At 35.3% G+C, this 70248-nt stretch overlaps 9 protein-coding genes across 11 annotated transcripts; 6 read left to right on the top strand and 3 right to left on the bottom strand.

Annotated features, from left to right (window-relative positions):
* Nucleotides 1-6284: 6284 nt before the first annotated feature.
* On the top strand, nucleotides 6285-11339 carry LOC141839975 (putative galacturonosyltransferase 7). Its single transcript, XM_074727849.1, has 10 exons — nucleotides 6285-6429; nucleotides 6755-6786; nucleotides 6882-6917; nucleotides 7010-7081; nucleotides 7263-7455; nucleotides 7885-7934; nucleotides 8178-8473; nucleotides 9290-9647; nucleotides 9730-10272; nucleotides 10625-11339. Exons 1-10 carry the CDS (start codon nucleotides 6285-6287, stop codon nucleotides 10904-10906), a joined length of 2007 nt encoding a protein of 668 aa, XP_074583950.1. The 3' UTR covers nucleotides 10907-11339.
* A 5742-nt stretch (nucleotides 11340-17081) lies between these two features.
* On the top strand, nucleotides 17082-23854 carry LOC141834904 (pyruvate kinase, cytosolic isozyme). Its single transcript, XM_074722301.1, has 3 exons — nucleotides 17082-17391; nucleotides 22268-22729; nucleotides 22806-23854. Exons 1-3 carry the CDS (start codon nucleotides 17170-17172, stop codon nucleotides 23616-23618), a joined length of 1497 nt encoding a protein of 498 aa, XP_074578402.1. The 5' UTR covers nucleotides 17082-17169; the 3' UTR covers nucleotides 23619-23854.
* A 5236-nt stretch (nucleotides 23855-29090) lies between these two features.
* On the top strand, nucleotides 29091-30679 carry LOC141847412 (protein PHYTOCHROME KINASE SUBSTRATE 4-like). The gene has a single exon (XM_074735457.1). It carries the CDS (start codon nucleotides 29126-29128, stop codon nucleotides 30539-30541), a length of 1416 nt encoding a protein of 471 aa, XP_074591558.1. The 5' UTR covers nucleotides 29091-29125; the 3' UTR covers nucleotides 30542-30679.
* A 1280-nt stretch (nucleotides 30680-31959) lies between these two features.
* LOC141831807 (uncharacterized) lies at nucleotides 31960-34796 on the bottom strand. Its single transcript, XM_074719209.1, has 6 exons — nucleotides 34637-34796; nucleotides 34474-34568; nucleotides 34220-34396; nucleotides 32985-33083; nucleotides 32662-32904; nucleotides 31960-32594 (listed from the first exon to the last, which is right to left on the bottom strand). The coding sequence occupies exons 2-6, from the start codon at nucleotides 34540-34542 to the stop codon at nucleotides 32247-32249; spliced, it is 936 nt and encodes a 311-aa protein (XP_074575310.1). The 5' UTR covers nucleotides 34543-34568; nucleotides 34637-34796; the 3' UTR covers nucleotides 31960-32246.
* A 5213-nt stretch (nucleotides 34797-40009) lies between these two features.
* Nucleotides 40010-40677, bottom strand: LOC141828634 (calmodulin-5/6/7/8-like). 3 transcript variants are annotated; one of them, XM_074716108.1, is made up of 2 exons: nucleotides 40590-40677; nucleotides 40010-40385 (listed from the first exon to the last, which is right to left on the bottom strand). In XM_074716108.1, the coding sequence occupies exons 1-2, from the start codon at nucleotides 40663-40665 to the stop codon at nucleotides 40012-40014; spliced, it is 450 nt and encodes a 149-aa protein (XP_074572209.1). In that variant the 5' UTR covers nucleotides 40666-40677; the 3' UTR covers nucleotides 40010-40011. The 3 variants fall into 3 exon arrangements, with proteins under 3 accessions (XP_074572209.1, XP_074572204.1, XP_074572198.1); XM_074716103.1 differs by having other exon boundaries at nucleotides 40010-40415; nucleotides 40590-40665; XM_074716097.1 differs by having other exon boundaries at nucleotides 40010-40427; nucleotides 40590-40665.
* A 2057-nt stretch (nucleotides 40678-42734) lies between these two features.
* Nucleotides 42735-46312, top strand: LOC141821509 (calcium-dependent protein kinase 2-like). Its single transcript, XM_074708917.1, has 8 exons — nucleotides 42735-43389; nucleotides 44515-44658; nucleotides 44739-44891; nucleotides 44968-45083; nucleotides 45162-45329; nucleotides 45416-45543; nucleotides 45622-45721; nucleotides 45824-46312. Exons 1-8 carry the CDS (start codon nucleotides 42735-42737, stop codon nucleotides 45902-45904), a joined length of 1545 nt encoding a protein of 514 aa, XP_074565018.1. The 3' UTR covers nucleotides 45905-46312.
* Nucleotide 46313: 1 nt separating this feature from the next.
* LOC141821520 (cationic peroxidase 1-like) lies at nucleotides 46314-55385 on the bottom strand. The gene is made up of 4 exons (XM_074708924.1): nucleotides 55362-55385; nucleotides 47262-47456; nucleotides 46803-46968; nucleotides 46314-46734 (listed from the first exon to the last, which is right to left on the bottom strand). The coding sequence occupies exons 1-4, from the start codon at nucleotides 55383-55385 to the stop codon at nucleotides 46343-46345; spliced, it is 777 nt and encodes a 258-aa protein (XP_074565025.1). The 3' UTR covers nucleotides 46314-46342.
* Nucleotides 51291-58662, top strand: LOC141821500 (SNF2 domain-containing protein CLASSY 1-like). Its single transcript, XM_074708914.1, has 5 exons — nucleotides 51291-51349; nucleotides 52965-53056; nucleotides 53620-55160; nucleotides 56380-56538; nucleotides 56632-58662. Exons 2-5 carry the CDS (start codon nucleotides 53014-53016, stop codon nucleotides 58546-58548), a joined length of 3660 nt encoding a protein of 1219 aa, XP_074565015.1. The 5' UTR covers nucleotides 51291-51349; nucleotides 52965-53013; the 3' UTR covers nucleotides 58549-58662.
* Nucleotides 58663-62281: 3619 nt separating this feature from the next.
* On the top strand, nucleotides 62282-63091 carry LOC141822009 (abscisic acid receptor PYL4-like). Its single transcript, XM_074709421.1, has one exon. It carries the CDS (start codon nucleotides 62338-62340, stop codon nucleotides 63001-63003), a length of 666 nt encoding a protein of 221 aa, XP_074565522.1. The 5' UTR covers nucleotides 62282-62337; the 3' UTR covers nucleotides 63004-63091.
* Nucleotides 63092-70248: the final 7157 nt, after the last annotated feature.

The following is a 70248-nucleotide window of genomic DNA, read 5'->3' on the forward strand; positions in this document are numbered from 1 at the left end:
TAATTTTGAAGTAAATATTTTTCGAACGGATATTAATTTCATTTATGTTTTGTAAAATGCCAGAAATTCGTAGTCTTCTAATTAATTTAATTTAATGCAAATAAATATTTGAATAAAAAATTGGATGCCAGTGAGAAATTGGGTGTTTTAAGAAAATTCTAAAAGGAAAATAATTAATTAGAAAGAATTTACGGTTGTAACTGAAAAAGAAAAACAGCCTAAAAATGGCAGGAGCTTAAATGAAAAATATTAATTATAATATAGAAAATATTTAATTAAAAAACGTTTTATAGCATGAAATCTGGAGAAGCCTTTATTGCTTTTTTCTTTAGCTTTTGGTATTTAATATAGATAAGTAGAGAAATTAATTAACTATACGTTAATTTATTTAAGTTAACAAAATCAAGTTAATTGAAATCATAATCACATGTTTTGAATTAATTGCACTGTTTTGTTGAGAAATCAAAATTTAAAAATTAATATATTTACAGTTTTAGAGTAATTAGTATTTCCATATTTTAATTTATTCTGTTAAGTAAGAAATATCATAATTATTAGATATATAAATTAGCAAGGGCAAAAATAAAAAAACGATCATATATTGAAAAAAAATATTAAAAGATAATTAAAAATACATTTCAACATTTATAGTAATTTTGATACTAAAACACTTATGAATAAAATTTTAATTACTATTATAATAGTTTGATGGTATAGTGCAACAGTTTAGTTCAAAATACTATGATAGTGTTTAGGATGGTAAAGGAATTAGATGTCCTTGAATAAGGTTAATGTTCGATTCGATAAAATTTATTTATCATCGTTCAATAGTATAAAGATATATGTCCCCTAAAGGTGTGGTACAATTTAGACTATTAAATACTAAAAAATAAAAGTATTTAGGGACGAAAGTTTATAATTTTATCGTTAATTTAGCGACGGAATTAAACCTTCATTATTAATTTATATTTTAGTGATGAAATTAAACACTATAAAAATAAATATTATATATTCGAATTTACAATTAAGTTTGAACTAATCTCATTTAATTTTTAAATAAATTATTTTTTAATCGAGCTCTAATTAAGCTTGTTTAATTTTTTAATGAGTCATTTTCGAATCGAACTCGAGCTTAAAAATTAAAGCTCAAATCGAACTCAACTCCTTACTACAACTCAACCCCCGAAGCTGTCACATAGTCGACTTCGGTCTCGATCTTGCAAAATTAGAACGATTGCGCGAATGTGATTGTAGGGTACAAGTACGAGAATGAGATCATTTGGCTGAACTTGTTGGAGGATTTAGAATATTGATTTTGTATCATATTTCAAGTATCAAATCTTACAACACCTCGATTTTAAAAATATAATATTTTCTTCAAAATATCTAAATAAGCCGAGTTATATTTTAGAGTATTCAAATTTATTTGATAAGGTAATCGAGCCAATTCAAATGGAGTTTAAAATAATGAATCAAGTCAAACTAGACTTGGTTTTTTTTATGAGCATTAACTTATAGTTCAAGTTTTATAATTTTATTTATTTATTTTAAAAATTATTTATTTATTCATTTATCATATTACTCAAAATTTTATTAATAAATATAATTTATAAATTTTATTGGTGAACATTATTTATAAAACATTCATATTTGTTATTCATAAATATACATTAATAATCGTCAGTTGATTCGGCCATTAATGTCATTACAATTTTGAGACAAAAGAAAAAATTAAACCGAGTGACCAATCTAGTATTTAACAACATACGAATTAAATAGGTTTAAGTGTAATCTAAGCTTTGAATTTGTAGTCCAGGTCTCCGGACCAATGGTGCCGCGATAGGATATTCGGATTGTCACCTAAGCACTTATGGTTTGATCCCCACACGGTGTACAATTAATGGGGATCACAATCAAAGGATGTTGGACATCTGAGTTGGCCGCTGCGTGCGCTTCCCGATTTATCTTGGTGGCCGGTGGGAAATTTCTATGGGGCCAAACCGGTCATCCCAGGGATTGAATCAATATGACTAATTGAAATTTATCATTTGAATTTGTAATCCAGACAGATGAGAAAGAGAGTCTTTCATTAATCATTCATATTTAAAGTTATTCAATAGGCCAACTATGTTGTTCTAAAACTTCACTTTTCTAACATTGGCATGCATGAACATACAATATTACGATCATTTTGAATATATTGAAGTGATTTAATTAAAATTTAAAAATAATTAAGTTAATATAAAAATATATGAAAAATATTTTATGTATATATATTCTTTAATAAGTTGAATCAATTTTTTTTTATATAGTTAATTATTTTAATATGAGAATGGAATTTACTCTTATTCAAGGTCGTATCTAAACAAGATTTGTAAGAGACTATGAGAGCGTATAGAAGTGAAGGTAACAAAAGTGCACTGAGTTTGTTATTTATTTATTTATTTGATAATACTCGAACCGATAATAATCTTAGATGTAATTGATTGGATTTTATACAAATTTTTATTGACTATCAAAATAAATTTAAAGTCACCCACAATTAACCTTCATTATTAATTGACTGAAGTTTTCTATTTGTAGTCATGTTAAAATAATATTTTATTTTATTTTTTATTCTAAAAATATCTTGCGTTCATCATTTTAATTAAAATTGCTAAAATATGTAACAGTTTTATTTAAATTAAATGTAATTATAGTAATATTAGTCAAAAGCTTCTATGTATCAGTGAGTGTAGATAAAATTATCACATGTTATAAAAGCTTTGAATAAAATTATTGTACGATGTAGCAACCTCTTCTTCTGCAAAAGGGTAGAATCTGTCACTCCAACAGTTCTTAATCACGACGGAAAAGGGTATCGTGCGGCTTCGTTAAGATTCGAACCCTTATCCTCTTTTATAAATTTGTTCCGTCGTAACCAATTCAACTATGTCCTATAAGCCAGAGGTAACAAACCTGATAAAACATGAGTAGTACAAATAGAAATATCTAAGAACAATTCTCAATCAGGATTATTCCATTGATTCTTAGAAAATTTGATTGTGAATTTAAATCATTTTATATTTTTTAAATTTACTCTGATGAAAAAAAACTAAAATAAAATTGGCTAATTTGAAATGTTGTTAATAATTTTGATTCAATTAATTTTTATATATAATAATATTACACGTATAGCAATTTTGCTTTAAATAATTTTCGTAAAAGCTACAGGATTGGATGAAAGCCATTTTTTAAATAAAAAAGGAATTAAGCATTGTTTTAACATTTTAAAAATCAAGGTGCCCCTTTTGACAATAAAAAAACAAAGAGCATTATTTTAATTTTTGCCAAAAATGATTTTTAATAAATAAATTTGAATAACCTCTAAATAATTAGGTAGGGTTTATTAGAATCATCATTTAATTTCACTAACTATTTGTTGTTGTATAAAAATTATAGCTCAAGTGAGGGGCGGTGGAGTTGACATGTGGGTTTAGATTTTTTCTTAATTCTAAAATTTAAAATAAAAATAAAAATTTTAATGGGTTCGTAAGCTTAACTTACCTAATCCACAATCAAATTTAAAATTTTTAATATTATATGTATATATATAGTAGACTCGTGGACTTAACCCACCTAATTTGCAAGTTAAACGTAAAAATTTCAACCTTTTATATATCTTTAATAGACCTGTGTGTTGATTCGCCTAACTCGCAAACCTCCTTAAGTTGAGTTGGATTGGAGATTTCTTAACCAATCTGTTGGTATAGCGGAAGCTTTTCGTGGATCGCTAGAGGGGAAAAATGTATAGTGACATGCAAATAAAATTAATCGCTTTCCTCTTGCTAACGTTTTAGTAAGGACACACTTAATTAAAATCGAAGTAAAACATAAAAAACTACGAGACACAGAATATACTTGGTTACAACCCTCGGATTGTTAGTCCAAAATTATGAAAACTCCAATCAAAAGTCTCCTTGTCAGAATGAATCCGGAAGCGGAGAAACCATGTACAACAGTTGAGTACAATGCTATAAAAACAAACTGAACGAGACAAATAATTCGAGTGTGTATCTTCTTCTTCGAGCTTTAGTTTATTTATAGCATTCACTTCGATCTGACCATTGTGTTAACATGGCACTTTCAGGCACTTGGATTCGTCAATCCCAATCCGATCTGTCATATGGTCTGCCAATGGAGTTTGGATGACTCCTCACGATTAACCTCTCCAGGCGTCTCGACTCCACTGACATGGACTCCATCCTCATCCGCTTGGGCAACGGTTTGCGCTGACTTGGCTTGGGTTATCCGGGCGCTTGAAATGAATCTAGACACTTGGAATGGATTTAGGCGCTTGGAATAGATCCGGGTGCCTGGACCCCAAGAATGGTCAACTTCGTATTGATTATTTTCCTCCTTTGTTCTCCATTATGTTTTGGTCATCTTACGTAGTCTTCCTTCCAACTTCTTGTCCCTCCCATAGTACTATTCCACAGTTCTTCGTATGTCGGATGCATTGAGTCCGTCGGCTCCTTTCTTGTGTCATTATTTTCGCTCGCTTACATCTTATGCCAAAGTTCGTCATCTGGATATTACATATTTACATGCAATCTCCTAAGTCCTGTACATTTAGACACACGTACCAAATATCACAAAACCTAATTTTATATTTATTTGGCCACACATCAAAATTTTACTGGAGTACTAACACAACCAAGATGATTGGCTAGCCCAACCCACCCTGTCCCCCACTCATACTTTGTCATATGATGGATTTTTGATTTGTTGATATGCCTGACATGAGTTACTCCGTTTGACCGCATGAGTGATATTGACATGCAATGAATTGTAAACTTTCCTTCAAATATGTATTTATTGAACCACTCAAGGTATATTTTAATATTATTCAGTTTACCCTGGTGGTCAGTGGGAAACTTCCGTGGGACCGGGCCGACCACCCCCAGAGATGTGACTACTGGAATTATCATTTTTTAATATTATTCAGTTCATGCTTCTGAGACATAATTGAGTTGGTTATGACGGAGCAGAATTGTTGAAGTGGACAAAGGTTGAATCTCAGTGAAACTGAGGCAATGTCCTCCTTCGTCATGGTCAACTACAATTTCTCGATTTATTTTCTTACATATAATCATAGAACTGATCATGTGAAGTCATTGAGGTGACAGATTTTATTTTCTTTTGCTGAAGTATTATCCAGTTCATGTCATATAATTTTTATAATTCTAAAAACACGTAGTTATATCCTCCCTCTCTCTATTTTGAAATAATCACGTAAATTTACGTGCGTTTCTAAATTTTTATATGTCTTTGTAAATTTTTAAAAATTTATTATTTTTAATTTATATTATATGAGATGTTAATAAATTTTAAAAAATTTAAAAATTATATCAATTTTGATTTGAAAGGATCTATTAATTAGTTAAAATTTATCATAAATTAATTATAAGATACTCACTAATCAAAATTATAATAGATTTGTAAAACTTCCTAATTCAAAAAACAATAAATTTTTAAATTTTCAAAAGATATATATCTATAAATCAGGCTTGTCTAAATTAATTGATAAATCTAAAGTACACTGAATCGCTTTAAATAAAAAAAATATACTTTTAAATTTTTTTAAAAATATATTTGTATTTTCATATCTGAATATAATAATATAAATTAAAAATAATAAATTTATAAAGATTTAAAAAAATTAACACAAACTTATTATAAAATTTAGGATAAAGAATCGAAATCTAAAGAATTCTGAATCTAAAAACTTCTTTAATATATTCATGCACATGAATCCAATCACTTAAATGAAGAATAATGAAATTCATAAAGGCTCAACTCTGTGACGCACGTAGTACGTACGTAAATTTATGCGAATTTTATAAAAAAAGGGTGGCATAATATAAATATGCAACGTTGTTTCGAAATTAATAAAGTTAAGGACGTGAAAGGGTAATAAAACTGCTTACGCGGGAGTAAAATGTTAAATAATTTAACCTGAAAAAGAAAACAAAGAAAATATAGATAAATATAGAAAATGCTGCCACCGAATCAGTCGCCTACGCTCTGCTCACACTCGCCGGTTTCTTTTCCTTTCTTCCTTCCTTTTTCGCTTTCACTTTTGTTCGCCAAATCGAAGCGCATTACAGCGCAGCAAGCTTCGCGGGGAAGCATGGAGTAGCAGTGGCAGCGCGGAAGAGCATTGGGCTTGTGCTAAAGAAGAAGAAGAAGAAGAAGAAGAAGAAGTAGAAGAAATTGAAGCGGCAGCGTCGGTGGCTGACGCAATGAAGGGTTTCGTGGTGATCTCGACCACTCCGGCGTCGAAGCGTCGCTGTCGCTCCTCCTCGGTGGCGGTACTCGTTCTCGTCGTATTTTCCCTGCTCGTGCCCCTCTTCTTCCTTCTCGGCCTCCTCAACCGCTTCCCCTCCGGTAAGTCGCACATTTCGTCCCCTCCTCTCCATTCCTATTTGCTGATCTGCGATCTACTGGTATCACCTCGAAGCTGGTGGCATTGCCTGTAATTTGGTTTGCGGTTGCGTTCTTTCTCAGTCGGATTTGGATCTTACTTTATGGTTATGGTTTCTGGTACCCTGCGTGCTTTGTTGAATTGGTGCATTGAAACGATCGTAAAGTGTTCGTTCTGATCCCCAATTTGGGGATTTAATTTTCTGGTCTTCCTCTATGTCAAAACTGAACTTTTGTGTGGCATCACCTTAGTCTTATGATTCCTCTTGTTTCTTGTCTCCTGGCGCAGGATACGTCACAGATGATGATATCGTGCCTTGGGTAAGGTTACCTCCGGAGTGTTATAGATCGAAAGATCATTAATTTAAACGTTTTATGTGGCAATTGTAATGTTCGTGAATGCTGTTGTGGCACAGGAGAGTACTCTGTATGGCGTTGGTACTTCTTCAAAGGTTTTTTCTCGCAACATATTTTAGTTGTTCGCTAGTTACAGTTGGTTATGTGGGTTACTAATATATATCTTTTTCATATCCTCTGCACTTAGTTCGGTTCATATGAAGGTGACAGTCTAAGGATCAAGAATCTCGTCAAAAAATTTGACCCTGCGTTCTCAAAGGTTGCCTTTGGTTTATTGTTGTATTTTTCACCATCTACATGTTTTTTCCTTTTCAATCTGAAGAAAAAAACTGATTTTTTTTTTTAGATTGTTATGCAAGTTTCCTTTCTTTCTTGAGTTCTAATATGACTCACTTTCAGTTCATAAATTCTTTTAATTACTGTGTTTGTGTATTTGTCAGGATCTTAGCTGGAATCACATGCAAAAAACTGGTACCTTTCTGAATAAGAAACCTGCCAAGAATTCCACGCCACTGATTGAGGAGGGGAAGGGTCCAATTTCCCAACCATTGACAGTGATTATGACTTCACACTCTGAGCCAAAAAATAATAGTGCCTATCATAAACCAGAAACGATCGTTCATGACACCCAAGGTAAGTTGTAAATTTGCTAATTTAATCAGCACAAAACCTGAATTCTATTTAAGCACTGAAATTTAGTTTTCAGAAGTATAATTGATGAGGCTTGCCAGCTATTTGGTGAGCCTTTTATCATAACACGTTATACTAGCTTCTAAGAATGCCAATGTGCATTGGTTAAAAAGCTACTAATTTCTGATAACTTTCCTCCTGAAATTGAATGCTGTTGTTTACTCATATTTTGAGAACACTACTATTCCTGAGATGGAATCGGGGTATTCCTAGTTCGTTTTTATCTAAAATATCTTCACATTTTCACATATCTTTTCAGTGTAGCAGCTGGTGGGAGAGTTCTTGGTGGTTGTTTTTTCTAATGTTGATTTATCTTGTAACTTTTGTAGAGATTTTATGGCTTTTGCTTATCCATCTTGTTTATTTCTACAGTTCCCCGTGTACCAAAAAAACTTCCAACATCACTTCCATATTTGAGTAAGGTTAGCTGTGATATTTGACTGCAAATTGTTGTCTTTACTTGATGGGAAACTGTAATAGATTTAAAATGATGACATGATTAGAGATCTCTCTTTTCTTCAAGTCTCTTATTTATGCTTCCCATAAGTGAATTCCGTTTCATGTTGTATAACTTAAAACTTCAAGTTCAATAACAACCCTAATAAAATTTACTTATGTTTGAATTTGACATCCATGCAAACTTTGGATGTATTCTCTTCTGTCAGCATGGGAGCAGTGATGGCATGAAAATAAATGCTGGTGGAGAAAATGGTGATGGAATAAAGAAAGATTGTCAGCGTGAATTTGGGAGCTATTGCTTATGGTCTGTAGAACATAAAACAGCAATGAAGGATTCCATCGTTAAGACATTCAAAGATCAGCTTTTCGTTGCTAGAGCTTACTATCCAAGCATAACAAAATTTCATGGACAAATGAAGCTATCTCATGATTTGAAGCAAAGTATCCAAGAACATGAACGGATACTCAGTGAAGCAATTGCAGATGATGATCTTCCAAAATTGTAAATCTTAACTCTGATTACATGCTTTTTTTTTCTTTCTATTTTTTGGTTTTTTTTCTAATATAATATATATATGTGTGTGTGTGTGTGTGTATGTATATGTATCCAGCTTCTTACAAATTACAATATTTTAGGATTTCTTCTTAATCATTTTTGTCATCTGAAGTTTTTATGTTAAGGAATATATGAAAGGCATTGCCCTGTTCTATATCCCTGGATGAATCTTTGTACTTATTGTTGTTCATAGATTGTTGAAATGTTGTTAAAGTATTTTATGTTTTGCTTACCTAGGTTTCTTGAAATATACTCCATATAGATGATCAGACTGTTATAAGACCATCAATGATTTACGGGTGTAGTGTAGCAAGCATTAGAAGGTAAGTATGCATTCATGAATTTGTATGTTTACTTAGAAAGACAGAGAAAAGGTTGCCATCAGACAATTAGGTGGAGCTTTGAAAGAGGAAAGGATATCAAACAAAACTTCAAACATTTCTTCCCTTTAGTGCTTTGGACATACAAACCTGTTCTCGTTGTTGCATCCCCAAATTGTGCTTGTCAATTGCATCTGGTTGGTGTTTTAGATGGAAACAGTGAAATGATAAAGTATCTCTGTTTGAATTAATAGAAACTATGGTATTTGCTTCTAGTTTTTTGTTGGTTTAGAAATCTTTGAAATGAACTTGTGGATTTGTGGATGATAGATCTGCAAACTGGTGTTGATCTCATGGAACTGGCTGGCAGTTCTAGGACTGAGGATAATAATATATAGATTTGCAGATAGAAACTAACATGGTTATTTCTTTTCTCTTTCAGTGCGGAAAAGAAGACACAGAAGATGGAAGAGATAATTGCAAGAGCTAAAGCATGCCCCGTGGATTGCAATAATGTTCAGAAGAAACTAAGACAAATACTTGATCTCACCGAGGATGAATCTAATTTTCATATGAGGCAAAGTGCATTCCTCTATCACCTTGCTGTTCAGACAATGCCTAAAAGTCTTCATTGCTTGTCGATGAGATTGACATTGGAGTTTTTTAAATCTCGGTCAACTAGCAACCAGGAGTCCCACCCTAACCAGTTTGACAATCAAAATCTTATGCATTATGTGATTTTCTCCAAAAATGTTCTCGCAGCTTCAGTTACAATAAATTCAACAGTAATGAGCTCTGAGGTGCTTATACCTTTTCTCATAGCTGAGCGAAATTTTGGATGCTATTTTTTTTGTTTAATGAATTTTCTGTTAATTTTTATAGGGCAATCAAAATATGGCATTCCATGTTGTAACAGATGCACAAAATTTTTATGCTATGAAGGTATGGTTTCAAAACAATTCTTACAGAGAAGCAACCGTTCACATTATAAACATTGAAGAACTTAAGCCGAAGCACCTTCCCAATACCAGCCTATCAGCACTGTTACTGTCTGAGGAATTTCGTATATCTGTTCATGGACATGATCAACCTGCTGCAGAAACAAGTGCCACATACATTACTGTTTTTGGCCATTCTCACTTTCTTCTTCCCCAACTCTTTAAGAACCTGAAAAGAGTAGTGGTTTTGGACGATGATGTGGTTGTTCAGCAGGATTTGTCACCCTTATGGAACTATAACCTGGGTGGAAAGGTGATTGGAGCTGTTGAGCTTTGTGGGATGAGACTAAGCCAACTGAAAAATATTCTGGGCAGAAACATCTATGATGTGAACTCATGCGCTTGGATTTCTGGATTGAATATTGTTGATTTGGACAAATGGAGGGAGCAGAATGTGACAGCGATATATTTGCAACTTCTTCAAGGCGTAAGTGATATAGCTCTTAGCATGATCTCGGCACTGAATTGTATTCTATAGCCAAATGTCCATTTAGAACAAAAGGAGATTTTTTTGTTGCATAAACTTTAGTTTTCTAAATTTTTAATGTGTTTAACACATGGTTTTCTAAGTTCCAACAAATTTCCTGATCACATCTCTTCACCAAAATAGTGAATATACATTCACCACCGTTTTCTGTTTGTATGTCTTTGCCATTAGTTTCCCATCTAATTGGAAGTTTGTTTGTTTTTTCTTTGAAGAATTATATGTTCGACTTGTTCTTTATTAAGCCTCCTTTCTGCTTGAATGAAATCTCATAATATGCTTTGGCCCATTACAGTTTCAAACGGAGGATGAAACATCGCTTAGAGCTGCAGCACTGCCCGCAAGCTTAATTGCATTCCAGAATCTGATTCAACCCTTAAACGAGAGCTGGTCTTTGTCAGGGCTTGGTCACAATCATGGTATCAATGGAGAGGCTATAAACAGTGCTTTGTCCTTGCATTACAATGGCAATATGAAACCTTGGCTTGACCTTGGCATTCCAAAATACAAAAAGTACTGGAAGAAATTTCTTACACATGATGACGAGTCCATGGTTGAATGCAAGGTGAATCTATAGTTCTTGAATGAATCAGTCGATGCAGTTTGCCAATTGATTTGTATATTCCATATGTTCAGTGAATGAGTTGCATTAGCAACATCCATTCTCCCAGCCACACGCAGAATGCTTGAGTTTGTGTTTACAACTCGATCTTTGCCAAGTTATTACTTGACAAGGTGGAAGACAATGCCACCTGCTTGATAGAAGCGAATCAAGTAGAGAATTGAAATTGAAGTTGTCAAGTTGGAGAGATCTTTGCTAGAACAAGAGATTACATTTGGGGTCTATTAACCTTGCCACTTGTACCCTGGATTAGATTGGTGCCCCTCCTTGATGCTAAAGCAGTCTCTTTTTAAAATTTTTACAGTAAAAGATAGAACAGGTAGAACATTGCTGTTCTACAAATGCAGTTCTTCAACCTGTAATTTCACCGGTTTGGTCTCAATAGACAGGCCACTGTTTTGTAAATCTGTATCATCATGAGTGTTTTCTTTTGGATTTCTCTGTGTAATGGATTTGTTTAATCTTCCAGTTGTCTTTTTTGGAGATAAAGACAGGTGAAGGAAGAACAAAATTAACGTTGTGTTCAGTTGGAAGGAGAAAGATGTTCCAACTTTCTAGACAAGATTGTTTAATTTATAGATTCATGGTATTGCATTAGGATGTAATGAGAAGCTTCAAATTTTAATTAGTTTTACTTTAAGCATCCTGATTTCTTCAATTATCACAAAGAGGATCAATGTTTAAATTCTAATAAGAATGAATAGTTTAGAGGTCAGTCTTTAAATGTACATAGTTATGTTTTGAATTTACATGGTAGACAAATCAGGGGAAGATCAATTACCTCTAGGATTAGTCGGGCGAAGTCCGAACAACCAAGGTCGGGTTTCAATTTGAGGCATACTTGGAGATAGATTTTGTGGTTGAATAGCTTCTGTTGAGGCTCTGCAGGGAGCATCAACTTGCCAGGAGAAAAATTCTATTTTCAGGAAGTTTTCTTCATGATCTTCTGCAGCTTGTCACTGCTGTGTATGCTCTTTGTCAGCAAATATATAAATACAGTTAATACTTGCTATAACTTGTTGCCAGAGGCATAAGTGAATAAGTCCAATTAAATTAATTTTATATTGTTTAAATTTATAAATTTATTTGATAAGATAATTAAATTACATCAATTTAAACTGTTGAAATGATTTTTTTTTATGAGTTTAAGTTTGATTTGTTTAGATATTATTAAAATTTTAATTTGAGTTTATTTGAACCAAATTATTGATTTGAGATTACTTTAATTTAGAATTTAATGTTTAGGATACTTTTTAAGATTAACTTTTAATTGTGTATAAGTTATATTTTAGATTTACTTAATCGATATAAATTAAAGAGAAAGATCGTTTATCTCCCATATTAATCAGGTGAAGCCTGAACATCTATATAACTAAAAAATTTACTTTAAGATTAGTCAGTAGGTGAACTAATATTACGAATACCTTAGAGATCTTCTTTTAAATATATATAAATTATGTTTTAGATTTACTCAGCGGATAAAAGTCATCTACTTTTAAAATTAATTAGGCGAAAGTCGGAACATCTGTATAATAAAAAAAATACTCTAATTTAAATCAAAAGTAGAGTTTTCTTTTTACTATTTCCATTCAAATGATGACACTCTCTTTTGGAGAAATAAAGATGGTGATGGTTTGGGCATATACTTTGGCTTTATACACACACCGCTAGAGACAGACATTATGCTTAATTATGCGGTCACTGTGATTAGGGCATATTCATGATCACAGTACTGCTTTTAATTTCCATCACTCAAATCCCCTTTCCTTTTATATATCAACTGCATGCCTATGCTATTCATTATTCCATTCATCCAGGGATGAAACTTTCACCAAGGTATTCTCTATGCACAGCCGCAATAGGTATAATTTATAGCAGAAATTAAAATTTATTTGGATCCATTACAGAATTCGATTTAGATATATATATATAAAAAATTAAAATAGTCCTTGGCTAAACCCAAGTAGGCTAATACTATTCTATGTCCTTGGCAATAGATACTATTTAATTAAATATCGTAGATAATCAAGTCACCGATCAACGAATAGACTAACATATATGCTCCCAGAAGATAATCATCGAAAGAGGTGAAAAGACATGAAAAACATTCTAAAAAAGAGTTAAAATGGTGATGGAGCTGAATCCCGATAAACCACTGCGACATTTAAATTAGAGTTGTGTGAGAGAAAAGAGATTAAGGGTTTGGGGAATTAGAGTTTTGTGTGTGCATGCATGTGCCCTTGAGTTATCAATGTGTTCAATATCTGAAACATAAACATTTATTTAAGATTTATTTCAAAATATGTGCTACTGTTTATGGTATATTCCGATATACATGCTTCCATTGTTTATGTCTTTTAGAATATTTTCTTTATTTTTTAGGAAAAATAATTTTAAGATTTCATGATCTTATGGGTGAATTGGTATTATGAGATGGCTCAACCCAGGATCCAAAACTTGAAGTTGAGATGAGATCAACATATGAAGTTGAGCGGAGGTCGAGATCAAGATTGAGATCGAGATGAGATCGATATGTGAAATCGACAGAGCTGCAGAGGTCGAGATTGAGGCCAAGGTTGAAGTCATCGCGCGAAGGATGAGATTGTTAACTTACTATCTTTGATTTTGATTGATAATCCCACACTCTTTCGGACCTCAGTAGGTCACGTGGCAGCTATAAATTTCCGTCCTATTAGGGACCAAGCGCAATAATACGGATGTGTTTTTTTTTGCTTTCTCTTAGTACGTGCTCAAGGAATAATCAATTGATTGATTAGACGAAGAAAAAAATAATTTAAAAAACTTTATAACACATACAATATACAATATGCATATCTTAACTCTTATTCATATTTTTTATTTTAATAAATAATATTTATATTTTTTATAACAAAATAAATAACTTTATTTAGTTATGAAACATTTTCATTTAGTTTTATATCAAATGCACAGTTGAAAAATTAACCACAATAATCATACAAAGTGTTTCATTTAGTATTTTTTTAATAAATATTATTGTATAATAGTACAAAATTATTTCTAAGATATATATGTGCATATATAATCATGTGTAATCTTCAAATAAATTTTATATGACATTAAAAATATTAAAATGCTTGTGAGTTAATTTCATTTGGGGAATTTACTACAACTGTGACTTTAATTATTCAAATTTATTAATTAATTAAATGCTATTATTTTCATTTCTCCAATTATAAATACTTTTTTTGTTTTTTAATTTTCTTTTTTTTTCAAAACTTAATTAATGAACTTCTTATAAAGTCAAAAGCACAAATCTAGTGGTGTCAAATAAATAAATTGACCTACCAACCCAACTCAAGTTGAAAAATATCAAATTAGAATTGAAAATTTTAGGATTTAAGTCAGATCAAGTTGGATCATAAATTTAACTTAAATTTGTTTGAGTCACATTGAGTTCTAGTTGATCCAAATTTAGAATGAAGAAATTATTTGGAATTAAATTAAATTTTATTTTAAAAATTAAGATACTTTATATATATATATGAATGACAGAAGGTCAGTATCATTGATGAAATATTGAGATAGAATTGAAAAATTATCAAGAACATAATAAAAAAATCTTTTTTAATCAAGTTATTCAGATTAGTTGGGTTATTTGGATTCAGATTTATAATTTTTAGATTGAATTCGTGTTTGAGTCAAGTTTAAGTTGGGAATTTTTTTATAATATTCTTGTTGCTTCGACCTGACTTGAACCTATCCGATTAATCCGAATTGACACTCCTATAAGAACATTTTTTTTTCTTTTCTTATTAAATTTAAGAAATGAATTTTCATGACTTTTTAATTATTAATTCACCTTAAATGAGAAAAATAATTACAATCAAAATAAAATAAAATAAAAAAGGAAATATTCGGCCAATCTTTTCATTTGTATAATTAGAATAGTAAAAACTTATTAATTTGCTAGCTCTATCTTTTCTAATCTACTAAAGTCGTAATACTTTAACTATACACGCCGTACTATGATGTTTCTTTCAATAATACATTGGGTGACGAATGTAAAGAAGTATGTTATTGTCCCAATAATAATGAGGTTAGTATTTGTAATGAATTCACCATCCAGCGGTCCTACGACTATATATGAGGAAGATAAATCGAGAAATTACAGTTGATTATGAAGAGGACATTGCCTCGACTTCGCCGAGATTCGACATTTGTCAATTTCAATAAATTTGCTCCATCGTAACTAACTCAACTATGTCCTGGAAACAACTTTAATCAATACTAATAAACTATATTATAGTAGCTATAATTCATAACTATTGTAATATGAATATTTCAATTCTAATAAATTATATTATATATAGCAACTATTATTCATAACTATTATAATATGTACATTTTATCTCTTATCAATACTAACTAATATTATATTATAATCATATTTAAATACTATATTATATAAACTATAGTTCATTTTAGTAGAAAAATGAAATCCGCCCCATATAGTTCATAATTCTTATAATATCGACACTTAATCTTTGATCAATATTAGAGTCAATGTTATTTTATAGCGACTATAAATCATAATTGCTACAACATAAACATATTATTTCTGATCAATACTAGTTAGCATTCAGCTACAAAATCATAATTGTTATAACGATAACAATTACAATTGCGTAGCAATTATAATTTTATAATTGATATAATAACACTAAAAATCAAAACAATTTTGAAAAGTAAAATGTATAAAGGTATAGTGTATTCTTTTGATAATAAATATATAAAAAAACATACTTTGATTCAATGGCGGAGCCAACCCGGGTATACGAATTCTTAGACTAGGCCGACGGTATACCCCAGGCTAACTCTTAAATTTTTTTCTCTCCTCCCTAAATCCATTTTTTTTTCTTCTCATCGACGTCGGACCCCCTAGGCTACAGCTCGGGTGATGAGAAGCGTGGCTCCGCTCTTGCTTTGATTCTAATAAAAAGTGTCTTGCCCCATGCATGATTCAACAACAAGACGCTGAACGGGATACTGAAGCACTCTCGATTCAAATTATAGTTACAACATATTATAGGATATTTTTCTCTAATAGGATGAAAAATATACAGACATTAACTATTGAGCAAAGAGCCACTTGCACTTCCAAATTTACTCGATAGGTGAATCAAGATAGGTGGTTGCTTGCCTTTAAGATTAGTTGAGTCTAAGACCCAAATATTTGGATTATAAATAAAAAAAAAAGTGTGCCTGATTTAGTATTGCATTTTGTCCATTGGATCCCCACATATTTAGTTCAATTTACTTATTTAAATTAGTAGTAAAGAGTTTAGTTAATTACTTCTCTCAAATATATATATTTTTTGATAATTCAGATTTCAAATTGTTCGGACAGATTAATCTTAGAAGTAAACAGTTCAATTTTATAAAAATTTTCTTCTGACCACTAGAATAAATTCAATAAGTATCCACATTGAAACTAAACTATTGACCTCCACGATCGACTTATCCTTAGAGCATGATCCACAACATGATCGCTCCATCAAATATTAGTCTGATCCATTCAAATAATCGTATTTACTGCTATTTTCTATAAATTTTTTTCTCTAAATATAATGTGTGCATGCTCCAATTGAAAATCGAACCATAGCGCTATGAAGAATCTACCAATAACTCTATCGTTGCATTCTACCCCCGGGCACTCAAATACTCAAGGAATGAATCATCTAACAAAACATTAGAATAGAACAATTCTCAAGGAATGAATCATTCTCATTACCTAACATTCCACTCTAGTAAACACCATCCAACTTACCACCCAAAATAATTCTTATTTAATTTCTAAAAATTAGTGGCGCGAAGAATATATCCCCGCACTAAGCAGAGTTCCCAACAAACATACTCGAGGTGACCCACGCCTCTTCGGTTTTATTACACCAATAACATAAAGGTATTAAAGTAAGTCACGGGTGAAATGGGTACGTTTTGCGTTCCTATAAACTTGGGCTTGACCGAGGGCAAAGCATCGCGATCTTATTCTTCTCCGCAAAGAAGCACACCGCTGAGTTACCGTCCCTATAAAGCTCACTCGCTCACGCTGCCTCTTCTAGGTTCCTTCACACGCCGTCGCCGTCGCCGTCGCCGTCTCCTAAGGTCGCCGGTCCTTTGCCGACCTCTTCCCCTTCTGGACTTCCTCGATCCGATCCCTGGGTGCGGCGTCGGAAATGGCGGAAACGCGGAGGAGGCCGAAGACCAAGATTGTGTGCACCCTAGGTCCGGCGTCGAGGTCCGTTGAGATGGTCGAGAAGCTGCTGAGGGCGGGGATGAATGTCGCGAGGTTCAACTTCTCCCATGGATCCCATGAGTACCACCAGGAAACCCTAAACAACGTCCGCACCGCAATGGAGAACACCGGAATCCTCTGCGCCGTCATGCTCGACACAAAGGTCTCTCCTTGCCCTCGGTTTTGCTCCTCTATTGAACGAATCGTCGCGTCCCTTTAGATTGCCTTTTTATTAGATTATTGTTTTTTTTGTCGTTTTGTAATTAAAATACGACTGAGATGAATAGATCTAAGGATCTACTGTTTTTAAAGATTTGTCGTTGTTTACTGATTAAAAGCATTGTCTTTGGTCGTTTATGTGACTTTCACTCTGTTTTTCTATGGCCCGTCCTTGTTGAGCTCTCGTTTATTCCATGGCTGTCTACTTGATTTACTCTTGCTCGTTGCTTGGTGATTATTTGTACCGTATGATAAGATATACGTTTGAGAGCTTAGAAAAAACCATTCTTTGATGAACCATATAGTATAAAATTAGATCAGACTTGGTGTTGGTGGACTACTGTTGGCATTATCTTGATCTATCTGGTGCTTAAAAGGATATTTGTGTTGTCACATGACAAGTAAATCAAAATAGACCTAGAGAACATTCAATGGGGGATAAGATGACACAAACATGGCATAGAGAAAATTCAGGAGGCATTGTATGAAAAAAGGACTCAAATTTTGCAGGAGTGTTCAAGATATGTGATATCTCAATGTGGTGTATCTTAGTCTTTATATTTCTTTCCTGTCTAGCATTGTTTGGAGCGAAAGAAATTTGGTCAGCCTTAGAGGGATAACATTGTTCCATGGTGGCAGGATAAGATTTGTGTTTCTTATTTCAAATAGTTGGGCTCACATTTGTTCATCTTTTGTTGTAAAGAAGTAAGGTTCTGAATAAATACTAACAATTCTTTTGGATTTTGGATATCAATAAAATATCTTGTTAGAAATGTATCTTGAGTGCATCTATAAATGTTGAATCTAACAGAGCAATTGTCAATGAGATAACCTATTTGTCTCTGTTGGATATTTACTCACTATACATATACATTTAGGAATGTAGACAGTTTGTCCAAAGATGGTCGATACTAATAGTCTCTCCACTCGTTTTGTCAACTTTATCTACAATTATAGTCTAAACTATAAAACCTTAGCTTAGTTAGGTTACCTCCAGGGGCGGATCCAGGATTTCATATTTGGGGGAGCCATATAATGAAAACGATGTACTCATTTGAACAAAAGAATTGCCCAAAGATACATATCAAGGACCTAAGTACAAACTTACATACTTACATATTCAGCTGAAACTCACCCGATTTACTTCTTCTCTTCGACTCTTCCGGTCTGCCCTTCACGCCACTGCCGCCGTCGATTGACCCTGTTACCGGCACTGTCCAATCCACCCTTCACTCACCGGCGTCCTCAGCCACCTTGCAGATCGCCGGCAATCCAAGCTGAAGTTGTTGCCGCCGCGCCCGACGAAGACACGAAGAAGACGGAGGCGCGATCGGGACCCAACGAAGGCAGACTCGCGATTTTTAGGTTTCCTTATCGGCTTATCGGGTTGGTTTAGGATCCAATAGATCAACAACCCATTAACCCTAAAACCTATTAACCAGTAACCCTAAGGGTGCGTTTGGTTGGGGGTCGTCCGTGATTACCTTGGTTATGTGATTACCAAGTAATCACATAACCAAGGTTATAGGGAATAAAACATAACCTTGTTTGGTTGAATGCTGTTTGGTTTAATGCTAGGTAATGAGACAAAACCTTGTTTGGTTGAAGGTTTTAATACATTACTTACTTTTACATTTACTATATTACCCTTATTTACTTGTTTGGTTTAATTCAATTATAATCATTTTTACAATTCAATTAATTTGATATTTAATTATTTTAAAAATTAAATTATTCATTATAATATTAATAATATAATATATATTATAAATTTTAAAATTTTGAATTATATGCTCGTCATGCGATCGAGTTGGAAACCAAGCCGATGAATTAGATGCCCCTCTTGCGATCGAGTTGAAAACCAAAAATCCGTTCAGTTTGGGTATCGACCACAATTTCGATGACATATCACTGCAATTCTGAATTGGATCGGCGATGACTACGATAATCCACTCTAGACACTCCACAACAACATAAAAAAAGATGAAATCAGCTCAATTTCCACATAGCACACTTTCAGTAGATAATATTAACTCTACAATAATAATAATTCAAAGATAACAAAATAAATATTTTTCAAACTCAAATGGAAGTTTCAAGCTCCCAAAGACAATGGAACAGCAACAACAAATACAGAGAAAGAACTTTAGCTTCATACAAAGCAATGGAACAGCAACAACAAATACAGAAGAAACGATCACAAAGAGCTTCCAACTTTAGCTTCATACAAACTGGTAGATCAATCATAAGCAAACAAACAAACAAAAGACATGCAGCTTCCCAGAAGAAGTTCTGTGGCAATCACCATAAAGGGATCCTTGCATGCACCAACAAACTATCAACAAAAGGTCCCCATAGGTTTATCTACCTTTGTAATGAACTCCTTTGTGCCCACAATGACGGATCCAACTGGAGCACCCAATCCTTTTGACATACAAACCTGAAGCAATCATAGTTAAGAATTCAAATTATCAACTCTAAAAACCACAGAAAACTAGAAATTAAAAATTGGTTCTTGGGTGGTTCAATTTACAATATGGAAAGTATAATGACCAGAATAAGGAGGAAGCATACTAAAGAAAACTGAAAGATTTAATACTGAATAAACTGTGACATACCGATACCGAGTCAGCAGATTCTTGGTTCCTGCAGCCTGGTAGCATTGTGGAGAACTCCCACAAACACAAATGAAAAGTTAATCATTGTATGAATTTTTCTAAACAAAAGTTATAACAAGAGCAATTATGTTCATCTCTTCCCTTACTGCTAATTGATCCATATCAACCTATCATGAAAATACAGCAGTTGCAAGTATTTAATTGAATTGTAAAGAAGAAATCAATCTGTAGGTGGAAACACAATTCTAAGATAGAGCTGCTTGAACACACTGAAATACTGATGATTTTGGAAAGAGCTCATCAAACATTACATCTTTGAAATAATAACTAAAACCTCACCAGTTTAGGATAGAAGGATGGATAATTTTTCTAAAACATAGCATCGTAAGCAATTCAGATATTTAAAAATAATTAAATAACAGTAACAGAATTAGATTCTCAGCCATGCATAGCATGAACCTATTGACGTGTTAAAAATGCATAATTACAAAAATGAATTATCTAATGGATAGTGGTTTAGTGATAAAGAAAATTTAGGAATCTAAAAATCCATCATAACCAGAACATAAATGAATCACATGAAAGATAGAATATAATTGTACAAACATACTTATCAATTAGTTGAATATTATAGAAAAGGAAACAGGTATAATCCATAGAAATCTCCTGAGCAGGTTTGGGAGGAAATATTAGATGGCATCCCATTGGGGGTTTGCAGGAACCATATCCACATTAGAGTGAATGAAGTATGATTCAACAAACTGAGCAAGGGAGGGGACCAACCGATACAAACTGAGCAAGGGAGGGGACCAACAGATACAAACTGAGCAAGGGAGAGAACAAACTGATCATTGGAATCTAGGTCATATGATGCAATTGAAAAGAAAGCAAACATCTTATTTGAATTGATAGAAGAAAAAAAACCTAAAATCTATAAGTAGGTAACAAGTGGATTGAGTTAAGGAACGGTAAAAACAACAACCTTGAGGAAGAAGAATCACCGTGAGGAGGAGTGGTAAAAACAACAACCTTCTTCATTTTTCACACAAAGGAACGGGAAGAAGACTCACCGTGAGGAGGAGGACGAGGCCGAGGTCAGGAATCGCCGCTAGGGTTTCGCCGGAAGGGGAAGCGCGTAGGTTTTTGCTCGGGTGAGACGAGGGCTCGCGGAGACGAGGGCTCGCGAAGGTTTTCGCTCGATGAAGACGAGGCTCGCGGAGGTTTTTGCTCGGGGGAGACGGAATCGCCGCCGCTAGGTTTTTGCTCGGGGGAGACGAGGGCTCGCGGAGACGACGGCTCGCGGAGGTTTTCGCTCGGGGAAGACGAGGCCTCGCGGAGGTTTTCGCAGGTTTTCGCTCGGGGGAGGGTTTTCGCTCGCGGAGGTTTCCGCTCGGGAGGGTTCTCGCTCGGGGGACGGATCGCGGAAAAAGATGGGTAATAGGGTAAACGAAATTAGGATAACCCCGGAATCCAGGATAACCAAGATTTTACCTGGTTTTTCAATTCCGGGTTGGATTCCCTAATATGCTGATGTAGGATGACGTGGCGGGAATAAAACATTACTAGGGAATCACCGATTCCCTAAACCAAACAGGGTTTTATTTGATAACCTTGGATGGATAACCAAGGTAATCATGGATTACCCCTAACCAAACACCCCCTAAGGGTTTAATCTAAACACATTAAAGGTTCAACTTGGGCTGGGGGGGCCATGGCCCCCCTGGGCCCCTTAATACATCCGCCCCTGGTTACCTCATGTTTTGCACTTTGTAGTTTGCACTTAGATGGAGGGAAGGACATTTTATGAAAAGGTTCTATTGATTTTGTTCATGTATTTTAACCAATGTTAAATGCACATCTCACAAGGTTTTACCATTGTTTGTGTACTTGTCATCCATACTGTTGTTTCATACCTCTGGTATAGAAATTAGACTGTTTATAAACCTGTGTCAGATAGATTGGTATTTTAGATAGAAAATGACATCAATAGGAGAAAGTAACAATAGTTACTAAATAGATTGATTTTGAAGAAAAACATGAATTTTGGAAAAATAGTTTTTCTTTTCTTTTCATGATACATGGATACTTATTTACTACTCTGTTAATTTGATACATGGCATATACTTGTTTATCTGTGAAGTTAATTTGATGTGCAAACGCCATTGTTGGTGTTTTCCTTACAATTTCCATGACAATTGGCAGGGTCCAGAGATACGGACTGGGTTTTTGAAAGATGGCAAGCCTATCCATCTAAAACAGGGTCAAGAAATCACTATAACTACAGATTACAGCATAAAGGGTGATGAGAAGATGATATCTATGAGCTACAAAAAGATAGCAGTGGACTTGAAGCCAAACAGTGTCATTTTGTGTGCTGATGGAACTATCACTCTGACAGTCCTTTCTTGTGATAAGGATGGAGGAGTTGTTCGCTGCCGCTGTGAGAATTCTGCTCTCCTTGGTGAGAGGAAAAATGTTAATCTTCCAGGAGTTATTGTGGATCTTCCTACTCTAACTGAGAAGGATAAGGAAGATATCCTCAAATGGGGTGTTCCAAACAAAATTGATATGATTGCTCTGTCCTTTGTACGCAAAGGTTCTGATCTTGTAGAGGTCAGAAAACTTCTTGGCGAACATGCCAAATCAATTATGCTGATGTCCAAGGTCTGTTGATGTTTCTTAACTTCCTGTTATTTCTGTATGTATCACAAAGATACATTATCTTTGATTATACTTGTAGGTTGAGAATCAAGAAGGGGTGGCCAACTTCGATGACATTCTTGCAAATTCAGATGCTTTCATGGTTGCACGTGGTGATTTGGGTATGGAAATTCCTATTGAAAAGATATTCTATGCTCAGAAGGTGATGATTTTCAAGTGCAATATACAAGGAAAACCTGTTGTAACTGCAACTCAGATGTTGGAGTCTATGACCAAATCACCACGACCAACTCGAGCAGAAGCAACTGATGTTGCTAATGCTGTTCTAGATGGTACTGACTGTGTGATGTTGAGTGGTGAAACAGCTGCAGGTGCTTATCCAGAGGTAGCAGTTCAAACCATGGCTAAGATTTGCTTGGAAGCAGAGTCTTATTTGGATTATGGTGCTATTTTTAAAGGAATTATGGCTGCAGCACCAATGCCTATGAGCCCGCTGGAGAGTCTTGCATCGTCTGCTGTTAGAACTGCCAACTCTGCTAAGGCATCTCTCATCTTGGTCCTGACCAGAGGGGGAAGCACAGCAAAACTAGTAGCGAAATACAGGCCTGCGATGCCTATTCTGTCTGTAGTGGTTCCAGAATTGAGGACAGATTCCTTCGACTGGTTCTGCAGTGATGAAGCTCCTGCAAGGCACAGCCTTATATTTAGAGGATTGATCCCAGTTTTGAGCTGTGCATCTGCAAAGTCTTCAGACAGTGAGTCTACTGATGAAGCTATCGAGTTTGCTCTTCAGCATGCAAAAGCTACAGGGTTATGCAAACCTGGAGAATCTATTGTGGCACTACACCGTGTTGGAGTTGCATCAATTATCAAGATCATGACTGTTAAATGATCTACTGACAATTACCTTGAAATTTCTCTCATTCAGACCAGTTTTTTTATCGCAAATCCCAGTCCTTTGTTTGGGACAATTTTGCTAATTAGTACCTCAGTCCCTATTTTGGTCGCAAGTCTTTTTCTTTTTAAAGGCTTGCTTACTAAAATAATTTTGAAGCAACATAGTTGCTTAAACTTTGATATATGGCTTAATTTCACAGGATAAAACTTGATATTATGAGATTTTTTGCTGATATTCCTCTCAGAGAGGAGTTTTGTTTTTTCTTTCTCTTTTCTATGTCATGCATTTTTCTTCTAATAGGTGAAGTTGGTATGATATAGTTATTCACTGTCAGATCTGTGCTTCAATTCAATTTACCTGTCTATGACTTGTTTATGCGGTGGAGTTTTGATATTATGGGATTTGCTGATATTCCTCTCAGGGATGGAGTTTTGATATATTTTTTCTCTTTTTAATATCATCAGTTTTTCTTCTAATAGGTGAAGTCAGTATCATGCAGTTATTCACTGTCTGATTTGTGCTTCAATCAAATGCTCATGTCTTGGCTTATTTATTTTCTGGGCCAAATGTATGTGTATTTGTGTTCAATGAATTCCCATTGGCATCATGCTCTAGTTTAATCAACAAAATATACCTTCTCCCTTTATTTTCATCTCACATTTCCATTCAAATGTAATGAATTAGCATTCAAACACTGTAATCTTTGAGATGATTTGGTAGTGCTACATTGAACCATTGCAATTTTCTGATGTTATATGATTTTCGACCCCACTTAGTGGGATAAGGCTTGGTTGTTGTTGTTGTTGTATATGATTGGCACATGAAAAAAATTGAATCCTCGTTTGAGTACCTATGCTCAAACATCAAAGGAAGAGACAAAAGAAAAGGAGAAAATCTTTCGAAGGGTTTGAATCGAGTGACATATTGCAGTTTGGAAGTTTGGAATATGAAGTTCTTTATAAGATTTTACTTATTTTAATTATCATCATTGTCATCATCAAGCTCTCTTTGTGCTTATTTCAGTGCACTTCTTTCTTTTCTTAAAGGATGAAGTTTGTGAATTAGAAGCTCACAGATCTCAACAGCTGTAAGAAAAGAAAATGCAAGAAAAGTGAGGAGGTATCAGTTTTCATTACTTAAGCTAGGTTTTTTTTTTTTTTATTTACATTGTGTGCTTGCATGAAGTTATAGTATACTTATAGATGCCATTCCATATCCTAACCTCAGTTAGATGTTTCGATAACTGCTAGTACAGCTATTCTGGCAGAAGCCTTAAGTTGCTACACTAAAATCTTTCCCTAAAAATTTGCGAAACTTCAAAACAGATGATGTTGAACAATAGCTTGTTTCTTTCTGTATCTGCTACACGAAAGAAGTGAGGATACTTTTGCATGCATTTATTTCTCATTTTAATGATCAATATTTTGTCAGAATGGATTCCTGTTTTTTGATGTGCAATGTATCTCAAAGTCATTGCAGTTCGAGGGTTGGTGTGAGTTCCACAAGGAGTTTTTTGAGAACAAGTGGCAGGTTAACTAAGAACTGGATGTGAGGATATTTGCAGATAGCAAACTTATATGGTTGCAAAACAATCTAATTACTTTTACTATGGGACAAAATGGAGTGAACACTATTGACTAATGAGGCACTTGTAGATACATATAAGTGTCTTAAAATTTCCTGATGCTTACTGGTTTAATATCCATTGATTTGAATGCTTAAATTGAATTTGGATTTTGAAAGGTGGATTTCAGCTCAATTTGAATGGCCATAAACTTGTGTTTGAGCCTAAGGTCAAGTTCCTCTATCTCAGAATACTCACTTAAAGTAGCATCACATGTTGTGTCCTTACAGAGTCACAAAATTTGTTCCACTTTTTCATTGATAATAATGTGGCAAACTGATTTCCTTTTTATTGCTCACTTCAGATTCACTTTCTTAAAGTTTAATGGCATTAGAGGTACATGGTTCATGCATCTTCCCAAAAGTTGATAGCAAATGATGCCATCTTACTAATTAAAACTAGATCTACACTTTGCCTGCAGGCAGGAGAATCCAATAGAAGTAACTGTAACTTCTCATGCCACCACAAGGCTTGCTGTATCGATCAACTCAAGAACCTATCTGAAAACTACAACACGGCCTTACAAAGGTAAGAGGCTACTAAAAAGATCACGCGATTAGATGATGTCTGGAAGAATTGACAGGTTAAGCTGTTGCTTTCTAAATCATTGAGGTTGGATTGAGATATCCGATAAGGTTACTGAAACGTGGGCAACTCCATTTTTTTTGTATAAAGAAGTGTGTGGCAAATCAGTTTGATGGCTAGAAGCATTCGAAAGGTGTCAAGTTCTTATGTGGAAGGTTGATGTCCACAGGTTGAGGCATAGTTTAAGGCGTGCATGCTTACATTGGATTTGCTTTGTTATTATTGTTGTTGTTGTTTTGTATCGATGCATGCATGTGATCTGTTCTTCCTGGATTGCAGGGGACTTAAATATTGGGATGAGTACAGTGTTGGGGTCTTGTGATTCACAATGGAGACTCCTGAGGAATGTTAAAGAATGATGACCATGTCAGTGAAGGTAAGTCTGTTAATCATATCCTTACAATTACTATGGCAATCTAATCAAATAGGAGAAGATTTCATTCATTTTAGCCCTGGACTTCTGATATCTGAAAATGCACATTATAGTTTCAATATTGTTATTTACCTCCTCCACATGCCCTTAATTATTAGAATCATCAAAAGAAATATGCTGGTTCTACTTGACCAAAAAAACTATAGATAAAACACTTATATATATATATATATATAATCTTTAATAGTATGATTAAAATTGTTTAAACTTGATTGAAATTGCTTGAATATGAACAAACCACTATAAACATGTAGCAGTCAACAATATAGCAACCATTCAACAGATGCTATAATAGTTTTACAGTGAGTTTGACCATGAGGAAATGATTTTGATTAAGTTTAATCAATTTAAACCATATTGGCAAAGAATTTTTTTTATATAAAAACACTTTATATATAGTATTTTTTTTTCATATTTTTCATATCGAAAATATCCTTATTTCAGCACTACTAAAACAGATATGGAGTAGTTGCCATGTTAAAATATACTAGTTCTACTTGGTCAAAAATACTAAACATATACATAGAGCATTTATATATATAATTTTTTAAAACAATTTGATTAAAATTACTTAAACTTGATTGAAATTGCTTCATTATAATCAAAATCACTATAAACATGTTGTAGCCGTCACAATGATTTTGATTAATCAATTTAAACCATATTAGTAAAGAATTTTTTTTATATAAAAACATTCTATATCTAGTATTTCTAACAAGTCTAACTAAAAATAAAAATAATTTACTTTAACATATTGTAACAATTACGGTATAGTTATTACACGATGTAGTTGTTACACCAACGCTAGAATAAGATATTTTTGGTATAAAAATATAATACAATACCTTTTTATTTTATTTTTAATAACTATCCTCTATAAATACCTGCCCATTATACTTTCACCACCAGTGTTGTGGATTCATATCCCTTTGTTAAAGACAAAGTTTACTCTAAGGAATTGACAAAAGTATGGGAGATCTTCCATTAGGCTTTAGGAGCAGGACCAGGTTGTAGGTGACAGAGTGGCAATGGGATTAGAGGTCCACACTGACTCTTATGGGGTATGAAAAGACTGCTGTAGGTTGATTTTTCTAAAGAAAATCATTTGTGTTACTATTTTTTTATTTTCATTATTAACGCACCTTCGTATTTATTTTAACATTAATATTTATTATTTATAGATTCCCCACTCATTATTTGTGGGTCTTACACCTTTGTATTTAACACGTACATTTTTTTCTCATTAACTACGTTTTTTTTCTGTAAAAAAAATGGAACACGGACTCCACGATCATCTGTGAAGAGGTAAATCGAGAAGCTGTTTAGCCATGACGGAGGAAGATATTATTTCGATTTCGTCAAGATTCGAACCCTTATCCTCTTTTGCAATTCTATTCCGTCGTAATCAACTCAGTTATATTCCAAGATATCTATTCATATTGATTGTAATACCATTTGAGTGTTATACATCCTGGAGCATAAGAGGGTAAGGGTTTAAATCTCGGTGAAGCTGTGATAATATTTTCCTCCATCGTGGTCAATTGTAATTTTTCGATTTACCTCTTCATATATGATTGTGGAGCTACTGTAATGATGGATTTCATCTTTTATAAAAGAGTAATATAACACTCATACATTAACACCCATGTGGATGCTCTAAATCCGTTGAATTGTCAAATGGATGTAGTGCTGTATATTTTTTGTACTAAATATATATTTATTTAAGTGCTTTTGTACTAGTTAATTAGTAGAGCACTAAATCATTATTTAGTGGCTACTATAACAATATATTATTAAATAATTTAAGTAGCTATTTAATAGATGTTGCAATAATTTAATTTTATTTTTTTACTAAATTAAATTTTAAAAAATAATTTCTTTTAACTGGTATGCTGCAATAAGTATATTTGTGGTATGAAAATTATGAAATTCTTTTAAACCTATTTTTTTAAAAAATGTCCTTCTAATGATTTCTAATAATTAGGGTCTCTCCTTTATTTTTTGGCCAATTATTTTCTTTTTTGAGATCCTTTTTCTCCCCTTTAACCACCCATGTGGCTCATCCTTTGGAAATTATGGGCACAATGGCCCTGTATTTCCTCAAGTTTGGTCACTAGTGAAGAGTTGTTGTCTCTCCTCCTTTCGCGATCATATCGCTACGCAAGGGGCTCTATTATTGAAATTAGGCTTACGCTTTCGTTTTCATTAAAATCTTGTTGCGTGGTACCCTCCCTCCTCCCTTACAAAAATAACCTTTGTGTTAGACAATCACAATACCTTTTGTGCCATTAAAACCCTAAGTTACGATAAGTTCAAGTCTAGCCCTAACTTGATGGAGATTAGATAAATCCTTTTTAACTACTTTATTTTGCTTATAACTAACTAGATTCTTTATGTATCCATGAACCTTAGCATTGAGATTGAATTTGTATCTTCAATGATTGACTTAACCCTAAATACTTTATATTAGTGATTGACTTAACTATTCTAAGCATAAGGTTCTTATATAGATTCATTTCAATAAAAGATGGAAGCTGTATCTTAACTGTCTTATACGATTAGTTTTACGATCATATATAAAGAGGTAAATTAAATTTTTTTTTATATAGATTGATGAAGAAGCATTTACATTACCTACTTCTAATTATTAAAAATATATATAGAGTGAAAGACTATACTCGCAGACACAAAATTTTACCTTTGACGATATTTGGGGACAAGATAATCCCAGTGGGTCCAGGTCTCTTTTATCTAACGTCGGGTTAAACAAGTCTTCGTTAAAACCCGTTGGATACCTGCTCCAGGTCTGCTGCGCTGAGCTCGACTGGATCTTACAAAGATACAGAGGGAGAGAACCAGATGGAAAAGCTCACTGTAAAAGCAAGCTTCAATGGCGGCCTCTACCAAACCTCGACCAACTTCCACACCTCTCGCTGCTCATTCGCCGGCCGCGGCAGCACCGACACTGAGCTCAACATATTCGAGGCGGAGCGCTATTTCAGCGAAGGCAGAGCCAGCGCCGACAAGGGCACCCTCGTCGACGATGAGGTGCTCGAAAGGTGCGATTTTTCCTCCGATGCCCGGACCTCCTCCGTTTCCTCCCTTGACGGCTTGCGGAGGAACGGCCGGAGCGTGGAGACTCCGACCGGATCCTCGGAGGCTAGCTGGAATAGCAAGTCCGGCTTTCTGTCCCACGGACCGGGGCTTTTCCTCGCCGGAAGGAGCCCCCGGTCGCCGGGCGTCCGCAGGTTCTTCCGCCGTAGCTGCCCTTGCTTCGGGAAGAAGTCCGTCGACGTGGAGGTGCGCCGCCCGATGGAATTGAACGCTCCGCTTAGTGCGAAAAGGCTGAGTTTTCGAGCAGGGGAGGTGGGGCTCAGTAGCATCCCGGAGTTGGCTCCCGGCGACGAGTTTAAGAGCGAATTGGACGCCGGGGAAGTGACGAAGATATCTCCAGGAAATTGGGGTAAAGATCGGAGCTTTTTCAATGTCGCAACTCGTTTCTCGCCGGAAAAGACCTTTCCGACGGAATTCGGCCACCGGATAGTGAGCTCCGGTAAACTCTTTACCGAGACTGCTGGCTTCTCCTTCCCCGTATTGAGTCCTCCACGCGAGTCTCTCGAGGTCTTCCGTCCATCCGAGGAGGCGGCGAGGACTATGTTGAAACCGCCGGAGGTGGCGCTTCCTCTCTGCGAGAGGGACCGCTTGAGGTTCGTATACCCGGCGAGCCCCAAGGCGCGGCCGGAGGAGGACGTGGCGAGCGACACTAGCTCCGATCTTTTCGAGATCGAGACCACCCTGTCGGTGGCCCCGACGACAAACCGCCGCCTCGACTCCCTCGACGAGCTCGAAGGACGGCGCTTCGTCGGGAGCGGCGCCGCGGCGGAGATCCTCCAGCATCGGAGGAGCCTCGAGGGGGTGGCCACGCCGTCCGTCGCCCCGAGCGAGTGCTACGCGCCGAGCGAGGCGAGCGTCGTTTGGAGCGTCGCTACCGCGGAAGGCTTCGCCACGAACTTCTCAAGCGCCGCCTCCAATTACGACGAGTTCCGGTTCATCGAGGAGGAGCACGACCGGTTCGCCGAGGCGGCGATGGCCGGAGAGCGGCGGAAGGCCAACGGGCTCTTGAGTTGCCGGTGCGAGAAAGCCGTCAGCGTCGGTCCGAACCCGGTTCGCGTCGTTCCGCCGGTCGAACCGGACGTCATGGCGACGAATATAGCCAAGTTGAGAAGTCTTGGTTTGGCGCAAGAACGGCTAGGCCGGCCGTTTCAGAAAAATTAGACCGGTTTATTTAGTAGGATAATAATAATATGGCAAATTATGTACGTCTGATTGGATGCCATTTCATCAGATTTGAGACCAAACCCTGAATGTTTCATATTTGATGAAGAAGAATATAAGAACAATATGTTAATTAAATCCCTATAATTAATTCATATCATCACAGTGAATTTTATTCTTATAATTAAATTAAATCACATCTCAATAATTTTTATTTCTATTTGTCCAATTTATAACAAACAGATGTGATATTCGGCGTGACTCCCTTGTGCGCGCCCATGAGCGCCACGCGATCCACCATCCATCACACGATCGCGTGTCAGATTGGACCGTCCAAAAGTGAAATGTACAATGTTCGGCCCCCGACCTCCATCGTTGTCGGCCGCCCTCGTCGCGCCATCCGGCTACTGCTCGGCCGCCGGCTCGGGCGCGATCGACGCGCCGCTCGCCGGCGCGTCGGCTGGTGTCGAATTGTCGGATTGCAGCTAAATGTCGGCCGCGTCGCTCGCCGACTGCGTCGACGCGAGTCGCGTTTCCGACCAAATTGCGTTTTCGGCCAAATCACGATCGGAGACTCGACCGAGGAAGGACCGGCATGCGATGGCGGTCCTTCCTCGGTTGGTCTCCGATCGCTATTTAGTCGGAATCTTGAATCCGATGTGTGCCAATGTCGGTCGCGTTTCGACCAAATTGCATCGGATTCTGGCCACAATCCGATCGAAATCCAACGCCGGTCGAAGCGCCGGCTGAAGCGTATCATGCCTGGGCTGGCGACCGGCGGTGGTCGGACGGTGCGGCGAGGGCAGCAGCAACGGCGATGGATCAGCTATGTCGCTCACGGGGTCGCACAGTCGCGCAGAATATCAAAAATCTTATAACAAATCAAATCCCTAGATGTGTAAAACGGGTTAGATTGCTCATGACTCAGTTGGTATGACTTAGGTTTAACTCACATTGTTTCGTGCACCTAAACACTTAGTTAATTCAATCTCGACAATAGGGTTGTAGCTCATGGGCTTGGGCCGGTCTAGGTCCAAATTCATGTCCAAATCAAACCTATGGGCTAAGTTTGATTTAATTTTTGATTTATAAATTAATAATAATACTATAAATACTAATGTTTTAAATGATATTTAATAAAAGTATCAATTTGAATAACATTACATTTTGAAAAATCTTATATTAGATTTTCATAATTTTAATAAATGAAAATTATCAACTTTAAATTCATGATTTTAATTAATAAATTGTAATATTAAAATTTAATATATATTTAATTTCGCTATAGTCTGCCCATTCTGTGATAATACAAGAACAACAACAAAACTGCAACAATCATCTATTGCAGCCATTGAAAAAAGATTTTAAGTTTTGTTGTTTTATCTGATGCATTATGCAAGTGTTCTTTCCCTCAGAAATGAATTCCACAAACAAGAAAGATTAGGGTTCTTTGTTTCTCAAGAATCATGCAAAGTTTAAGAAGAAAAATATAAACCCTGAAACTTGACCATCCGTTTGGCAGCTCAATTTGATGCCAAATTCGGGTCCTGAAACAGCTCAATTCTTTCAATCTAATCGATGTTCATAACCTACCCTATGAATTCTCACAGCCGAACTTTTATTCGAATCAGTTATGCAGACTTTCTCATTTGAATCATCTCGATCGAATCACTGATTTAGCAGCTGCAGTATCGTTACACTTTAGCTAATGAACTGCCTCATTCTTTTCGTTTTCGTTTGACTGCAAGGCGCGAACAGGCTTTGCGGATTCATTATCACTTGAGGAAGTTGAATTCAATGCGCGTGGTGATAGGGCTTCGGGAGTGGATGATTCGAGCATCGGTGCAACAGAAGCATACTTCTTCGCCTCGTCCTCTTTCATTAGTTCAGCATACTTGTTGAAGTTGAATTCAACTTGATTATGACCGCCGAATGAAGTCTCCAGCTTATCGAAGTCGAATAGCTCCATCATGATCTTCTGGCTATTTGGGTCGTCGGAGTAAACAAATTTTACCTTCTTGTATGTTTTCTGGTCCAGAAAGGGCTTCACTATCTGCAAAATTAAGCGAGATAAGTCGAAGATTTGATCGTGCCACCATGAGAAATGAGATCATTGTTACCTTCCAAAAGGATTCAAAGATTTTTGGGGGATTATAGAGGATTCCTAGAGCGAGTCTTTCCGGGTAGTAGTCCTGCAACACATGAGCTGTTTCACGGGTCACCTTTACCGATATGCTTGCCATGGTCCAGCCGTGGAAATCGATAAGCCAGACCATCTGTTCTTGATCAGTTGACAAATTTAAGATGGCATTCTCCATGCAGTATACCAGGTATCTGATCTGCCCTTTGCTTGAGCTGGTGTTCTGGTTGATTTCCAATAGCGAAATCATCAATAACATCGAAAAATCACCACATCGAGATCGAAACAAATAGTGTTTCAAACCTGAAACCCAGGTCTCATAACAAGAACAGTTCTTCCATACTTGTCAAGGTAATTGGCTCTGTATATCTTTCCAGTCTCAGCTTCATGAGCAATATCTTCCTGCAAGATGAGTGAAACAATGTATCACGATACGATCAAAATGGCAATTCAGTATGCATCGAATCACTCAGCTGTTTTGGCACAAATGCAGATCAACAATTTACTGAATTGAGTAGGCAGATTTCTGTAAGTAATACCCTAAATGCATATCGAACTTTTATATTTTCCAAAACACGTAGTCGTTTCCAAGTATACGATGATGCATCATCAGTTGACTGCTATGTAACAATAGAGTTCGCTATTCCATAATTAAATTTACTATGCTTGATTTGTGATCAACAGTCAATTGCCCATAATTCATTAGTCGATTGTTTCTGTACTCCCATCATGTGGTAGGATCATTACATAGCTCTCAAAATATATTAAAGTTATGTTAATCTCAAAAACTCACATATAAAATCTATATCTAAGAGCATAAGCATAGTTACATTTAGGATGATGTAAGGAATGTAAATGTTTACATTCAGGATGATATAAGAAATGCAATAAATTTGGTTTGATTTGTTTCTAAGGTGTCTAAGGCCACAACCAAAACTAATCGATGTTTTAGGAATATCAAAATCACTTCAAAGCAAGACCATTACACTTCTGGGTGCCTCTTGAGTGAGTGTAACCATACCCTTAGATTTGAATTCCATAATCTAAATTGAGAGATGTGAGTTTTTAAAATCTTTACAACCTTGAGACAATTTGACTCAATCTAGTTGTAGAATTCAAGTCTAAGGACATTTCAGAAATACTTCAAACGAAGTTTATTGCATTCCTTACATCATCGTGTAATCACATCTTTGGACATAAATTGCATAGCCTAAATAGAGAGTTATGGATTTTTAAAATTGACATAACTTTGAGATTTTTTGAGAGCTATTTATTGGTCCTCTCACATAAACAATATTCTGATCACAAATCAAGCATCGTAAGTTTAGAAATCAACTGGTGAATTACATAGCAATCGAGGCATAATTGGAAACGACTATATGTTTTGATAAATATGAAAGTTAAGTATGCGTTTCTAGTATTACGGAAATCTACCTACGCAGTTCAGTAAATTGTTGAACACAGATTAATAGCCAGTATCGAAAAGTAAGTTAAGATCACTGACAAAGTGTGCGAAGATACAATAAGCCATGGCATACCCATCTAATTGCTTCTGGTTTATATTCAAGCCTCCACTTGAGGGTTTCTTTGAGCAATTTGCTCGACTTTTCGACATCCCAGTTTCTGGCATAAAGATACCTCAACACTGAAGCATCTGAACAGAAATTCGGAAACCGATTTGCCAGCGGACCTAATCGTCTGCGGACTTCATCGATCTGAGCATCAAACACATCTAATGAACTATTATGCATATGATCATAATGAATCGACCGACTTCAGTTTTGACTCTGACCTTTACTTGTTGCTCCTGATGAGACAGGGATTTCTCAGCACCGCTGGCTTTAGATCTCCTCAGATTCATCCCGAATAAAGCAAGTTTCTAGCTATCTGGAATCCAACAAGCAAATTGCTCATGGTTTTTCAGATGAACACAAGAACAAACAATCAAGCCTTACCACTTGTGATCTTGGAAGAGGTGTTATCTGCGAAGCTTTACCCTGTGGAACCAGGAGAGGTATTAAACTGAAAAAGGAAAGAAAGAAGAAGAAGAAGAAGAAGAAGAAAAGGAAGAAGAAAAAGGAAGGAGTGTTGGAGGGTTTGGTGGATAAGGGTGAGAATGCCATGGCATGCCGTGTCGTGCGTGTTTGACCAGTTGTTGGAATTAAATAGTCGAAAGCAGAAAAAAAAAAAATTTATATTTATATATATTTAAAATATGTATTTTTAAAGTATTTATTTTTATTGAGATTTAAATTTTAATTATTTTGTATGTTTTCTTAAATATTTTATAGCATTCATCTATAAATGAATTTAGAATATAATTTATATTATGATTTAGGTGATCCTCTTGTGCATTAGACAACAATTTTGATTAGAAATGTTTTATATTATGGTAGTTTTAATTATAACTATTCTAATAATGTTTGATTAATTTAAATTAAATTGAATCATTTTGATTAAATTAGAGTTGTTTAATTACTATTTGAGTAGTTTCTATCAATTTTAAAATAATTTTGGTGATGATTACTTTGTAATTTTTTTTTGAATATATTGGAGCAATTTTAGTCAAACTTAATAATTAATTATTAATTATGGGTCAGATTGTGATGTCTTATGGAGGACGCGTATGGCACGTTGCGGTATTGGCAGGGAAAAATCAAAAGGGCGGACTCGGGTGATTTGACTAAAACAACTCTAATTAAAATAATTTTAAACAAAGTTGACTAAAACAAACCTAATTAACTATTTTATTTATAATAATTTTAATCAAACCTACTACCACTACTCTAATAATATTTAATCCAAATGTTGGACATATTAACTGTTTTATTTTATAAAATTTTTAATCAAACCTACTACGACTAATTAGGATTATCATTTTTAATAATATTTAATCAGTTTAATTTAATTTAAAGAATAATTTCAATTAATTTTAAAATATGAGATGCCCTTTTAATATTTTATTTAAAAATAAAACATTTTTTATGATAATGAAAATAGATGGTGTTTTTAACTTTTTTACGCAAAAAATTAATTTTAAAGTTCTTTTAAAAAATGGTCAATTTAGTTCATTGCTTATTTTGTAATTTGATCTATTTCCTTTTTTAAATTGAGTCTAGAAAATAATTTTTTCCTTTAATTACTTTTAATTAATTTATTTTTTAAAAAAGACTAAGTTTTAAAAAGATATTTCTTTTTAATAACATTAATTCTACAAATTTAGTTTATTTTTGGATAGTTACCTTTCTCGTCATGTCATTTTCTCAAGAAACATATTAATTTGAAGTTCACTATAGTCGAGACTGATAGAAAAAGTGATGAAAATGATGTTGCATCTAGAACAAAAATATTTTAGAGGAAAAACATATAAATCCAATAAGATTTTTAATAAATAATGTGTATATATATAAGAAATTATGGTTAGGGAAGGCTTGAATTACAGTTGATAGAAATACTTGCTTTCACTGCAACATCTTACTCTTCTTCTCTTTCTCACTTTACTGTTGCCAGCAGGCGGCAAAGCTGACTGCTTTTTGTTTTTTCCAAAAGCGACATTCAACATCTATTACTATCGAATATTGATCTCATTACCTCGATATATTCTAAATTACTATTCAATATTTGTTAGTATTGAATAAACTATTTGTTGTTTGTTAGACTTAGGGTGAAGGACAACAAAGCTAGACAAAATAAAAATTGGAGCTTCCTATTATTGGATGAAAAACTGTTATGTTGACTTGTTCTTCCCACTATTGGCATTTGACCAAGACTAAAAATAAAGTAAACTAAAAGATTAAAAGATAAATCAAACAATAGGAACTATTGTTGGTTTGCTTAAACTGACCAAGGGAAAAATAAATAAATAACAAAAACAACTACAAGAATGAAAGGAAAATAAAACGAAAGTATGTTGATGCAGTCTTGTCCTGATTGTTGTTTTGATGTTGACACCGATTTAAGTTCATCGCTAAGAATTGAGTTCGGAGAGGGCTCGGTAGCTCGTTCTCCGGACTAGGTCAGAGAGGGCTCGGCAGCTCGTTCTCTGGACCGGTTGGAGTTGGAGAGGGCTCGGTAGCTCGTTCTCCGGATTGGGTCAGAGAGGGCTCGGTAGCTCGTTCTCTGGACCGGACGAAGTCGGAGAGGGCTCGGTAGCTCGTTCTCCGGATTGGGTCAGAGAGGGCTCGGTAGCTCGTTCTCTGGGCCGGACGAAGTCGGAGAGGGCTCGGTAGCTCGTTCTCCGGACTAGGTCAGAGAGGGCTCGGTAGCTCGTTCTCGGTACCGGATATGGTCAGAGGAGATTCGTTAATCTACCTCAGGACCGGGATTGCAATCGGAGGAAGCTTGGAAGAGTATTCTCTGATTGTGTGGTCAATTGGGGTTGGCACGGGTTAGACCCAAGCTAACCTACTTGTGCTTTGACTTAGGATTGAAAGTCTAAGTTGCTTTAATCGATCAGTAAGTCGATTACTCAAGAGGAGATTGTTTAATCGACCAGATGATCGATTACTGAACCTACTGTTATCGAAGTCAAAGTGTTAATCGATCAGGTGATCGATTACTGAACCTTCTGTGACTTTTCGGAATTGAACAGAACCAATTCTAATCGATCAGGTGATCGATTAAGGAACCTACTGTGAATTCCGATAATTAAGGTTTAATCGATTGGGTGATCGATTAAGAGGTTTAATGAGGAAAGGGAGTTACGCGCGGTAATCGATCGGCTGATCGATTACCGTGCCTTAATCGATCGGCCGATCGATTAAGGCAGGGGGTAATCGATCAATTGATCGATTACCCACGTTACTGAGGAGTTTTTACGACGTTTGATCGATCGGTTGATCGATTATACTTTATCTACTGTCCCTCCTGATTTTTCTGTCATTGCTTCGCTAATTGTCTGAAGTTTGCAGGTGAAGGTTTGAATTTAATGAAGAGAAAGGAGAGTCAAGGTTTTGCTTTCCTTGTGCACAGGTTTATCAAGTTGTGATAACATTTCGGTTTCAGGAAAAAGACAAGGCAACGGCGCTCTGAGCTGCACCGAGAATGATCAGGTGATCAGTGCAGTGAACTCAGAGGACGTTGGCTAAAAGGAGGAGAGGAAGAAGAGGGAGGTATCGCTTATTCTGAAACCCTAACGAAGTGCTGTTGCTTGTGTTTGCGATCGTGGTTCTCCTGTTCTTGGTGCTCTCCTTGCTCCTGTTCTGTGCTTCGTGCTCCTGTGCTATTCATTGAAGCTTCCTAGCCTGAGGTTGTGCAAGCTGTGATTTGCTCTCGGGAAGAAGCTGTGCTCGTGTTGATTCCAGGATTAAGGCTGTGTTGTAAGTTCTATTTGGTGCCTTAATCCATCCTTCTATAATCTCTGTGCTTACATTATATCTTTGAGATTGGTTGTGGAGAGGTAACTCCACCGAGAAGGAGCTTCTTATTAGCCGGATTCATCCGGGGTCTGATCTACCGAAGATCAAGGTTTCGTCCACCTTACGGACACGCCGAGGAGTAGGGGCAAGTTATCCCCGAACCTCGTATATTGCTGTGTTCTCTTGATTGTTGTTGTATTTTCCGCTGCGCTAACAAATTTGTAGGACTGAAATCGTCTAAGTTTCGAAAAGAAAGGGCTATTCACCCCCCTCTAGCCATCTACAAGTTCCAACATTTTTCGTGTTTCATGATTCGATTAATTAATTAATTTATTTTTTAAAATTTTAATACCTAATTAATATAAATAATAATAAGCTACGTGGGACTTATTTATTTTGGACCATGTGAGCGCTAGACTATAGCCCAAGGCAACTCTCATGTGACTGCGTCTTTGTGTGTGTGTGTATATATATATATATTTATTTATTTATTTATTTCTGTCGAGTAGCTGGTCAAACCGTTTGGTTGGGTCAGTTGAGTCGATATTTTAGAATCATTATATTGTGGATCAACTGCAAGATTTTAGAAGCAAAAAATCTTGTACAAGAAGAGAGATTATGAAAAATATATATATGATCCATTTAATAATCTAATCTCCATAAAATGTTCAGCTGTTAGGATATCAATAAAGTATTTGCACCAAAAATGCATGATTCAAAACACAGGAGTAGGTTATGTAACGAATCAAAAGAAGCAAAATCTTGTACAAAAAGAGAGATTACAAGAAAAGTATATTATGATCTAATCAATAATCTCATCTCAATAAAATGTTCAGATATTAGGATATCAATCGAGTTTAAATATTTGCATCAAGAATGTGTGGTTATAAAAACATAGAAGTAGGATATGTAACCATTCAAAAGAAGCAAAACCTTGTACTGGAAGAGAGATTATAAGAAAAGTGCATCTGATCCATGAATAATCTAATTAATCTCAATAAAATGTTACCAAATTAGGATATCAATCAAGCTTAAGTAATTGCACCAAGAATGCATAATTTAAAACACAGGAGTAGTAAGATATGTGACCAATCAACAGAAGCATAATCTTGTACAGGAAGAGAGATTACAAGATAAGTATATTACGATCCAATCAATAATTTAATCTCAATAAAATGTTCCGATATTAGGATATCGACAAACTTAAGTATTTGCACCAAGAACAAATGATAGGATACATGAAGAGAGACTATAAGAAAAGTATATCATGATCCAATCAATAGTCTAATCTCAATAAAATGTTCAGATATTAGGATATCAATCAAGTTTAAGTATGTGCACCAAGAATGCATTATTAAAAACACAGGAGTAGGATATGTAACAAAATGTTGTCCAGGGCGAAAGATTATAAGAAAAGTACATCTGATTCGATCAATAATTCAATGTCAAAAATTGTTCTGACATTACGATATCAACCAATCTTAAGTACTTGCACTAAGAAGACATGATTGAAAAACACAAGAGTAGGATATGAAAACAATCAATAGTAGCAAAATATTGTACAGGAAGAGAAAATTATCCAATCCAATCAATAATCTAATGCTAATGAAATGTGTAGATATTAGGATATCAACCAAGCTAAGTAATTGTGCTAGGAAGGCAGAGTAATCTAATGTCTATAACATGAGAAAACACAGATCGGACAACCTAAGAACACTATTGTGCAAATATAATGGCACACAAATTAATCAAGCGACACCTATTTTGTTTTTCATCATCTGAGGAATTTCAATAAGATAGAATGAATTGATACATGTTTGGTTACATGTAAAATTCATTACATTATAAAGAAACCAATTTGAAAAGATTCACAGAGTAGAATCAACCATCAAAAAATCACATTAAACAGAGAAAAGTAGAGAGCAAAGTGGAGAACCATCTTACTGATAACCTCCTTATTGTTCCTTCAAAGCTCACTTTGTCATCATAACCTTGACAAACTCGTCGTAGTTGATCTGGCCATCGCCGTCTACATCAGCTTCGCGGATCATGTCATCGATTTCCTGATCCGTCAACTTCTCGCCGAAACTACTCATGACAATGCGAAGCTCTTCAGCGGAGATGAAACCGTTCTGATCCTTGTCGAAAACTCGAAAGGCTGCTTTCAACTCCTCGTCCGAGTCGGTGCCGTGCAGCTTGCGAGCCATCAGATTGAGGAACTCGGGAAAGTCGATTGTCCCACTGCCATCTGCATCGACTTCATTTATCATGTCCTGTAACTCTGCCTCCGTAGGGTTCTGACCCAGTGAACGCATCACAGTCCCGATCTCTTTGGTAGTGACGCAACCTGCCGATCGAAATGTGAACGAAACAGAACAGAATGTCAAAATCGAAATCAAAAGATTTCACTTTTGTGTACCAATGGATTTTCCAAGTAAATCGATGTTCAACCTAAGGGATTTTAAAAGAAACAAATCAAGAGAAAGAAGGGATCGATCGAAGTCGAACATCAGACGCGGAAAAGATTAGGGTCGGAACGAAGGCATCTAACCATCTCCATCCTTGTCAAATAAGCTGAAGGCCTCCTTGAACTCGGAGATCTGTTCTTTGGTGAGCTTCTCCGCCATGCCTCCTCGCGGATCGAGCGAGAAAGAGATTCGAAGAGAGCGGAAGAAGAAGAAGACGAAGCGTCGATGAGATCTCGAAACTGGTTTCTATTTATAGAAAACGCAAGGATGGACGGAATGCTAACGGTTCCGTGACGGCCGTTATATTTTTTATTTTTTATTTATTAAAAATTAATATTTTTTTTAAAAAAAATGAGCAAACATAAAAAGAGGGTCGGATTATTTTGTTAAAAAACAAGGTATTTATTTTTAAAAAAAGTCTTTTAAATACTTTTATTTTAACATTATTACTACATTGAATAAAATTATTTTAATTTTAGTTTAATCAAAATCTTTTTAACTTTGTATAATAATTTTAAAATTTTAACTAAATTAATAAAATTATTTGAATATAACAACTTTATAAGTAATAAGTATGATTAATATCTATTTTATTTTATTTTTGATAATATTGGTGCTTCTCATTTTCACCCTATTAATATTGTCCTTTTTAATTTCGTCTTTTGGATAAATTTAATATAATTTATGCATACTAGATCGATCTTCATGATTAATAATATCATATAGTAAGGGATTATTATTGCTCAGTAAATTAAAACATAGTTGAGTCAGTAATCATGGTAGAATTATTACATTAAACAAGAGTTGAATCTTGTTTAAATCGTGAAAAATACCCTTTCACATGGGAGTCTCTTTGGTTTCCTGATTTAACTCTCTACAAATGACTATGGAGCCAATTTGATAAGCATATGGAGTGAGCACATCACCTTTTGTTATAATCAGACTAGGACTTTTTACTCTTTCATATCTATCAAATTTGCAATTAGGTCCTTTGACATATTTAAGGGATCTCGAGTTTAAGACTTAGATGCAACATACTATAGGGGTGATTTTTTTTTTTTCAGTTGGTAGCGGATTATCTAGATAAACCATTGCAAGTGCTTCCCTATTTACTCTGGTAGTCCGTAGAACATTTTTATGGATCAAATTAATCACCTCTAGGATTAATTGACATAGATTGGATACTTAATGCCAATTTAAAAATATAATATTTAAATTTGATTCAAAATTCAAAAATATGAATAATTTTCACTCGAGTTCAATTTCAATAAAATTCAAATTCAAATTCGATTTGAATTATTTAAATCTTGATTTGAGCATTAAATTATAGTTCAAAATAACTTAAAATTTAAATTCGATTCAAATTATTTAAATCTTAATTTAAATATATTTAAATTAAAAATATATAAAATAATCAGAATTCGATTCACAGCTTGTGAATTGATTCATGAACAATTGAATTAAATATTAAATTCAGTCCCAAAAAAATATTAAATATATTCAAATTTGACTCAAATTTATTAATTTTAAATATGAATTAAATATTTTTTAAATCAACTTACAAAATCTGATGAACAAGAAAAAAAAGATATATAGGTACATAAATGGAGGGCAAATGACTGGCACCACAAACCCCTTAACTTTTTGCCTTCCAAACGAATGTTCTAGTTCCGTCCCCGCTGCTGCTAAGTATTATAAAAGTTATGTCTCAATTGTTATAATAGTATTAAAATAATAATATTAGAATAAAAATATTTTTATATAAAAAATATATTAAATTATTTTTCTAATATATATATATATAAAATTATCTTTTTAAATATATATTAAAATAAAAATGGTAGGACTCCCTTAATTATCAACTAACTAAAAATTACCACAATTCAACAACAACCACCACAAAATAACTTTTAAAATTGCCAAAGTTTGGATAGGATCTAATTAGTACTCGAGTTGGATTCGGAAATCAAATCTAGTGTCCCTGTCGTGCCAGCTCAGCAAGCAACCAAGAACAAGAATAACCCGAAGCCCTTCCTTTTTTGTAGAGTTCGGTCCCCGTGAATCTCTCCCAGCCTCTGCTCCGGCGATTCACCTCCGCCAATCCAATCCATGGCGCCTCTTCTCCCATCAAAATCCTCCCCTCTCCCTCTCCTCCCCTCCGCCATGCCTCGCCTTCTCCCCCTGTAGCAGCCGAGGCCGGCCACCACCCCCTCCGCCACCCTCCCCCCATGGGCAACTGCTTCGACAAAGAGCCGGCCGACCAGGCCGCGGCTTCCGAGGCCGCCGCTGACTCTGCAGCCGAGGTGGACTCGGAGTCCACCTCCGCCATCCAGAAGCCCCCCGCCATCCCGGCGGCGAAGCCCGCCGCCCCGATCGGCCCCGTGCTCGGCCGGCCCATGGAGGACGTCCGCGCCACCTACTCCCTTGGCAAGGAGCTCGGCCGCGGCCAGTTCGGCGTCACCCACCTCTGCACCCACAAGGCCACCGGCGAGAAGCTGGCCTGCAAGACCATCGCGAAGAGGAAGCTGACCAACAAGGAGGACATCGAGGACGTGAGGAGGGAGGTGCAGATCATGTACCACCTCTCCGGCCAGCCCAACATCGTCGAGCTCAAGGGCGCCTACGAGGACAAGCAATCGGTGCACCTCGTCATGGAACTCTGCTCCGGCGGCGAACTCTTCGACCGCATCATCGCCAAGGGCCACTACACCGAGCGGGCCGCCGCCTCTCTGCTGAGGACCATCGTCCAGATCTTGCACACCTTCCATTCCATGGGGGTCATCCACAGAGACCTCAAGCCGGAAAACTTCCTCTTGCTCAACAAAGACGAGGACGCGCCGCTCAAGGCCACCGATTTCGGTCTCTCCGTCTTCTTCAAGCAAGGTCAACCATTTTCATTTCCATTTCCGGTCATCTTCCTCTTCTTTAATTTTAGTCCAAATTACTATAGTACCGGCCTTTAATCTATTTTCCATTATTATTTTTTTTTTCAAATTTAACAGCTAAATTTATTTCAGTCGATAATGGATAGTCACAATGTTAGAATAGCCCTAATCGGATATGTAGATCCCTTCGTAGGGTATGCCCCCCTTCATACATGATCGTATGACGTTGTTGCACCTACTTACTTTTTGGCTAGCGTAGATGGTGGATGCATGATATTTTTGATATAAGGGTCAAATCTCACAGGAACTCATGACCTGCCATTCACCCCACCATACGCTTGTTGCCTCTGTACCTTAATTTACCTCTCTCCATACTTGAGGGGGGGTTGGTTCTAAAGGGCCCGCTTCTTTTTGTGACATTATTGCCTCTCTGTTCTCCCACACACAAAGGGAAGGGGTGCTTCAAGAACTATGATGTGGAGGGTAGAAGGGTTGCCTAGTTAAATTGTTCATCCATGAATCTAATGAATTCGTGTATGAATCTTAAAGCACAAAGTTAGAACGAACATGAATGTTTCGCGCTTGGCCACTAACTAAAACTAACATGCAAATCATGTGATTGCATAAAGGGTCATACACAAATCCTAAATTGGATTCGTGTGTAAATTTTAAAACACCATGTTAAAATTCATTTGAGTGTTGTGTCCATATATAGCCTCTTAATAGGTCCGACATGTATGCCCCCCTTCACACATGATCGTGTGAAGTAGTTGCCTCTCTGTTCTCCCGGACGAAGGGGTGCCTCAAGAACCATGATGTGAAGAGGTGCCTAGTTGTTCATCCATGAATCTAATGAATTCGTGTATGAATCTTAAAGCACAAGGTTAGAACGAACATGAATGTTTCGTGCTTAGCCATCCCTATGTTCATGCACAATTCATAAAGTGGATTCATGCACAAATTTTTAACCACCAAGTTAAAATTCATCTGAGTGTTGTGTTCATGAATCTTAAAGAAGATACAGAGGCACTCCTTTACACGATCACACACGAACAAACCACATGCTAGTCACATCCCTTGCATCATCCTTTTGGAGCCGACCTGAATTTTCTTTCTTGAACAGGCGAGGTGTTCAAAGACATAGTGGGTAGTGCATATTACATAGCACCTGAAGTCCTCAAGCGACGATATGGACCCGAAGCTGATATTTGGAGCATAGGAGTCATGCTCTACATTTTCCTCTGTGGTGTCCCTCCTTTTTGGGCAGGTATTTCTTTCTTTATTCGACAATTCACAACTTTTGTTCCTCATTGAAACAAAAAATAAATCTAATATTTGTTCCAATAGAATCTGAACAAGGGATCTTCAATGCTATTCTGAGAGGGGAGATCGACTTCACAAGCGATCCATGGCCAAATATTTCACCAAGTGCTAAAGATCTCGTCCGGAAAATGCTAAACTTAGATCCCAAGCAGAGGCTAACCGCATTCGAAGTCCTCAGTATGATTTCCTTTTATTGAGGAATGGTACTACTCATTTTCAGATACAATTCTCTGATCAGGAACTCGCAATGCAGATCATCCTTGGATCAAAGAAGATGGAGAAGCACCCGATACACCACTCGATAACGCCGTTATTAACAGACTAAAACAATTCAGAGCAATGAACCAGTTTAAGAAGGCTGCTTTAAGGGTAAGCCTAATACATAAGGTCCACAAACCCTTAAATTATCGATAAGTCCTTATCGTATTCGTATAACTTTATTTGCAGGTGATAGCCGGTTGCTTATCGGAGGAGGAGATTCAAGGGTTGAAGGAAATGTTCAAGAGTATGGACTCTGATAATAGCGGAACTATTACTCTTGAAGAACTCAAGCATGGTCTTGCTAAGCAAGGAACTAAATTGTCTGAATATGAAGTCAAACAGCTAATGGAAGCTGTAAGCTTTACATAAACTCACTCAATTGTCGATTTACTTGGCTTTTGTACTAACCTTTAGTGGTCGTTGCGTGCTATTCGGTTCAGGCTGATGCCGACGGTAATGGAACGATCGACTATGAGGAGTTCATCACAGCAACTATGCACATGAATAGGATGGACAGAGAAGAGCATCTATACGCAGCATTTCAATACTTTGATAAAGATAACAGTGGGTAAGTTATAGCAACACAACCTTTTCCTTTGCGTTGTAGATGCAACTTTTTGATGATCCAATTGTCGTATGTTTTAAGCTATATCACAAGGGAAGAACTTGAGCAAGCTCTGAAAGAGAAAGGAATGTACAATGAAGCCGAAATCAAGGGTGTTATCGATGAAGCTGATGTTGACAATGTAAGTAAACGAGTGAAAAAGTTAATGAAAATTAGTTGTTCATGTTCGAGAAATGACAAGTTACAAATGTAACATCCTTTACTTTCTCTTACGATACAACAGGACGGTCACATCAACTACGACGAGTTTGTAGCCATGATGAGAATGGGGAATCCTGAAACAAATCCGAAGAAGAGGAGATAAGGTTATTTAACCATCAATGTGGTTGGAGCAAGTGAATGTAAGCCATACTTTTGTATGGTTTTATGTACAAATGTTAATTTCTTCCCGAAATAACTATACGAAACTTGTGGGGACGAGCCGGAGAAGAGATCAACCATGTTTGTGTCATTTGAGAGGGGTTGTCTTTTTGTTCAACAGATGAAATCAATTTTACATGAGCAAATACATGCTGAAAGATTGAAGAAACTTTGACACTATTTGATTCGAGCAAGGAGCCTTTTGTCTCTCCTCGAAAAGCTACCGATCGAATCGAGTGTTTCGAGTATGTTTGACAGATCCTATTTATAGTTCAACAAACACAATACTTAATACACCCGAAAACACAACACCTTTTCGATGTTTTTGTACACACAATAAGTACTCTACTAATTCTGTTGCTTCATATCGAGTGAAGCCACTTCAGTTGATCTTTCTGCAGTTAGTCCTTATTTCACCATTCTCGCCGGTCGGGGGACTGATGTTGCCCATCTTCACCATTGCGCTAGCGAAATCCCCGAAGAATTTGGTAGAATTTTTGGCATATAAACTAACTTGAGAACCGACTAAACTCGATCCATTGAGGTAGAGTTGTTGGTCCGAGTGGAGGAGCCCCTTCTTGTTCAATAGATTTTTGTAGTAGCCATTGTCAAAAACCATTGGTGTTGACACATCGAGCGGCGATAAGTTGTTATCCTCGCCAAACATTGAGCAATTCGATCGCAATAGTGAAGCAAAAGATGAATTTATATTCTCGTTGCTATAGATTCGTGTTCGGAACACGGTGCATCGCGCTTGGCCTATTGTATGGGAGCCTACAAGAACATAGGTTAAAACTCAGAGCTGAGCAAATAGAGCTCAAAGTATATATAGATTGTATTACCTGAAAGAGCGATCATGTCGGTGATACTAAACCCCTTCTTAGCAAACGCAGAGATGAGAATGTTAAGATTTGAAAATGGACCCGGGAGATCGATGTTGGCTGAGCTTAAGCTAGCCGTGGTTGAGTCTTTCCTCCCTAGTTGAACCGTCCAAAAAGGACCACCTAACTATAAATATTTCAATTAAAACCATTCTATTTCGATAAAATTGAACCACTAACCTAATCTAATTAAATAGAATCTTAAATCTTAATTTAAGTTTAAACCTTTATTTTTTAAAAAAAAATAAAGGAAAATACCAAAAAAATCCCTCTCAAATTTTGTTAATGCCAAGATAACCCCTTGATAGTTCTAAATTTTAAGGGAATTATAGAAATTGCCCCCAAAATAAATTAATTGACACGAAACAATTTAATATTCAACAAACTGTATTAATTAATTTATGGAGGGAGGCTACGTACGGCGGCGACGGCGTCGCGGGCAGCGATGGCGAGGATGTCGGCGCAGGAGACGACGCGCGCGCAGGCAGCCTCGAGCCTCGCTTTGATGTCGTCGACGACCTCGAATCCCCTCAGCGAATCGCGGTTGGGGAACGCGGTCTTCTCGCCGGTGAAACTCCCGGCGACGTCGTCCAGCAGCACCGACGCATCACAACCCTGTTCCCGATCGAACTAATTAGAATTAATGCTGCGAAATCAATCGAGAGGAGGATCGGAGGAGGAACAGGCAGACGTTCTTGAACGAAGCAGTCGTGGAAGTGAAGCCGGAGCAGGGAAGCGGCGGCGCGAGGATCGCCGGCCACGGCGGCTCTCACGGAGCCGCCGATGATGGGCAGTGCAGCGGGGCAGCTGGTCTCGTAGAATTCCGGCGATAGCTGAGCTGAAACTGGTGGAGGCGCCGCCAACAGCAGCGGCGAGATCATGAAGAGGAGGAGGAGCAAAGGGATTTGAGAAGGCATTTCAGGAAGAATATTTGTTACTGTTGCATGGTGTGTGGGTTTATCAACGTCTGACTACTGTCTACGTGATGGGCGTGTTTAACTTCTAATAATTAAATAATCAATAAAAATTAAAATATCGTCCTTTATTTTCCACAATTTACTAAATGGCAAAGCTGATTTTCCATAGTCCTCGAAGTTTCATATTATATCTTTGGCGTGGGAAGTCAGTTGGCAAACTTTCTGGTCTTCTCTTATATGAAAGTTTAATAAACTCACACAAAATAATTTAATATTATGTTAATTTCAGAAACTCATGATTTTTTATGTAAGCTGTGAAACTCATGTTCAAGGCCATGATTATACTCAACAAGCGGTAAGTAATGTAATAAGTCTAGTTTGAAATATTTTAAATATATTTGAGAGATTATCAATGAACTTTGGTTAAAATTTTATGAAATTTTAAAAATTTAAAATTACTTCAAATTAAAATCATTACTCTTATGTGTTGTTTGAGAAGAGGTGGGGAAGGGTTAGGGAGGAGAGGCTAAATAAGGGAATGAGAAAATTTGATCATTGTTTAGGATGGAAAGAAGAGAATGACAAGCTTCACTCTTGCATGTTCATGAATCGCTATAATTTCTTATATTTCGATTTGGGATGTAAGAAAGAAGAACTTAAAAATATTTTATTTTAATTTTATTCCTATTTTAAAATATTAAATTTTAAATTAACTCATCTATTTAGATATCTTATTTTTGCACCCTCACACAACAACATCGTTACCGTCCAGTGTCAATAGCTCGCACTTCAAGACTTCGGCACCAGACTTCGTCGTAAATCTCTTTGACCAAGACTCATTGAGACAGAGACAAATAACTCCAATCTTATTCTTCTCCTCCTCTAAAGACAGGGACTTATTCAAAAGTATGCCTAGTCTATTTTAGGATGTTCCATATCTCAATTTCCAAATGCAATACTGATAAAATTTTATAATTTTTCATCCGTCCTCTATATGCATTATTTTTTAAGAAGTAAGTGTTATAATTTTATATATTTAACTTTCATTCCTCTTCCTTTCCTCTCAAACAAGGTAACATATATTACGTTAAAAAATCTTCTATCACTTTTAAACAAGAGGAACATAAATACTTTCATCCATTTCCCTTCTTTCCCGTTTCCCTTTCGTTAATGAACTTTCTCTCACCCCATCTAAACACGTTAAAAGTTTTTTTTTGAGTGTAATCATAGTATCAAACCTAAAGTCCATGATCTAAATTAACAGGTGTGAGACACAAACTCATTAAAAAAAACCTAAGTTTATACTATAGCTATAATATAGCAGCTAATAATTATTATAGTGACTGAATTGGTAAAGAATATTAATAATTTTGATTAAATTAAATTTAAAAAATTGAAAGCGATTTACTTTAATTCCGTATACTAACTGCGGTGTAGTTACTATAACAATATTATAATATCTCCTTTTACATAAAAAAATATATTAAGACACTTTTTTAATATTTATAATCCTTGAATAATATAGCGTGGATCATCATCCACTTATTATGCCAAATACATAATTATTTGAATGAAATTTCTTAGGTTAACGTATCATTTTAAGTGTATAAAACTGATGAAATTTGTTAGGATTAATAACTCAACATCTATACAGCTATAGAGCGATGGTAAAGGTGAGAACTTTTTAGATAATAAAAATTCAAATTTTATCCAAAACATATTACATTTGAAAATTTTCCCCATTTAACTATGCATAGTCTTCTCTATGGGAAGGAGATTTTCGATATCAAAATTTAAAATTCTTTATACTAGTTATAATTGCCTTTTATTTTCTTTTATTTTTTAATTCTAATATAATATAGATATTTAAGATTATAAAATTTTTCATAAATTTTAGTAATTTACCTTTCCAGTTATGGCCCTAACTGTCACATTTAAAATGACAAAATCTATGACTAAGATAGCAATCGATCCGTATCGAATCCAATTAGCTGTATAAATGTTGAGATCCTTTTTACGTAGATTCCCATCTATTAATAGCAAAAAAAAAAAACCACTTTTAGCAAAAATAAACACTTTCCATTTATTTACCATTTACCAGAATTCCTGACAGGTGGGCAACTCTCGTTAGGGTTGAGCATTCGGTTAAAACTGAACCGAATAAATTGAAAACTGAATAAATCGATTTTTTTTTAAACCAACCGAATTGACCGAATTTAAAAACCGAATAAACCGAATCGATATTTTATCGGTTAATTCAGTTTTTAACCGAATTAACCAAAATTTTTAAATATTATAAAAATTTTACTAATTAATTAGGGATTTATAAATTTATTTATTTAAAATTTATAAATTATTTTTTTAAATTTGAATAATTCGGTTTATTCGGTTTAACCGAATAAGAAATTTTAAAACCGAAACCGAATCGAATTAACCGATTTTTATAGAAAAAATAACCGAATTTCTGAAATAACCGAACCGAATTTTTTAATTCGGTCAGTTCGGTCAGTTTATTCGGTTTAACCGAATTGTTGCTCACCCCTAGAGGCCGCAGCGTGGAACAAGGAAGCGCCGAGCTCCCTAATCATCTGCCGCAACAGAAGACCAGACGCTACGGCTGAGTTTGCGGCCCGGTTCCTCCATTAGGATTTTGGATGGGTTCAATGGCACAACTTGCCCGGCTTGATCGGCCATGTCTTACAAAGAAGACGCATCCGATTAGTACGCACTTGCGAACTCCACGCGACCCTGGACATGTTCCCAATTTGTCCTACGTGGCGCATAACGATTGGAATAAAAATTGAAGGTAAGTTATCCTCGTGTAATATTAACGTGCGCAAACCGTATAGCCTATAAAGCGTCTTCTCGAGAACGAAGAACCTCGACCGGGTCAGCAATCACCTTCCGCCAGGCCCGGCATAGGCCATTAAGGCCTATGCCTAGGGCCCCAATTTTATTGGAGCCCATTAATATTTAAAAAAATTATTTTAAAAAAATTTTAATGAAATTTTATTGGGGCCCAACATTATAAAAAATTTTTTTATTGAGGTGTTGAATCTTATAAAAAAATTAAATTTTTTTATTAATACATGTATAGCTTATAGAATATTATTAACTATACCGGTTAGTATAGCTTCAACAGAAATAAATTTTTTAAAATTAAAATTAATAGTCTTATTTATGTTCAATAATTTTTCAAGAAAGATTAAATAATTCAGTAATTTTATTAATTAAAAAAAAATTATTAACAAAATTTAAATATAAAATTTTAATTAATAATTTTACATTAAAAAAACTAAAAAATTATATTTTATATAAAAATCTATTTTTAAATTAATAATTAGAAAATTAAATTTTATATAAAAATATATTTTATATAAAAGGATGAAAGTGATGAAGGAAAATTTTATATTTTAAAAAAATTATATTAAAATCTCTTTAGCCTAGGGCCTCATGAAACCTTGAGACGGCCCTGCCCTCCGCCTCCCGGAACCACTGCCTCTCCCTCTGCCGGCGGCGGCTGCGGCATCACCTCGCTCCCACCCTCCTGAGAGCCGCAATGTGCTGACTTGTGGTCGAAATCGCGAGTAGGTAATCCCTCAAACCCTCGCGTTGATCGTGTCTAGAGAGGCGTCCGCCCCTTCCATTAATTTCTTCGGCAAATAGTTTCCCGTGACTGAAAAAGTTCATCCATTGCTTCCCAACTTCTTGGTTCCATCCTTGCTTGATTCACCCTCTTTCAGTAATTTAGGCGTTGCGGATGCTTGATGTTGTCGGTATGCTTGCATGCTTGTTGCATCTGCTCGAAATCATGGATGACGAACAAAGGCGTTATCTTTTTAGAAGCTATCAGTTTTGGGGGGTTTTGAAGAATGATCCTATTGGGAAATGATTTGATTAAGAAGCCAAGATTGGTTTTTGCCATAGTTCATTAATAACATTCCCTAACGTGCTCATAGCTGTTTGGAAAATACTTATGCTTACAATTCCTTGCCATTTATTTTGATCCTTGTTTTGCAATTGAATCTTTCAATTTATGTTTTTTATATCAAAGTTGCTACATACTGATCCCAAATAGTTGGAACAAACACCGGTTGATTATGACTACTACATTAGTATAAGTGCCTCTTTCCTAACTACTTTCCCTTTGTTTGTGGGTTTAATAGCTAATATTGGATTAGTGTAGTATCTTCTATTGATGTTAGACTTTTGCTGCATATTTCCTTATTGCTGTTCTGTTTATCCAGATGGGCTCTATCTCCTTGCTCATAGTTAATTGAGAAAACTTATGATATAAATGATGTTGGAATTATACCGATCACGTCTCTTATTATACAATACATTACAATTCAGATATGTAAAATGATAGGTTCTTATATATATGAACCAGAAATGGAAAGAAGCCTATTGTATTCAATTTAATGTGATTTGATATAAATAAATTTTATAGGATTCTAAACATAGTAAAGAAAACTTTATAAAAATTAAATCTAATCGGTTCAAAATAATATATTTACTATGAAAATGAATTAAACTTAATATAATAGAAATTAAATCAAAATCATTATAAAAGAAGAAAAAGGATAAACTTTAGATTATACAATAGCAGTTTAAAGGTCAATGATTGTAGAACAGAAAAAAATTGACACGTGGAGACTTAGAATCGACAATAGTCAAGGTGAACTTGACACCTGATAATAGTTGCAACATACAAATCTTGGAACATTGATACACAAAATGAAAATGAGAGTAAATTGATGGTAACTTGGAAGTCATGTCATAGCGAAGTCAACTTCCATTCAACAAAATGGTAATTTTTTGTTGCAGAAGAATTTGTCAATGAAATTTAATATTACTTATTATATCAATCTGAAATAAATAACAATTTCAAATTATCATCAATGTAAAATATAAGCCTACATATTTTTATCATGAATCAACATTAGCATCGTCTATGCTATTATACTAATTTTAGCGTGAATATAATTTTATTTTTCAAATTTTAATATTAAAACTATTTTGTATGATATATAATTCTTTTTAAACATATTTTGTAATTTTTTAATCTGAACTTTATGATTTCATGACTCAATACATTCAAAAGTTCATCAAAATTATTCATGATACAAGCCTCAATTTTATGACCTTGACTAATTGATATTGTTGATTATCGATTTTGCCTTGACAAATTTTCCTTCTTCCTTAGGTTCTTTTTTTTCTAGGCGGCGAACTTAAAGCTCGGTCACTGAAGGATAATGTGGAAAATGCATATCTGCAACCATCCAATAGATGGAACTCGTAAGCATAGCATATTTCATGGCTCTGCAAATGGATATAAAAATCTACAGTTTTTGGTGGTTATTCTCTATTAAAGATGCAGAATTTTGTTTCTTTTCTTAGCAAATTGATATTAATCGCCAAAATATTTATTTTGGTCGAACACAGATGTAGTAGCATCATGTGGAACACTTCAAACTCTACTTTTCACTCCTGATCAATAGATTAACTCATCTTTAAAATGAAGTGTGGAAAGAATGTCAAAGATATTCCTCCGAATATTGATGTTCCAATCTTCTGAAGAAGTATCCTAGTCTAGAAAGTCAACTGAAAAAAACAACTCTTCATGCAAAAAAAGCTGTTTTTGTGCTTAAAAACCTATATCACATTTCTAAAACAATCTCATGATATTTCACCAGATAAACAACCTTATCTTAGTGCAGAGCTGACACTTATCAAGAGTTTAAAATTTTAGTCTTGTTGAGCTTACCAAATCCTTAATGCATTTGTTTTTCCAATCTTCTAGAAAATTCTTTTCTTGCTTTTAGTTAAACTCACAAAGACAACTCAATGTCAATTTTCAGCCTTTGAAGCACTTTATAATGGATCTTGGCATGGAGTCGATCATATTAGCATCAAGAATGGAAGTACTTTTGCAAAGATAAACTACAATGGTTCCATGGTTTTGGATAAAGTAGATGGTGATTGTTTACGTATGCGGTCTCGGAAAGCAAGCTCAAGTGATTGCAGCCACCTTTTGAAGCCCGGTACCGATGTGTGTGCACTTTCAGGTCAGGTGTCATTGTGGCATGATGCTAAAATCATCACAATCAAGAAAACCCTTCATGATGATTACTGCACCTGTTTATTTAATGTTATGTTTTTTACAAATAAAACTACAACAAGTGAGAAGAATCACACCAATAATAGATGGGCCGAAGTGGTTCCTATTGAGAATATTTCCATACTTCAAAAGGTCCAAAGTGAACCTTGGGGAGATGGGTGTTACAAGTGGAACTCTACTGTAGACTGTGTCTCAAATAATAAAAGTAAGCTGCTCAATGATACAGTTTCCTCTGAGGTTGCATGGATGCTTGTGCTATCTACTCTAAAAGGAATGAGCTTTGATTTGAAGTTGGTGAAAGACAATTTAGTATATTTCATCCATAAAATGCAAGAAGATTCAACTGATCTAAATAATATGCAGTCAGAAGGTGCCATTGACACAACTCCTCATCCAACTTCCCATAAGAGAATAAAGGCTTTGCACTTCCAGATATCCAACAAGATACTGCGACCTAAAATTGTAACACTTCTCATGGAAGCTTCTGAGGAAATGCCTCCTAAAAAGACTTCTGAGAAAATGCCTCCATCAGGGGTTGAATCCTTTAAGGATGATGAGGGAAGTGACTCGGAAGTTGAGATTTTGTATCAAAAATCAAGTCTGAGGCATTCAAAACGGCTAAAAACTGCTCCTGATCGTTTTAGTAGCTATTCATCACCAAATTTTAACCGCCCAGCTAAGAAGATTCTGCTGCAAGATACGAATAAAGGTGAGTTACAACCATATATTCCTTTCACATTTGAATATTTGATGGATGAAGATCCAGCTTCTGTGGTATTGGGAGAAAAGAAATCATTGGAAGAAAAAACAACAATGCTACACTCGCAACATTCTTCTATTGCGAGCAAAGTGAAGCTGATAGGTTTTCACAAAAGAGGTCAACCCCGAAGTAAGATCTTAAATTCAGATGAGATTGACCATATGATGCCACGTATATACAAGGAATCAGAGAGCAGTAAAAAAACAGCAAATATAGATGATATTGACCTTATTATGCCACGTTTATATAAGGAAAGAGTGAACTGTAAGAAAGCAGCAAATCCAACTGAATGCAAAGATGCAATGGAGAAGTGCATGGGAACCATTAGAAGGCAAATTGAGGGTCAGTTTGAGTCAATTGTGAGAGAAGAAGCAAATCAACCAACAACTTTTAATAAAGAAGATGAAGATTTCAACTGGACACCATTGGCCAATACTCCTGTGGAGAAAGATGAGCATGAAGATTTGTGGAAAGAAATGGAGCATTGTCTGACATCAATTGCACTTACTGATCAGAAGCAGGTATAACCAATTATGAGAAGTTGAATTTGTTTTTATATGATACCTTTTGCAAAACGGTATGTGTGTCCCCTTGACAAATTTTGAAGTAATACTAACATTTATAAAAGATAAAGCTTGTCCAAGGGGATGGAGCCTCTGCAAATACAAGTATAGTTTCTTGAAAAATATTTTTAACATTCATCATTTTTTTTTAAAATCAACTTGCCATATGACAACGAGATACATTTTAATCGGCCAGGAAATTGAGAGTTCTGCAATATGGGGAACCATTTTAGTTAAACAGCTGTTAGATCTATATGTTTGTGTGAAAGTCCTTTCTTACTAATGTAGGGAATGAGCATTTGACATGGAGGAATGTTGTTTCAAATACTGCCTTTTCTATGTAGTCATGTGTCTGTTAGCCTTCTTGTCTCTAATTGAAGGTGAAGTTGTCTGATTGGAATAAAGGTCCTTTTTATATGGTTGGTTGTATGGATCCTATTCCTCTATTGATTTATAGCTGAGACTACTTTTATTCAGAATATTTAAATCTCTTGAATAATGTTATTTTAGCTAAAGTTTCATCTCTCTCAAACTGCATCCACTCTCTTGAATCTATTCAACTTATCTAACCATCGGTTCTATTAGTCGTGTTTGAGCATGACCATAACATCTTAACTTACTGTCTCTCATTTTAAAATGAAGTTCCTCCTTGTTACTCCCTGATAATAATATTTTTTATTTATCTTTTTTGTTAACTCATATTTACATTAGCATTCTCATCTGAATTACATTGTTCCAATTCATTGATACATAAAGTATTATGGATTGTACCACAGTTTATAAAATATAATTTAGGCTCAAGGGGCACACAGTGATCATGCAAGACTCTAGAAGTTCCTTTTCCTTTAAATCACTCAACTAAACCTTTTAACTTCACCTTCTTGGTGAATAATGGACTTAAGATAAGTAGAACTTAAAAAATTTGATCTCCATCTGTTTCAGTTGTACTCTTGTTAGAACTTAAAAAAATTGATCTCCACCTTCTTGGTGAATGATGGATTTTTTAGTTTCTATCAGCAATTCAATCTTTGAGTTTAATGAAGAGTTCTAGTATTTGACTGAAAACTTGGCATGTGGATGAGACTATAATCGATAAATATCTTTAGCACCATTTTCTTGCTTCTGTTTTATATTATCAGTACTGTGAAATTGAGGATGTTAACTTGCTATTTGTTAGGCTATGGACATGGAATCCCCTTATGAAGATGCTCACGATTCAGTCGAAGATGGTGAAGAAAAATGTCAGCATGATTTCAAGTTGGATGAGGAGATAGGACTAACATGCCGATTATGCCATGTTGTATGCACAGAAAGGAAATATGTTTTCCAATCATTTGTAAGCATCCAAGTACCAACTTCCTTTTTTTCTTTCTGGTTTTAGCAGAATTTGTTCTCAAAGATTAACAAGCTCCATATTTGTTTCCTACAGTTGAAATGTAATGATTGGGTTTCATTTAAAGAGAAATTTGATGCTCAAAAGCTTGACTGGGTCGAAAAATTAGACATGGATTTGAACTCCACTAGAGATCCCATTTCCTTGAGAGAAAATTTGCTGTCAGAAACTTGTGAGAATGTATGGAATTTAATAGATGATCTCCAGTCAAAATTACATCTTCATCAAAAGAAAGCATTTGAATTTATTTGGAGGAACGCTGCCGGGTCTTTGGTTCCTTCAGAAATGATGCAACTGCCGGAGAAAACTGGTGGTTGTGTGATCTCACACTCTCCCGGGTCAGGGAAAACATTGCTTATAATTGCATTCATTGTCAGCTTCTTGAGACTATTTCCTAGAAGTCGACCCTTGGTGCTTGCCCCAAAGTCTGCCATTCATACCTGGCGCAAGGAATTTCAGAAATGGGAGATACCAGTTCCTGTTCATCTGATTCAAAGGGACAGAAGCTATGAGAAAGAAATTCTATTTTACAAATATAAGCTTCTGTCTCGGAGGACTAGAATGCCAAATAGGAAAATGATGAAAATAATGGATATGCTCGAAAAGTTAAGACAGTGGCATGAAAACCCAAGCATTCTGATGATGAACTACTCTTCCTTCTTCTCCTTAGCAAAGCAAGACTCGAAACTTGAGTATGTTAGGTTCATGGCAGAAGTTCTACTAAAAAGTCCTGGGATTTTGATTCTTGATGAGGGTCATAATCCAAGAAGCACCAATTCGAAGCTAAGAAAGCTCTTGATGGAAGTTAAGACAGAAAATAGAATTCTTCTATCAGGAACTGTTTTTCAGAACAATTTCGAAGAATATTTCAATACCTTAGCTTTGGCCAGACCTAGCTTTGTTGATGAGGTTGTCAATGAGTTGGACTTGGATCCACATAGAAGAAAGCTAAACCGAGAGAAGAAAAAGCATCGTAAAGAGAGACTAGCAAGGAAGCTCTTTGTGGAAAAGATTGGGCAAAGTATTGAATCGAGCCAAGAGCATGACAGGAAGCAGGGGTTTGAGCTATTGAATAAAATGACAAGCAGGTTTGTTGATGTTTATGGAAATGAGATATTAGGGACACTCCCTGGTTTGGAAATTTACACTATCATGTTGGCGTCGACAGATCTTCAGCAGAAGATGTTGTCGAAGTTACAAAAATCAATAACACACAAAAGATACCCTATCGAAGTGGAGTTATTGATTACAGTTTGTACTATTCATCCATGGCTGGTAACAACAGTAAATTGCGTGTCAACTTATTTCAATGCTGAGGAGTTGACAATCATCCAAAAATGCAGAGAAAATTTGGGGATTGGTTCTAAAGCAAAGTTCTTAATTGATCTTGTCCACAAATCCAATATCAGGGGCGAGAAAGTTTTGGTTTTCTGTCATAATATCTCTCCGCTGAACTTTTTCGTCGACATGTTTAAGCTCATCTTTGGGTGGAACAAAGGAGAAGAAATTTTGGTTCTTCAAGGTGATCAAGAGCTGCCTGTCCGTGCAAGAATCATGGACAAGTTCAACGGTGACACTGATGGCAAATGCAAGGTGTTGCTCGCATCCACAACAGCTTGTGCCGAAGGCATTAGCTTGACAGCGGCATCTAGATTGGTCATGTTGGACTCGGAGTGGAACCACTCGAAGACCAGGCAAGCCATTGCTCGTGCATTCAGACCTGGACAGGATAAAGTAGTCTACGTCTACCTGTTACTAGCATCAGGAACATGGGAAGAAAGCAAGTCCCGGAGCAACGCACGCAAGGCTTGGATGTCAAAGATGATTTTTCTCGGGCGGTATATCGAGTTTTCTTCTTCCAAACAAGTGGAACATATCGATGACGAACTCCTGCATGAGATGGTGGAGGAAGATGAGAGCAAATCCTTGCAGATAATCCTCAGACCTGACTAGATCCCAAAATCTTTTGCCACAAATGTAAATGTGAGTCTCCTATTTCTCTTCCAAAACTTGCCATTTTGTCTTGATAGGCATGAATGAATGATCGATCAATACCTATTGTCATTAACAAATATAGCTTTCAAATCGAAATCTTAGTATTAGAAGTTCATCAAGGTGTTTTTTCTTCCGGAAAGCAAGCTATGACTTGCTTGTCTTTCCCGAATATCCTCTCGATGGAAGTAAGTTCTTTTATATGCTTATGAATTACTGACAACAGGATGGAAAGAGCTGAAAGGAAAATTCAGAAATGGTGATGGTTGATCACGAGATTCACACACTGCACCTAAAAGAGTGAAGAACTATGAGCTGGATCATCAACACTGACATGAATGAAATTAATGCCATGAAATTAATTTGATGAGGTGATGCAGTTTTTGGTGTGCTTTTCTGATTGTCATTCCCAGCTCAGAGATGGAACTAAGCCATGCATCTACTTGCACGAGGAAAGGGACAGTTGGGGGGGACAGAAATGGGCATGGTAGGGTTTGGCAGTGGGGTTTAGCTGTGTGTGAATGGAAAGGGGCTGGTTTGACCCTTAAAGATACGTTTTAGGGTTTGAGGTTTAGGATTTTGATTCTTGTGATGGGGCGTCAATCGAAACTAGATAGGCGTCATTCGGTCGAACTTACATTGTCATGGCCTAACATGGTTCGACCTGCGCTTGGCATGACTCAGATCTTATCATGATAGGGCTGCACTTGACACAACTATGCTTGTGGGCCCATGTTTGGTGTGAATTTACTTGTAGATCATGCTCGGTCCTTAACTAGAGGTTGCGGTTAGATCGGTTGAGAATAAAGAGGTATTTTGGGTAGAAAATTATAGATGGAGGTGCTATTTTGATATTTTATTTTTAAATGAGACACTTTGATGATGGATTTGATATAAAATTTTGAGAAACATTAAAATAATTTGAATTTTTATAATTAAATTTTATATTTTTTTAATATTCTCCATCGATATATCTGGCACTCAAGTCATCCAAGTAAATCGAGATGGACTCGGATACACTTACATTTGTAAGAGCATCTGCAATGCATGTTAATGGTTCGTTAATAACGAAGAGAGAGAGAGGATTAGCCGTGCTTGCCCATGTGGCAATGGCAGCCACACTGAACGCGTTCAAACTTGTTAACGCGTTAATGCTGCAGTGGGTGGGCCAGCCCCTGCCTGGCCCACCTTTTTATTTTTTTATTAATATTAATGGTGTTATACAGGAGCATTACAGATGCTCTAATAATCGTAGAATCCATCTATCTCATCTATGAATACTATTTAAATCTATCTCATCTTGAATGCATTCATATTTGCTTTCAAGGGACTATGATGCAATGATAAAAAGTAAAACGAACTTCCTATATATAAGATTCAAATTTCACTCAAAATATATTATATTTGAGAAGTTTGAAAAATTTATGACATTGAACTGTCCTTTAGGATCCATCTATACTTTAGTGGTTGGTGGAAAATTTTTATGGAGTTAGATCGATCACTTTTAGGACTAATCAAATAACTAGATTATCAAAAATATATATATTTTAAATCTATCGATCAAAAAATTAGTTTAGTATGATTTCTTAGCTAAATTGATGTGTTTAAATTGATCAAAATTAAAAAAAAAATCCCGAGCTATATGCAAAGTAGAGCGCTTTTGTAGTTAACTAGATATTCATGGATAGACTTCCGACTACAACATATTACGGATTAATTTTCTCTCGTAGGAAGACAATCCTGGAGCATTAGTTGTTGAGCGAAGTACTATTCGCATTTCTTGATTTATTCTATTGATCAATAAAAATTCTTGTGGGATCAGATCGGTCACTTTCAAGATTAATTAATTAGTTCGAAAAGTTGGATATCTAAATTATTAAAAAAGATTATAATTTTTTAAACTTTTTAAATAATAAAATTTGTCTTTATTATCATTAATAATTCAACGGTTATAGAGTTCTCTAGAATAATTTTACATATTATATTTTATAACATAAAATTTGTCCCATAAAAATTTAATATTATAATCATTTTAAAATACTTATGGTGCAAAGATAAATTCAGATCAATCAAAATCAATCATTAATTATGATTTGATTTATAAGCTTAACTCCATTCAATCCAATTGTATATATTGAAATAAAAAATTGAAGTGGATTAAGACTTATGACAATATTCTCAAATTTCAAATCTTATGGGTGGAATTTAAGTAATTATTCCTTTTTACTATTTATTTAATTTGTAGAGAGTCATTTCAATATTTATCTGGTTATCAAAATTATATTTAATTGATGAGTTTCCAATTTTTTTTTTATGTTTTATCATATTTAGTTGGGATCAAGCTGGATGATAAATTATAATTTTATAACTTTTTATCTCATATTTAGTTTATAATTTTATAATTTTTATCATAAAATTATAATTTTTTATGATTTTTTTGTCGGCTTTGATGATAACCTTCTAAGATAAAATGCATTTTTAAAATTGGATATTTTAAATAAATTGCTTAAACAAAATTTTTTACATAAAAACAAAAAAGTCGCTCTCTAATATCATTATCTGCACTATTTTAATATAAAAAAGATAATCTAAAATGTACAAAATTATAATTAAAATTTTATTAATATTAGTCAAAATTATTTAAATATAAGTGAAATTATTTTAATTTAATTTAAATTAATCCAATTTAACTAAAACTAATCAAAATATTATTGGATAAAAATTAAACGGGCGTTCTAAATTATGTAAATCATCACAAGAGCATTATTTTTTTAAAAAATAAAAGGATATTATATAAGATGTTTTATCTTCAAAATAACTCTTATTCTATCATTTTTGTAGTAGCAATAGTAACAGTTATTTGATAGTTGCTAGTAACTGGTATAATATTATTATTATTTTTACTTCTAATGATATTAATTGTAACAATTAATAATAATTGTTACAATATGTAAATACAATATTATTATAGTATTATAGGAACTACAATAATTGTTTTAAAATAATTGTAATAAAATTTAAATAATTTTGATCTAATTGATAAAAATATTTTGATATAATAATATTCAATTTAAGATTCAAAGTTTAAAGTTTTAGAGTTTAGCTATGGTTGTGTAACCGTTACTAGCTACAATATGAAAAATGGACTATTTTACTTTAATAAAAATTATTATATATAAAATATTATTATATTCAAAATATTTTTATCAACTTATCCAAAATCATATAAATTATATAAAAATTATTTCAAGTTAGTTAAAATTACTTTAAAATAATTATAACAATTGCTACAACACTACACTAATATTTAAGTGTTACATATTATAACAGCCCTACATATTACATATTGTAGCAGTTAGTTGTAGATGCTACACTAATACTAGAAGTAAATAAAATAATTGATGAAACGTCTTTTAATGTGCTTTTCATAATCTACTTAATTTGAATTTTATCCAATATTATTCAAGTTGGAATAGTTTTAAACAACGATATTTCAACCGACAATTTTCACTAAAATTGTTATAAGAATTTTAAGTGATATTATTTTTGAAATGTTTTTTATATATTGTTTAAAAATGATAATAAAGGCATCTTTTAATTAATTAATTACTTACATATATTTTAACTCTTTATTAATAATTTTTTTATATAAATAATTAGCCTCCACTTCCTCCCCAATTCCATCGCTTGCTCATCCTTCTCTCTTGCTCTGTTTCCAGACAAATCGATCGATAAGGAGTCGCCGGGGGAATGCCTTGCGCTCCGGCGGCCGCCTCGGCGGCCTGTGTCAACCATCACCACCACCACCAAAGCGGCGGCGGCGACTGCGGGTCGTCTCTGCTGCCTCAGCGGTGCACGGGGCACGGCTTGCCGGCCGCCGTGGCGCGGCACCACGACCACTCCGTTGGGCCACAGCAGTGCTGCTCGGCGATGACGCAGTGCGTCGCAGCGCCTTTGGCGGCGGTGTGGTCGGTGGTCCGTCTCTTCGACCGGCCGCAGGCGTACAAGAACTTCGTCAAGAGCTGCAGCGTCGTGGAGGGCGACGGCGCCGTCGGCACCCTGCGCGAGGTGCAAGTCATCTCCGGCCTGCCGGCCGCCACCAGCACCGAGCGCCTCGAGATCCTCGACGACGAGCACCACGTCCTCAGCTTCCGCGTCGTCGGCGGGGACCACCGCCTCGCCAACTACCGCTCCGTGACCACCCTCCACCCGCGCGAAGCCGGCCACGGCGGCGGCACGGTGGTGGTGGAGTCGTACGTGGTGGACGTGCCACCGGGGAACACCGCGGAGGAGACGCGGGTGTTCGTCGACACCATCATCAAGTGCAACCTCCAGTCGTTGGCGCGGACCGTCGCCGGCGGCGGCGCGTCGGCAACGCTGGCGGAAGAGCAACCATGTAATCAGATACCGATGTGAATGGCTTCATTTCTCAAATCCTCTGTTTCTTTCTATATTTCCCCTTTCCCCTTCCTCTGTTTATTATATTAAATTTAATTAAGCAAAAATTAAAAGGACATCCTTATTAGAGTTTTCATCAAAAACTATTCTTTATTTAAATATTAAAATAACACCTAAATATATGTTTAATTCAAAATTATTCTTATTTTAAGACTATTATAGTATGCCAAAAATCAAAAGACCATCCCATATTTAATAAATCAAGAATTTATTTTATATAAATCATCAAATAGACATCTCACCATATGTTATATTTCAAAAACTCTTACTTTTAACACTATATTACAATGTATAATAATTAATACAATATTATTGTAAGAAAATGATACACTACATAGAAAACGCACTATGATATACTATAGACCTAAATTCCATATCCATGTAGTATAAGTATTAAAATACTGTATTTTTATATAGTGTATCATTTCTTTTATTGTAATGTTATAGTAACGTAACTGTTATAAAAAAGTTTAAAATAATTTTGATTGAATTTAAATTTTTTTTGATAAAATTGATAAAAAATATTTTAATATAATAGTGATCTATATATAATAATTTTGATTAAAATAAAATTTTATATTTTATTATATTGTAACCATTACCAAATAACTTTCATGTTGTAATGTAACTATTATAACACTAAAAGTAAAAATATTCTTAAAATAAAACATATAATAAAATGCTCATTTGACAATTTTTAAAAGAGATATTTATTTGATGATTCATTAAATATGAAATATCTTTTTGATTTTTGCCTATTATAATAAGTTACACCCGAACAAAATTACTTCGATATTATCAAAATTATTATATATAAAATGCTATTTTATTATAATATTTTTTTACAAATTTAATTATAATTATTTAAACTTATTAAAATCATTTCAATAGCATTAGCATTATTTTAATATTTATAAAAAAAGCATATTTTCACAAAAAAATAATAACAATAATAAAGAGCGTGTTTTAATTTTTGCCCAATTAAATTTGCTTTCAGTGAACAATGCCATAATTTTAATTTAACTTCTACTCCATTTGTATCGACATTCATCATTTCTCACAATTGGAAGGCACTGAGCAAATCTTGATTAGATTGGAAGAAATTCATTTATTTTAAAATTGAATATAAATTGGAAGAATTCAACAAAAATACGCGTACCACAGCATCATCTTCCATAGAAATGGAAAAGCAAATGCATCCACTGTTCAAACCTTTTAGCTTACCAAACATGATGTAAAACTCAACAACACCCTAACAACAACAACAATAACAATAATATATATTATTGTTCAAATGGGAATCATAAAAGAAATAATAAATGTCTGAAAGAGAATTTTGGCAGCATTTTTCTTGATCGACTCATCAAATCCATATATATATAAGACAATAAGATATTTAAACAATAACAATAGCATACATATTTGTCCAACAATAATATATACTTCAAATGGGAATAATAAAATAAATAACAAATGTCTGAAATGAGAATTTTGGCAGCATTTTTTTTTTTTGGATTGACTCATCAAATCCATAAATTTTGTCCTTGATTATATAATATAAGCAAGTTGCATGAGAAAAGTAGTAGTAGTACCTCCCCTTGAACAAGGAATCAGCAGTCAGCAGTGCAAGTTGGCTCTCAGATTGTAGGTTGTGAGGATGATACAAGCAACTTGCAGCCAGCAATCAACAGCAAGTTGTAGTAGTCCCTTTAATTATTATTTTTTGTCTTTGAACATTTTCTTGGCCCTCACTTGTTGCTTTGGCTGCTCTGTCAATTGGGTACCTGCTCATGACTGTGAATTTTCATGGATTGTGGTGGTGAGCAAGTTGAGCTGCAAGTTGCATGACTATTTAATGATGTCTGTGTCACACAGCCCTTATTGATTTATGTTTGTTTTGTAAGAAATTTAGCAACTGAGCATCAAGAAGTAAAATGTGAGTTGGGGGTGGACCCACCAGATGCTGGCACTGCAAGAGGGTATTAATGTTAGCATTATTTATTTGCTGGATATTGTCTGAAATTAAAGAGATTTTGAGATGAATATTTAGGGCAAAAATTAAAACGGCCACCCTTTTTATGGAATCGTGTGATGCACCATCCTTTTTTATTTATTAGCAAAAAAGGGATACACTTTACTTTCGGAAATAACTTTTTTTTAATGTTATTGTAGTAGTTACTGATTCATAATTACTATAACATAAACACTTCAACTCTAATCAACATAAAAATATTATATTATAATAGTTATGAACCATAGCAACTATTGTAACAGCTAGGAATTCATAACTATAACATAGATACTTCAACTCTAATCGACACTAATAAATTGTATTATAGCAACACTTCATCTCTGATTCATATTAGTCAATATTATGTTATAGTAATACTTCGACTTTGATCAATACTAATAATACTATATTATAATAACTACAATTCATAACTCTTGTAATATAAACGTTTCATTTCTAATCAACATTAATCAACACAAGTCAATATCATATTATAGCAACTACAAATTATAACTGTTACAACATTGACAAATTATTTCTATCAATACAATCGAGTCAATATTATGATGTAGTAACTATGATATCATAACTATTACAACTATATAACTACTATAATTACGTAGCAATTATAATCTTAATTGCTACAATTACACAAAAAATAAAAAATTTCAAAAAATAAAGTGTAAAGACATAAAATAAAATACCCTTATGATAATAAATCAAAAGGAGATGCCCCTTTAGTGATTCCAATAAAAAGGGGCAAACACCGATATTATAAATGAATCAACTTCTAAGTGTGCATAAATTGTACTCCAATTTTACCTGATAAATGAATTAAGAAAAATATCATCTACCTTTAAGATTAGTTGGGCAAAATCCAAACACCTATATTATAAAAAAAAAAGAAATACATTTATATATCATGTTTAGTTGAAAAGAAGAAAGTGGAGATAGAACAAGAAAAAATATACCGGCTATTCAAACATCATGATAAGCTAAAGAATAAGAGGAGCATCATGAATTGGATCTTCAATCACTTCACTAGCTGCAGAACTACCTTGTTAATGATTTCCATGTTATGCCGAGTAACAGAGACTTAGCGAGGCCTTCCTGAAGTAGCGCACCTTTAATTGAAGAAGGTGCTTTGTTAGACCACAGCATAACTAGCCTATTCCAAGTTCTGTTTTTTGTTTCTCTTTATGGAAAACTCAACTATTTCAACCAGAGTTGAAATCTACACATGGCAGATAGTGATGATAATTTTTCAACTGGAGGAGACATTCGGTTGCCTGTCATCACTAAAGAACCAATACATATGATTGTTGTGCCCAGTTCCAGTGACACTCCAATTAAGTCCCAGCAATATTCCACTGCTGAAAATGGTGATTGCATGATTCACATTTTCACATCATTGAACACAAGGCAACTAAAACTTTTGATCTTGTGCTAAAAAGTTCAAATTGCATTCGCATAAGGGCTGCATAAACCAGAATCTGATAAATGTAGACTTCGCAGAGAATTGACCAGTACCATTCCACCTCCATTTGATAAGATCTTCAGTCCCCATTATTAATCTGATGGATTCCACAGATTCTGTAGCTGATAAAAAATGCTGAGAATCAACTGAATCATAGAAGTTTTGAGTCCTGGATCCCATTTAGAGATATTCAAATCAACAAATTTGATGGATTGGTCTTGAACAAATGGTATAAAGTAGCTGTAGACAGTTTTGGAGGATAAGATTATACTACAGGCATCCCCAATTTTGAACCTGAACCCGGCAATAAAAGTTTTCTGACAGCAGTTATACTTTACATCTAACAGCCTCCATCACCACCAGGCATAAAGAAGTGCCGAGTTGAAACTTTCTAGCTTAATGATACCTAAACCACCAAGACTCTTTGGTCTTGTTACTGAAGACCAACTTGTAGAAGAGTGTCTTTTAAGTGAGTCAGTTTCCCCACACTTCACATGAACTGTTTCCTCAATTTATCAATTTCATGAATGAATAGGAGTAGGAGTGCCAGCACTGAGTTCATTAGAATTAGACATCCTCCTGGGGACAGGAAATGATTTTTCCAAATCTCCAATCTGCTAGCCATCTTCTGAATCAATGTTCTCAAGTAGGATTTATTAGAATTAGATATCCCAAACTGGAACCCCAAGTTTAGGAAATTGCTGAAATTTACAGCCCATTATGTTTGCCAAAAGCTGCCCATCTATTCCTTATCGTCCTAAAATGGTTTGTGACTTCTCATAATTATTGTTCAAGCCACTAAAGAGTGAGAAGCAAGCTAGAATGATTTCAGCATTGAGAATTTCTTTAGCATTAATTTTGACAATCAAGAAAGTAATATCAGCAAATTGAAGCACCAATGGGCTCTCCATATCTGCATTAAGACCATAAATTCCATGAATAACTCCTGCTTTCCTGGCCTCAACAAAATTCAAACTGAGGAGGTTAGTGAAAATGATAAAAAGAGGTGAGATAGGGTTACCTTGATGTCATCCACATGTGAAACAAGGGCAAGGACAGCCATTTAGAGGACACCAGATTGTACAGTAGCCATTACGAGTTCCATCCACCACAGCCACCTAGGAGAGAAACGTATAAACTTGAGAATGTTGAGAAGGTTAGTCCAATTAATTTTGTCAAATGCCTTCTCAAAGTCCAGTTTGGTCATGCCTTTTCGTTTCTTCTTTTTATGACACCAATTCTGTGGCACAAACATAAGCATCACCAGTATTCCTTCCTTTGACAAAGGCAAATTGAATTTCAGAAATCAAGTTCTCCATTATGCCTTATAATCTGAAGGCAAGGACTTTAGTGATGAGTTTTACAATACTGTCTTCAAGGGCTATTAGTCAAAATTCTCAAACATGAGATGCACCAAGCTTCTTTGAAATTACAATAATGTAAGCATAGTTGAGTCTTGAGAAATCCAGAACAGCATCATAGAATTCATTGAATATATTTAGCACATCCTGCCTGACAACATTCCATGCTGAAGATAAAAATTCTGAGTTGTAACCATCAGGTCCAGCAGAAGTCATCATTCTGCCCAAGAGCCTCATAGCATCTACAATTTCAATTGCTGAAAATGGTTCAGAAAGCTCAGTCAATGAGCCATCTTCTTTATAGATTTCTTTGATAATCAATTGTAATGAATCTGCCTACTTTCACACCAAGAATTCCTCTGAAGTAGTTAGTGAATGTTATCAAGAATTTCAACTTCTTCAGTGAAGGTCTGTTCACCCATCTGTATGAACTGGATACTAGTTTGTTTACTACTTCCTTGTGCAATTTTCTGAAAATAAAAGGGTTTTCATCTCCCTCTCTAATCCACTTAAGCTTGGCTCCTTGCAGCCAGCAGAACAGCCTTGGCTTTCATTAATGTGTCAAGTCCTGTAAGAAGGGATTTTTTTACTCCAAGGATTCTGGCTTAGTCAGAGGTATAACCATACTAGTATCCTCAAACTAGTAGTGTAAAAACCAATTCTTCGTTATACGTCTCATCTTTAGCCATACTTGCCTGCCACGTCCTCAGTTATTTTCCTTAGCCTGCTGGTTTTAATTGTCCAAGTTCCAGCAGCACAACCAATCATTCAGTTCATTAGTCAAATATGAGCCATAATATTCATAAACTCAGGAAAAAGAAACCATCTGTTTTCAAATTGAAACAGACTTCCTTATCTTACTCTGTCCACATATTGATCTGATAGGTTTATGATCAGAAAGAATCCCTTATTAAAGGTTTGGGTTTTGAATACAGCAAACCATTCATCAGCTGCTTGGTTTACACAAAACCTATCCAAGCAAGCAAAAGTGGGTTCACTGTAACCACTGCACCAAGTAAAAACATTCCCAAAGAAGACCAATATTCTTAACTGGTTTTAAAAAATTCATTCGTTTTGCAACCTAGTCCCTATTCTGCTACCTATGCAATTCAGCGTCTCAGAATCAGAGATAGTTGCATCGAAATCACCTCCTAGCACCCATGAAATCCTAATGATGTATCTCAGCCAAAGAAATCTCTGAAGAAAGCATCCTAACATTATCCTGGCAAGGGCCATAAATCCCAGCAACAGCAAGCCTACAACATGAACTGGAATTCTCAAAGAAACCCGTGACTGAATGAAAACCAAACTCATGAAAAGTTTGAATTCTGGAAGTACTGCCAACATCTAACCAACTGATAAGCCATCAACAAAACCACTTGTTGCAGGAATCTTAAATACATACTTAATTGCTTTTTTGGTAGTGGAAAATAGTAGTAGATCCTCTACCTATCTTATTCACTCAAAATTGTTGGCTTGATCTCGACCATCAGCAAGTCCTTAACCTTTTACAATCTCACCATGGGCCACAATCTTCCTCTGCCTCATTCTTGGTCATGATCCCTTCCTTCCCCATTCATTGTGAACCCCTCTGCTCTCCACCACTGAGTGTGAACCCCTGTCTCCATGCTCTTCCATTATCCATGAATACCCTCTCACTCTGTCATCGTAAGACCCTCCGCCTCCACGTTCAACTAGGAAGCCTCACCCCTTCCCACCTTTCCTGTCTCTAACATCATTCATGAGCTCCTCTTTGCACTCCATCAAATGCTTTGCCTCGCGTTTTGCCCTCAACCTCGAGGGCCCACCTATGCCCTCCACCATCAAATGAGAACCTCCCTCCACCCTCTATCGTCATCCACAAGCCCTCCTTTGTGAATAAGAGTTGATATCAAAGAAGAGGGAAAATATTTCCCCCTGTATTCATTAATTACAAAAAATGATTATTATATAACAAACATTTTATACTAACACAATATTGGATGCAAGATAATCAAACCAAGTTCTAAAGTGACTTAATAGATATGTAATCCTTTACACATGAATTTCCTAGGTTATTTGGACAACAAAGGAAGGGTAAATCTTAAAATGCAACTATAGAGAAGGTGTGCAGTTACAAGGCTACAGTTGGGAGATGTGTTGTATATTTGATGAGACAATGTCTCTGTAAGGTATCCAAAAAAAAGGCAGTCTGTTGCACGAAGCTTCTGCCAATGTGAGATCTCGAAGAAGGGTCAATTGTACACAGTCTTACTCTGCATTGTAATAAGTTATTTTCGTGAATCAAACCCGTGACCTTTAGGTCACATGGCAACAACTTTATTGTTGCGCCAAAGCTTCCCTTCTCCCTATAG

Source organism: Curcuma longa, chromosome 1, assembly GCF_044706935.1.
Source record: "Curcuma longa cultivar G26 ecotype Majalengka, Jawa Barat chromosome 1, ITB_CL_G26_1.1, whole genome shotgun sequence".
NCBI lineage: Eukaryota > Viridiplantae > Streptophyta > Magnoliopsida > Zingiberales > Zingiberaceae > Curcuma > Curcuma longa.

Bases quoted from the DNA above. Each gene is read 5' to 3' on its own strand.
- LOC141839975 (XM_074727849.1), top strand. From the start codon at position 6,285: ATGAAGGGTTTCGTGGTGATCTCGACCACTCCGGCGTCGAAGCGTCGC. The intron at 7,456-7,884 runs GTAAGTTGTAAA...TTATTTCTACAG, and splicing joins GATCGTTCATGACACCCAAG to TTCCCCGTGTACCAAAAAAA. The intron at 9,648-9,729 runs GTGCTTATACCT...TAATTTTTATAG, and splicing joins CAACAGTAATGAGCTCTGAG to GGCAATCAAAATATGGCATT.
- LOC141834904 (XM_074722301.1), top strand. From the start codon at position 17,170: ATGGCGGAAACGCGGAGGAGGCCGAAGACCAAGATTGTGTGCACCCTA. The intron at 17,392-22,267 runs GTCTCTCCTTGC...GACAATTGGCAG, and splicing joins CCGTCATGCTCGACACAAAG to GGTCCAGAGATACGGACTGG. The intron at 22,730-22,805 runs GTCTGTTGATGT...TTATACTTGTAG, and splicing joins CAATTATGCTGATGTCCAAG to GTTGAGAATCAAGAAGGGGT.
- LOC141847412 (XM_074735457.1), top strand. From the start codon at position 29,126: ATGGAAAAGCTCACTGTAAAAGCAAGCTTCAATGGCGGCCTCTACCAA.
- LOC141831807 (XM_074719209.1), bottom strand. From the start codon at position 34,542: ATGAATCTGAGGAGATCTAAAGCCAGCGGTGCTGAGAAATCCCTGTCT. The intron at 34,397-34,473 runs GTCAGAGTCAAA...TTTGATGCTCAG, and splicing joins ATCAGGAGCAACAAGTAAAG to ATCGATGAAGTCCGCAGACG. The intron at 32,595-32,661 runs GTAACAATGATC...TTAATTTTGCAG, and splicing joins TCTTTGAATCCTTTTGGAAG to ATAGTGAAGCCCTTTCTGGA.
- LOC141828634 (XM_074716097.1), bottom strand. From the start codon at position 40,665: ATGGCGGAGAAGCTCACCAAAGAACAGATCTCCGAGTTCAAGGAGGCC. The intron at 40,428-40,589 runs GTTAGATGCCTT...TTTTGATTTCGA, and splicing joins ATTTGACAAGGATGGAGATG to TTTTGACATTCTGTTCTGTT.
- LOC141821509 (XM_074708917.1), top strand. From the start codon at position 42,735: ATGGGCAACTGCTTCGACAAAGAGCCGGCCGACCAGGCCGCGGCTTCC. The intron at 45,330-45,415 runs GTAAGCTTTACA...TATTCGGTTCAG, and splicing joins TCAAACAGCTAATGGAAGCT to GCTGATGCCGACGGTAATGG. The intron at 45,722-45,823 runs GTAAGTAAACGA...ACGATACAACAG, and splicing joins ATGAAGCTGATGTTGACAAT to GACGGTCACATCAACTACGA.
- LOC141821500 (XM_074708914.1), top strand. From the start codon at position 53,014: ATGTGGAAAATGCATATCTGCAACCATCCAATAGATGGAACTC. The intron at 53,057-53,619 runs GTAAGCATAGCA...GTCAATTTTCAG, and splicing joins CCATCCAATAGATGGAACTC to CCTTTGAAGCACTTTATAAT. The intron at 56,539-56,631 runs GTAAGCATCCAA...TGTTTCCTACAG, and splicing joins AATATGTTTTCCAATCATTT to TTGAAATGTAATGATTGGGT.
- LOC141821520 (XM_074708924.1), bottom strand. From the start codon at position 55,385: ATGTATCTCGTTGTCATATGGCAA. The intron at 46,969-47,261 runs GTACGTAGCCTC...AAATATTTATAG, and splicing joins CCCGCGACGCCGTCGCCGCC to TTAGGTGGTCCTTTTTGGAC. The intron at 46,735-46,802 runs GTAATACAATCT...ATGTTCTTGTAG, and splicing joins CGACATGATCGCTCTTTCAG to GCTCCCATACAATAGGCCAA.
- LOC141822009 (XM_074709421.1), top strand. From the start codon at position 62,338: ATGCCTTGCGCTCCGGCGGCCGCCTCGGCGGCCTGTGTCAACCATCAC.